General features: G+C 38.0%; 1 protein-coding gene across 2 annotated transcripts; it reads left to right on the plus strand.

Moving 5' to 3' along the window:
- INTU (inturned planar cell polarity protein) lies at positions 3,151 to 48,349 on the plus strand. 2 transcript variants are annotated; one of them, XM_021394224.1, is made up of 17 exons: positions 3,151 to 3,307; positions 3,395 to 3,908; positions 11,493 to 12,079; positions 20,649 to 20,734; positions 26,374 to 26,577; positions 31,249 to 31,367; positions 34,271 to 34,360; positions 34,926 to 35,003; positions 36,092 to 36,281; positions 40,122 to 40,175; positions 41,364 to 41,426; positions 42,094 to 42,315; positions 42,811 to 43,230; positions 43,753 to 43,850; positions 44,481 to 44,670; positions 47,007 to 47,161; positions 47,480 to 48,349. In XM_021394224.1, exons 2-17 carry the CDS (start codon positions 3,796 to 3,798, stop codon positions 47,589 to 47,591), a joined length of 2,781 nt encoding a protein of 926 aa, XP_021249899.1. In that variant the 5' UTR covers positions 3,151 to 3,307; positions 3,395 to 3,795; the 3' UTR covers positions 47,592 to 48,349. The 2 variants fall into 2 exon arrangements, with proteins under 2 accessions (XP_021249899.1, XP_021249898.1); XM_021394223.1 differs by lacking the exons at positions 3,151 to 3,307; positions 3,395 to 3,908 and adding an exon at positions 9,637 to 9,799.

Raw genomic sequence — 55,606 nt, forward strand, 5'->3', positions numbered from 1 at the left:
AATGGACAAGTAGAATATACGTAGGACTGATTCATAATTATCTCATATTTCATTCTCCAAACTCAGTGGAATGATTGGAGACTTTTCCAAAAGATTTCAGCTATCCGCGCAGAGCTAACAATTCACGGCTAATGACATAAGTGGCAAATGATAAGCACAAAGTAATGATAAGCTGATTTTCATCTCATGTAGCTAATGAAAGCGGATCAATGTTTGATCCCCAGGCACACTAAAACTTACTATCCAACTCAAGGAGGGTGTTCCAATATGGCAAAAGTAGCTTCAATACCTTTTTTAGTCTTGTCCAAAAAATGTGTGATGATCCAAGTACTTCTGAGACTGACCTACAGGGAATGGTTTCATAACCAAAAGACCAACAACTGCTTCTTCAAGGAAAAAAAAAAAAAAAAAAAAAAAAAAAAAAAAAAAACCAAAATGAAAAAAAAAAAAAAAAAAAAAAAAAAAAAACATAAAAACACTACAATGTCAGAAAGAGACCTGTCATAAGCAGAGCATCACAATACTTCACTATTTCTTTTATGTAAGAAGCACCAGAATAGCTCTTACACACAGTCAAAGGGCTTTCGTGATGCAGCTCAACTGGCAGTAAAAGTACACAGATGGAAGGGGAGCCCAGGCATACTGCAATTATTTTGCATGCCAGGGTGCCTGTTAAAATTCATTTCTGTTGTCATTGCTCTGTTTTTAACAGGGTTAATATCCCTAATGCTTTTGTTTCTTTGCATTGCAGAACTTTTTAATCTTTCTCCAGTTGCATGAATTTCACTTGATTCAAAAAGCACTGTAACACCACATTCTTAATGCATAAATACCAGAACTGAGAAACCTCAGATGTAATGATGAACTTAGTTTTCTGTGGCATATTGTACACATGCTAAAATCTTGCTGAAAATACAATAAAACAATACTTCATATTCCAGGGAACCTTCAACCTCTAAGACTCTACTAAAATAATTCTTGTAAATGTCAAAGGCCGAGGGATTTGTAGAAGTTGCTTTGAGAATTAATCCTTCCAGCACAGAACTCTTTTAACTTGAGAAACTCATGTGCAGCAAAGGGAACATAAACTTATCCAAGGGACATAACTGTACAGCTCTGAATGTATCCATCGTATCACTTTTGAATTTCTGCTCCCTTTTCCTTTTTCCGGTTGCTATCAGCAAATAATGAGCTTAGCCACACTAGAAGTGATAAAGTTGTAATTAATATCTAGAAAAACGCTCTATTTTTCCTGTTTATCAGCAACAAGATACTGATGTATCTATCATTTCATAATCTACATAAACCCCTCTTTTTTTTTTCCATTTTGGCACAGCTCGAGGCTCTCTTTTTTCTGCTTAAATGCTTTTTTGGTGAGTTGTAAGCAATTCTAATACAGGTTTTCAGAACCAATTTTAGGCCTGGGTAAAAATATTAGTATCAGATATTATCATGAAGGTCAGAATTAGGAAGTTGTAAGTAACACCAGAAAAAAAATGGTTTCCTGTTAGAAGAATCATGAGGACAAAGAAAAATGACAAATATCCTGGAAAGGCCTTTTGGCAATGCTGTGGGGTTTTGATGATAATGTTTGGCTTTCTTGGTCTCTACAAGCAAACGCCAGCCTGAGAAATGAGTTTTGCATTGCCCTAAGCAAACTGGAAAACACAACCCTATTATGTACCAAATCAAACATCACTGCTCCTTCAGGCATAAAAACAGTACTAAGAACAAAAAAACATATATACCAAAGTAAATCTCTGCCGCTTACTGCTCTGTTGCTGTTACGTAATGCTGTGCTCATAACCACATATAAAGGACTGATGGGAATCCAGTGGTCCAGATAAGCTGTCCCACATCTATGTTAAATTCTAGACTAACCTTTACAATCTCGGTATGAACATGTAGCGACTTTTGCTTCTTATTTGCCTGAGACTAATACACACTGCTAGCAGCTCTGGCCCTTACTCATGCTGCTGCTGGATGCTAAGCTGCGGAAGGCTGATTATTTCAAGTTACAAAATATATTTTTTTTTACTAACTGATGCTACTTTCAGCAGCATCAGCTAAATTTTGTTTTTCATTTTTCCTGTTCAGTATATAGGCAGGACTGAATATTCAGCTTAAAATGATCCCTGTTTTTCTCGCTTTCACAAGTCTCATTTACCATAGCAGACACACAGTGAGGACACAAAAGAAGCTCTACCTGTGAATAGGAGGAAAATTTCTTACTCTGCCATCTGATCCATACTTCCAAGAACATTTGCAGGTGAAACACTCCAAGTTTCACATCGCATTGCCCATGCAGTCATCCAGAATATGGATTGTGCCTGAGTGGTGTCTCAGGGGATGAGACAACCACACTACTTCCATCAGCTTCCTGAAATCAGGGTGTGGTATTGCAGAAAGTTCTTCTCACAGTGCCTGCTGCAGAAACATTATGATTATTTAGAGACTGTATATCCAAAGCTCCTTCAGTCACTGCTACTTAGATCCAAAATTCTGATATGCTCTCAGCTTCCCTAGCACCACTGCCCTGGTGCTATATAACAGGGCAAAGATTTAATAGTTGTAATCCTGGATAGTACTGCTGCTGTCGCTCACCTTGGCCACAGCAATTTGGCTGTGGGTAGCTCCCACATCTTTGAATGCAGTAGTATTTTGAGGAGATTGTCCTTCCCTTATAATTTTTAGTTAGTATTAAAAAAAAAAAAAAAGGATTTTTTTTTTTTTAAAGGAAAGATGCCAAGAGAATCCTATTCCTACCCATGGATTCCTGGTAGTCCCAAAATCACTCTCTCCAGATTGAGATGTCACCACTGTCTCTTTAAGGCAAAGTATTCAGAAAGCTGAATCTTTTGTTTGAGGTAGTGGCCAAAATTCCATGGATTTGGGTGATAAAACATCCAATGCCTTCCAACTTGTTACTCATTTTGTATTATAGTAGCAGTCCTCCTCCTAACAATCCTTGTAGAAAACAACTTCATTTTTGTCTTACTATAGTTATCTCAGACACAATAATTGAGAAACTAAAGCCTCTATTTTCAATAATTGACTGCAAGATCTTATTAGATAGTGATCTTAAACTGCTTATAGAAGAAATCTGGAGGAGATGACCCGTCCAACTAAAGCATTGCAGAAACCTGATCTCTCTGTAACTGGGAACAGAGAGCACAAATGATGGCTATGCACAGGTAAGAAATAAGAACGGCAGAGATTCGGGTCACACATCTCCATTCAGACAGTGCACTGTGTCAGAGGAAATCGTTACAGGGCCCTGCAACTCTCTCCTCATCTGGAAGGACTTGTAAGTAATATTTTTTTTTCGGGGGGGGGGGGAGGGGGGAAGGGAGGGCAAAGGCTGGATTTGATTTTGTGAGATTGATATTTTTAGCACTGATACCTAAGGAAAGAGAACCAACTGGGCAATTCAATGACTGTAACCAACTGGAAAACAAGTCGGGGGAAGAGGTTTTCTCACTCAGCAGGGAGGCTTTGGGACAAAGTCCTACGGCTGCCAGTTCGGAAGGATCCCACCGAATCTACGACAGACCCCCGCTTTCCGATAGCCGCTTCCAGCAGGTGAGGACTCGGGACGGGACAGACGCCGGGAGGCCCCAGCGCCTCGGCAGCGGCCCGGCCTGACCGCCCCCGCCCCTCGGCGCGGGCCGCGCTTCCCCCGCCCCGCGGCGGGCTCCGGGGCCGGACGGGCGGGGCGGCGGAGGCGGGCGGCTTGAAGGGATCCCACCTGCCCGCTGCCGCCCGCCCGCAGTCCCCGGCGCCGCGAGTCGGGCGATGAGGGGGCCGCGGGCGGGCGCGATGTTCGGGGTGGGCAGGTACAGCATCCCGCGGCCCGTCACCAGGAACCTGGAGGACCTGGACTCGGTGCAGAGCGTTCTGCTGCACAGGTTAGCGGCGGGACGGGGGCGGGAGGCGGGCGCCGCGCCGTCTCTCCGAGGCTCGGCGGCGGGGGGCTTTGCAGCTTCGTCGCCGGGCTCGGGAGGCTGTGGCGGGGAGCGGGCCCCTCGGCGCAGCCCCGCTCGGAGCGAGCGAGGGGCAGGCAGCGGTGGGGCCCGAGCCCCCGGCTCTGCGGAGGGGCTCCTCGCCGGCGGCCTTTTGTTGCCGAGGCAGGAAGTCAAACGGGCCGAGCTCGTGCCTGCCCTCGCCTTCTCCTAGTGCTCGGGCTCCCGCGGCCCCTCGGCAGGCAGGTGGGGCAGCGCGCCCAGCGCCCGGCTCTGCGGGAGCTCTGGGAGCGAGCACGGCGTCCGACGCGAGTTCAGAGATCGAGGTGACAAAACTGTTGGATCGGTTCCGTGAGCGCTGGGAACTCTCCTCGGGGAGAGAAGGGAAAACTCAACTCGCGAGCAAATCCGAGGTGGGCAATCGTTAATGAACGTGCAGGAGAAGCACTGCCTGCTTTATCCCTGCCTTCCCCATCCCTAACGTGCAATGTTCCGCGGCATTCCACCACAAAGAAATCGTACCGATAACACCTTACCTGATAGGCCGTCTGCAGGGTTCTCAGAGCCACCCTCAGTGCCACCTCCTTTGTGCCTAGCTGTACAAGGAAAACACCATCCCATTCAGTAGTACTCAACAGAAGAGCATCTACATCTGGTCTGTAAAGTGCCTGTTTCCTCAAGTATTTTTTCGGCTATGTTGATTTATTTCCCTCAGTAAAGAAAAAGTGCGCTCTCTCTCAGTGCCAGCTCCAAACAGATATTGCTATGGGAACTGACAACTGATTATTAGGACAGCTTCTCTTCAGCTGAAAGCACCAAACTGAATGAATAGTTGCTTAAAATGTCTAAGGATGAAAGCACTGATTACAGCAAGCAGGGTGCTCTGGAATTGGCCTCCTCCTACCCTGCTCTCTACAGCAGCTCTATAAGCAAAAAACTTGCCCATATACTACCAGGGATCCTGTGGCATCTGAAATGCTGTGAATGCGTTTATTAGTGACTTGATAAAGAAATATCTTCTTTTTAAGTTGGATTATATATGCTGCCCATGGTATTGCTTACATCAGTGTAATTTCAGTGCAATCAGGTACTTATTCATACTCGAAACATTTGCATGTTGACATTGCAAACAATCGCTTTCTTCCAGGTTTGCTGTGCCTGCTATGTGCAGCTGGTGATGCTAAAAAAGCGTGTAGGTTTCAACTGAAGTAAAAACAGTAGGAATAATCTTATTTGAAATTACAGCTGCTTTCCATGCTAATGGGAACTTTTAACCATATAAGATTTTTTTTTCCCAAAAGAATGAGACAGGTTGAAATACTGCTCCTGAATTTTTCGTTGCTGTCCTCGGTTGCTTTTGTGTCCTTCTTCTGAAATACTATTTGTGATCCATTTTAACAATTGCACAGAAGGAAACAGATGCAGGAGCTCTAACAAAACAAAGAACAGTCAATTTTATTTATTCACTACTGATTTGTCTTCTTACGAAATGTAAATTCTTTTGGTCGCAAAGGTAGCTTTCATTCTCCACGTAGTCTGCTGAAATGTAAATTCCCCAAATAAGATGACGTTCCAGTGTCCCTATTCAGTTCATACCACTTTGCTGCAGACGGTGGCTATGCACTAATGTCAGGAAAGCTGTGAACAGATGATTTTGTAATCACAGTCCGATTCGCGTAATCTTGTGTAAACCCTGCTGTAATCGCAAAATCTTGTTTATGAAGAAAAGCCTATGGAAAGTGCCTTTTGCCCCTCTTACAGAAAGGTTTTAGTGGTGTAGGGGAAAGCTGTACTGTTGTCATTAAGCTTGAACAAAAAGGAATTCATTCCTTTCTCATATTTTTGCTGATGCTGTGCACAGGAGAAATAAAAAAATGAATAGGACTCAATAGCTGAAAGAACTGGGATAGACTCTGTTTAACAATCCACCAGATTTTGTTTGTTTTCCTTCAGATGTTCGAGTAAAGGAGGTGTTAACCTTAGGAAACATAGAGGTGAAAATATTTTTCTCTTAGTGTTGTTTGCTTGTAACGTGTCATGTCTTATCTATAATGTATCATTTTATGTCTGTCCAGTTGTCAATAGAGTCATCTTGGAAATATTATTGGATTTGATAACTAGTAGAAAGGAAAAAAATAAACCATAATGAGTTATTTAGGCTTTCTTGTTCAGTTATCGATAACAAAGAGCTGTAACTCGAAGTAAGGAAAAGCAAAGGGACGCTTAAAACGTTGATAAAAACGGTGACTAGATGAAGAACAGATTCAGCTGTAGGCCAGGTGCATCCAGTAAGATCTGTCTCACAGTATTACTGTGGCCTGTTTATACTGCCTGCACTGTGGAGAAAGGGGGAGGGGAAAAAAAAAAGGCAGAAGGTTGTGAGGTGCAATCACTAGCACCATTCAGGTGGTGCTGCAGTCAGTTTTGCTCCTCACCCACACTAGCACTTAGCAGAGGAAATGCCCCCGAAGAGGCACGGGAGGTGGCTGACGGCTCAGCACTTAATGATCCAATGCAGTTTCTGGATGGAGCATTGGCACTTCACAGGCATAAACTGGATGCTCCTAAGTGTCAGACAGAGTTCCCTTGTGGTGAATGGAGCAGTAATTTGCTCCTGTAAACCAAAGACCTAACACTGTCCCTGTTTTCAGCCTTGTGTTGAGCAGAGCACAGCCACATCCACGATGCAGGCCCGGCACTCCTTGAACATAAATCAATGAAATCCATCTGACATATTGTCAGTGAATCATGGGTCCTGGTAAAACTGCTAAAATTTGGAGTAACTATACAAAACCCAACAGGACAAATTAGAGCAGCTATAAACACAAATCCTAACTTTTCTTGTGCTCTTACAGCTAACTGCTAGAAAAGACTGCAACTCCAGCCTCCTTTCTTCATCGGGGTGGAAAAATCAGTTGTTGATGTGTAACACTGAAAAAATGTTAGTAGTTGAAATTTTCAAGTACACGGATAGGGGTTGGAATGGGAGTTAATAAGTATCCCTTCAGCCAGACCAAAATTCAGTTGTATGCTTTTTTCCTCCTTCATTAGAAAGGACCTGTATACCTCACTGGCGTGTCCTATGCACTATCCCCTTTTAACTACAGTCTACTCCTGAACAAAAATGTGGATCATAGAATCATAGAATTAGCTAGGTTGGAAAAGACCTACAAGATCATCCAGTCCAACCACCCACCTACCACCAATAACCCCACTAAACCATGTCTCTCAACGCTATATCTAAATGTTTCTTGAACATCTTTGATCAAGATAGACTTATTTTTAGAGCACGATACATTTTGGAGCACGACGTTAAGCCAAAAAGAAACAAGGACCTCCTGTCCTGAAATGAATTTCCAAACATCGAGCTAGTTCCTCCAGAAAAACCTTTAGGCAAAAGAGTGTTAAAAAACACTCTTTTTACTCTTATAATTATTCCCATTCAAATGTCCATTAACCAGTTGTCCAGTAAGAGTGAGTAGTAGTGGTGGTACCAATGATGCCTGTGGCAAATCTTGACCATCTGCTTGTCAGTAACAGCAACCAAGTACAGAAGGGTTAGGGGTGCCTTAGTGAGAAGAAGTAGCGCAACCATTTGGATTAAGCGTAAAGGACCTACCAGAAGACAAAATGTTTCAAGTCTTTTCCTAATATTTATGCACAAGAAATGATGGGAAGCTTTCTTAAGTAGGATTGTGTGGGAAAAATTGTCTTCACTCAAATAAAATCCTGCTGTGTGAGATAAGTCTTTCAATTTTTAATTGTTCCCACAGCACCAAAATCCCACATTCATTTCAGAAGGATACTCAAGTGATACCCAACTATCTCTCCCGGTGAACTACAATCTTCCAGCATCCTTTCCTCTGCGATAAGGTTATCTCTGTAAAATACCAAGTGCTGTAAAACTGCCTCCGCTTTTTGGAGAGCCTGTGATTCTCACTTATTGAGCAAACAACTGGAAACAATTAACCAGCTCTTGAACTCAGTGAAATTCGACATAACTAAAAGGCCCATCTAGCACAGACTATAACTTCTCTACAGAAACACTTCAATGTGCTATTCTCTGTATTAGAAGTGCTTGCAAATAGAAGTGAAATTAAGGTGGACAGGACTGTGTATCTCATCTACCTCTTTTAAAATTGTAACTCCTGCAGTATTCCTTCTACAAAATCATAACTCATCAGGCTCTTTGGGAAGTGTTGTTTATGCAGATTCTGTTTTTACACAGTAAATTGTTTGGGAAGTTGGGTACTTCTAAAACATGTTTTCCACCTGTTTTTCTGGAAGCAGTGGAAAATACGAAAGTTGGTGCATAACTTGCAATCTGGCAATTGGAAACAAAGATCTGATTTATTTTAAGAATTGTCTACCATGCATGAATTATATACTTTGTGTAAAGTGGTTTTTGCCAGCTCAGATAATTCTTTCCACTCTTTCTACCATGTCTTGTCCTAACTTGAATAAAATCATACTGGAACAAACTTGCCTCTTTTTTTCTTTAGGTAGGGAATGTTTGTCTCTTCCTTTGAATAGATGTGTATTCAGAAAATCCACACAACAGTAACATTTCTTTGAAACAAGCTTTTCTACAGGCATTTCAGAGTAGCCGCAACATTTGATATAGGTATTTATAACAATTCTAGTTGATGCTGAATCACTGGGACACAGGTCCAAACCATTCCTGTCTGTTAATTCACTCGAAATCACGTTGATCAACGAACGCTTCCCTAAGATAGTTTCAAACACAGGAATCTCATACCAGAATTCTGCAACTCTTGCAAAATACTCCAGCACTATAAAACCTCACTGCTGAAGCTGTGCAAGCATCCCACTGAGCACAGAGATTAAAGCCAACACATTAAAAATGTTCCAACAATTATTCTCCATCCCTTCCCTTATTCACCATGCGTGTCTTGATAGGTTTACTGACACAGCTATCACACAGCAAGTTCCCTCCAGGGAAGCCATGGGTCTTGTTTTTCATGCATGTGAATAATTAAAGCCCTGAAAACGGAGTCGCTTTTTGTTTTTCTGTCTCTCTACTGTGCATTTGTAGGCTGCATTTACTGCTTTCAGGGGCCAAAACATGTAGCTGGTTTGGCTGTGCCCTGCGGCACTGCCCTTTCTCCCTCGCTTACCTGCTGTCGTAAGCTAAGGAGAAGTCATCTTCATTTCTTGTGCTTCTTTAAATGATGGTGGGATGTATTCTGCTGCTAGCGGTTTGATGGGCAAAATCAGTTTTTAACTGAGGTTTCTTTCTCCAGATAAGTTTTTGATTATAAGCGATACTTTCGGGCTCGCCCCAGAACTGTGGTTCTATTGAGAGTCTCTTTTATGGGGCTGTTGCTGAGGCCTTGGTATCAGACAACCAGTCAATTCTCCATCATGTTTTCAGCGCTGACCTACTGAAAGATGCTCAGAAGACCAGTGAGACTCGGATGTTGGTTCTTAGGGAGTAACGGGGAAGGCTGGGCGCTTCCAAGCCTCTTAATTACTCCGTGGAGCCCGAGCAGGGAGGAGAGCGACCCTTCCAGCCCGAGGTCGCACTAATGCTTCCCGCCCTCGCCCGGGCCCTCACAGGCGGGGCCGCGACCGTTAGCGCTCGCAAGCGGCGCTGCCACGCGCTTCCCCCGTCTCCATGGCGCCGGGCGGGCCCGCCAATCAGAGGGCGCGGAGCCGGTCACGTGCGGGCGGGCCGCGAGAGTCATGGCGTCCGAGGGGGACGGCGCGAGCGGAGTAGCTGCAGGCATGGAGCCGCTGCAGGGTGATAGCGCGGGGTGCGCGGACACCGGCAGCGAGAGCGGATCGGGCGGCACCTCGCTGTCCGCCAGCTCCGAGTAAGGGCGGCGCGGGGTGGGGGGAGTTGCAGCCCGCGGGGGAGCGCGGATAGGCTAAGCGTTGGCGGGCATCGTTTTGGGCGAAAGAGTGCATAAATGCAAAGTGCGTGACACTTGTCCCTGCCTGCAGTATCCTTACATACCCCTAAGTCCCCGCAGTTCCAGGTAGAGAGCAATATCTGTATGGGCGTTTTGTGGTCTTTTTTTCCAGACAGACCTTCCCTCTGAGCCGCTAAAGGTGCTGCGGTGCGGTGTCTTTATAATGTTCTCTGCTCAGCTGTGTCATTTATCTGTGTATTCTAATTAATGCTCTATTGAAGTTGTGTGCTTATACTAGTTTTAAGCAAAACTTTTTTCCTATGTTTAGTCAAATTACCTAGTTCTAGTGTAAAATTTGCAAACGCACGTTAACTTTACTCAATTATTGATATGATTACGTATGTCTCCATTGTGGTTTTCCCTGTTTGACCGCTACCAGTGCGGTCCCAGGTTGGTAGGAGGTCTGATCCGTGCTGCTCCCCCGGGGCTGGGAGGGGGAGCTACTCTTGGCTGTTTCACGCAGAATGTCTTAGAAGTTCTTCACATAGCCTGCTAATGCTGACTTCTATGTGCGTGAAATCAGAAGCTTTCTAATATTTACCTTAAATGTTTTGATAAATTAAATCACTGATTACTTTCCCTGCTTTGATGGTTACTGATCCTCGTGCTCCTGTAATAGTACTTCAGGGTTCGCCTTGGAGCTGTGGAGTGGACCATTTGGCCTGTTCCTCCTCAGCTTTTTTTTTTTTTTCCCCCAGCCAAAAAAGTGTGATTTCCTTCAGTCTCTTTCCATTTAAAACATGTTTATAAACTACTTTGTATTTGTCTCTGCTCTGGGCTTGTTCCAGTTATTATGTCTCTTTTAGACTATACAGTCTAAAACTGGACATGGTTGACACATCGCCATTGCCAAACTAGGACAAAAATTTTTTATTGCAGACAGCACTCGTGCTAATCCATCCTGCAGTTGCCTTGCCTTTTCTTTGCAGCATCTTGATGCTAGTGACTTAGTGATCCACTCCAGCTGCTAGAACTCTTTCTGAAGCAGTGCTACCTCTTTACTTTTTTGTTTTGTATTTTTGCATGCGAATCTGAATGTGCTATTTTGAGTGTGTCTTAAAAAGTGTTATGTGGATTTCATCTTGTTTTTTCTTTTTGTTATTTTTAGATGATTTAAAAATGCTATTCTTGTCTTTCAACAAGGTTGCTGTACAGTCCAACATTTAAATGCGAAAGGGAAAAGTAATGGGAGAGAACAAATAAGATTTTTTCTTTCTCATTTTTTCTCTAAGACAGAGCCCCATCATGTCCGTGAATGTAATTACCGATTAAAACTTGGATATGAAAGAAACGCTTTTTTTTGCTTGCTTCCACAGAAGTCAGTAACAGTGATTTTTGCAATGGCTGGAAGACATTTGAAGAATCTGTTTTAGTGTTAGAAAGGGATGTCTTTCCTTCCCAAAACTATCATTTGTCCTGGAAGAGGTCCTTTCCCCATGGCAAACTTAAAGCATTAAGCTTTTAATATTCAGGAGTTTACATGCTTTTTTGCCTTGTACTCTCCATATCCCTTCCCTGCTTGAAGTAAGTAGATGTCACTTGCAGAGCAGTCTTTCTTAGGAGCTATCACTGATTGTTCTTCTTTGTTTCCCAGTGACCTTGAGCCTGAATGGTTGGATGGTGTGCAGAAAAATGGGGAACTATTTTATTTAGAAATGAGTGAAAGTGAAGAAGAAACTTTACTTCAGAACGCCTGTCCAGAAATACCAGCAGTGAATCATGTCAGGTTTCGTGAAAATGAAGCGGAAGTTATTCAAGAGGGATCACGAAAAGAAAGAAAGTATGAACTGAAGAAATTGACAAAAATATTAAAAAAGAAGAATCTTTTACCAAAGCATTCTGGTAAGAAAGGAAGTGGAAGCTGTAACATGCGCTCCACTGGTCCAACTTCCATACTGAAACACCACTCCACTCAGAAAATGGGTGAAATACAGCAGAAGTACAAAGATTTATATGTTTATGTAAATCCCAGAAAACTGTTGGAGAATGCTGTAGAAGATGAGCAGCACAGGCTGCTAGAGGCCTTGGTAGGAATTGTCCATCAGTCTTCGTGGAGCAGCAGAAGAGCAGAAAAACAAGGCAAGAAGGATAAGGTCACCAGAGGAATCAGTGAAGAGAAGCTTGTAGTACATGGCTTGGTGCCAGGTAGTTCAGCAATGAAAACAGGGCAAATATTGATTGGTAAGTAATCAAGTAAACACATTCTTCTTTTAGAATGAATATTTTTATTTTATTTTGTTTTTTTGAGAGGCAGCTGCCTTGAATATTCCCAAGATGTAAGTTATGCTTACAACAACTATTTTGTAAATTCCTGTGGTACTATTTTAAGTAAATGTCACTGCATTTGGTGTTTTGTCACCTATTCAGTTTTACAATGTTAGTGATTTTAAGAATATATGAAGTAAACCAGAAGGCATTAAGGAGATGACTGTCCCTTTAGCCTATAAGAAGCAAGCATCTTGAACTTAAGAAAAAAAGTATTGCCTCACGTCTTCAATTTAATGTAGAACTTACTCTGTAGATAACTGTGCCTGTGGAAAAACTTGACTGTGCCAAATACTGCATTTTGTTTTTTTTCTTTTCTACTACTCTTCTTAGAATATGCTTTATGTGGATTTGGAGACAGAAGAAAAAAAAAAAAGGAGAAAAAAACATGGAGTAAAGTATCTATTTTTTAGACTTTGTCTTTGCACAGCCTTGTTTAGTTGTTCTTCTGCCTAGCAATGAGAAGAGCTTCTTTAGCAGTTCTGATCAGCAGGCCTCTCAGCTGCAGAATGAGAAGGCAGTGAGCCAGCAGAGCAGCTCTCTTGTGTTGGTTTGGCTCTTGCCAGACCAAAGGTGATGCAGTTAAGTAACCTAGCAGGAAACAAATCCAGAAGAAAAATTGTTCATCTAGTTTTTGCTGGTGTGTTGAGTGAAACTGGATCACAGAAGGCCTGACAGGCACCAGAGCTTGAATAACACGCAGGAATGAACTTTCCTGGCCAGTAGTGAAGGAGCAGATGCACGTGCTCCCATTTCCAGCATCAAGAGGCCACTGAAATAAATGACTTAGTACCCATGAGCTCCCAACCTCAGAGACTGTAAATGCAAGACAGCTAGCCTGCGCCTAAGGGGCGGAAGATAGTTAATTGCCCTTGAAGTTGCTCTCTGGTAAGGAGAGAGCAAAGATATGATCTTGGTTAAAAGATCATGAAAATCTTAATGATGTAGTAGCACAAATCCCACAAACTCAGCATGACTGCTTTTGAAATTCCAATGTTGTGTGTGTTAAAATGCAAATCATGCTTTGACTAGCTCATCCTTCTAGAATAGGTTTTCAGTAGGGTTGCTAAAGAATACTCCAGAAGGAAAATGGGATAACTTCCAAACTTTACCATGAAGAACTGATTAGTCAAGAAACTAGGGATGAAGAATGAGAGGGAGGAGGAAGAGAGTTTCAGCTTGATCTACTGTGCTTAATGGTATTTAATGTAATTAGTGTAAAGCTGGGTATTTATAACCTGTAAGTTAATTCTGGGACACAAATTTGTATGTAACTGCCTGTTTGTAAGAGCAGCTGTGAAGTCAGAACAGTGTAGGCACATACCAAATCCAGGACATAATGCAAACCTTCTCAATGATGACAGTACTTCATCTGCAGCATTCAGTGTTTCCTTGAGCTAACAAAATCAATTTTGTTTTTTGTTTTGTTTTGATTTAAATAGAAGAACATTTAAGTTGATCTAAAAAGTTTAGCAATTTAATGTGTCGTAGGGCTGACAACCAATAGTGCTTTGGTTTGGGATGTTGGAAAGAAGTATTTTCAAGCATATTATAGTTATTCAGCTTTCATTTGGGAAAATGAGCTGTATTCTGTGCCAACAGTATAAAATATATAATTTGAAAGTATTTTTATACGAAAATTACACATCTGTAGTGAACACTGAGTACTCTAAAATTTTTATGTGGTGTCTAGAAACAGTGAAGCTTTGCATAAATTAGGCGTTTAGATTTCAGTGCTGTCAGCATAAAGATATACAGTAAAAATAATTTTGATTCTGTCAGAAAAACTGCCTGGCTTACTGTCTCTGTATTGTACTTCAGAGGATGAGAGTTACAGTATACACCCTAAGCCTGACTTAGAAACAACTGTAGTTCAGTAGAGGGCCTCTTCAGATCCTCACAGGAGCTGAAGTTACACAGAAAGTTCAGGAAAAAAGTCAGTAGAACTTTTCTTATAAGTTTAGGAATTCTGTTCAGAATTTTGGAAACACACAGTAAAGTATATTTCTATTGTCAGTCTAAAACCTGATCAGTATAGCATGATGCCTGCTGACTGGTTTGGGTATGTTTTTGTTCATCTTCATTGACCTTCATATGCATAGATGTTAAGCTGTTCCTGATTAAGTTTTTAATATTAATATTTTAATGACCTGTAATGGGTGATGCAGACTATTTTTGTATTCGTGTTTTTGTTTCTTTGTTCTTTGTTTTTAAGTGAATGCCAAGTATATTTTCCCCCTTTAAAAACATGCTTTAAAGTGGCATACCGTGGGTGTCCTGGTAACCAGATTGCGGCGGGTGTTGCAGGCAGTCTTGGCTCAGGAAATTGTTACTGAATTTGATCTGTTGGAAACGAACATAAAATTTGAAATCATTCCAGTATTGAGAAGACAAAAACAGAGCCGAAAATAAAAACAATTTAGAAAGTGCCTTTTGCCCATCTTCTTTGCTCAGTTTCAAACACCTCTCCTCTTCCCCTTCCTCATCTCAGCCCCCCTGTTCTTACTGCATGGTAACTGCGCATCCCCATCTCTTCGGCAAGGTGAGGAATGGGGCAGGAGGTGGGGATTGTGGGTGCGGTGCCACCCCTTGCTTCTTGTTTTCCTTTGCTGCATCATAACTCTTCCACAGGCCATAAGCTTTCAAGGAATGAGTCCTCTGTGGGCCCCAGCCCTTCCTATAGTGACTGCTGCGCTCTTGAATACTCGGGCAGAAGTGCCACTGGCTGCCCTAGGTGGGCCAGGTGCATCATGAGTTGCACTGGCTTCAGAACTAGCTGTGAGCTGCAGGAGGTGGCTCATGGCCTTCCACACAGGTCACTGCTGCAGCACACCACATCCTGGCAGGGGTGCCCAGTAGCATATTCTGCCTCTCTGATCTTAAAATTTGATCTCTCTAGATTTTTTTTTTTCCACGTCAAGATTTGTGTTTGTGATATGGTAGATACTACTGGTTACTTCATATTTTCCGTAGCGACTTACTTCCTGCTGACAAATAACTATGGTTGCCACTGAAATGGCTGCTAAGGCTGAGTCATGAGGGAGGCTGAGATTTTTTTTTTTTTTACTTTGAATGACCAGTTAAAAAGCTGTTACTGCTTCAACATTTTTAGTAGAAATAACTGTTTTTTTTCCCAATAAATAATCACTTTCCTCTGACGGCTTCTTCAGTTGATTCTGACATGTGTATCCCTTACAGCCATTAAAAAATAAAACATCTGTTTATTATTTGTGGAATATACCTCACTTTTTTTTAAGATTGAGTATGGAAGTCATAATTCTTGTTGCTATATTTTATCAACCGAGTAGAATGCAGCAGCTGACCGTATGAACATAAATATAAGTTTTGTAAGTTAAGAAACTGCTGCTTTACCTCTTTAAATGGATGTCAGTGTTGTTTTTCAGTTCTTTGTAGTGTTTTTTTCCTATATTTAAAAATCCATCAGTCTTAAATTTTCAAATAAAGAAGTCCTTATTGATTTGAAATTCTTGATGTCACTTCCATTTGGGTTAAGAAATACAGTTGCTTTTATCTCATGTACCTTAAGGGTCTTTTTTTTTTTTTTTTTTTGGAATAGGTTTTCTTACATGAATTTATTATTAACAATATGCAAAGCCTGCTCTGCTCTGTAAAACTTTATAGTTAAATCTTAGAGTGTATCTTCAAAGACAAAAAGCTCCGCCGAATACTTGCTGTTAGATCCAGGGAAATAAGGGTTATAAAAGGAAATGCCGTTATAATTTGATTTCCTCTCCCCTCCAAACTGAAACCTATCCAATTCACAGCAGGGGATACTTTCTGTAAATGCTGATGATGACCATCTTTACTGTGGTAAAAATGGAAAAGTAATTCCAATGACAATGAATATGCAGAAAAGCTCTTTCACCTTACCCTCTTTGAAATTATTTTTCGTGGTTATTGCACTTGTCACCAAGCATCTGAATGTTGTGCGTGAATTCTCTCATTTGATCGGTGGGTTCAGCGGTCAAAAAGATGTAAGAACTACCTAGGGAGAGGGATTATTTCTGAAAGATAGTAAACATGGACTGTAATAATCCAATTCTGAGCAACTGCGTAGAAGATGCAGGCTACTGTTGCAAGCATCAGTTGAAAGATGCAGATACCAACGCCATTTACTGGCAAATGGTTTTCTGTGAGTTTTTATTAATAGTCTTGAAGTTATGAGGGAGGGTTATTGATTTCCTCTGAATGAAAAAATGTTTAAGTAGTAATCTTCTCTCCTTTCATTTGAATAGTAAAAACACAGATAATCATTATTGGAGGTCCAAAGTTCAAGTCCTATGCATAACATCTTTATTCAGCAATTGATCACAGATTGGTGAAACAGGCAGTCCTTGCTGGAAAGCAGAGCGTAGGGTGAACGAATTGTTTAAAACAGTAATCCATTTACATAAGCAGCTTGCGGTCATCTTCGGACAGTTAAGGTAAATAATGTTGGTGGTGGTTGTTGTTGATTGTTATTTGCTACAAGCTAAGAGTTCTTTAAGAAGAATGTTCTTGAAAGGACCACAATACTGAAGAGTTTGAGATTTTCCATGGGAATTACCATATATAGTGTATTGTTGAAACATCTCTCTAATGTAGAGATGTTAAGCACAAAGGAAAGAAATACAGAGCTTGCGTAAGCTTTGCTATGCTCTCACTGTGGAGTTTGGGATGTCGTTTATGTTCTTTTAATCTCCTCTTGAGGCATAACAGCATTGGTTTGGGTCAAAGCAGCCTGCTAACATATAAAACAAGTAATTGATCTGGCTTTCTTCAGTAAAATATGTCCCACGCTTTGCCTTTTTTGGAAGGGAGTACGTGAATATTTATAAGAACTTTTACTGGGCCATTACTAAGAACAGAGGAAATTATGTGAAATTAAAAAAAAAAAAGTGTTCTCATTCCTCTCCCATGTGAATATCATGGCTCTGATTTTTAATTCAGATTAAAATGTTCATTTCCCATCACAGCATGGAAGTGGCATTCACTCATCAGCCAGTACCTCCTGGCCTAATGCAGAGTTCTGCTTTTAGAAATAGTGTGTACAGATTTAGCTGTATGGAATCTATATTTAACAAAGGTAATAAACCTGTGCCTCGTGGGACAAAGTGACAGTCCGTCCCAAGAGAAATATTTTAGGGATGCCAGCAGTCCTGAGACTTGTCTAAACTTCATCTTCTTTAGACGGGAAAAAAATTTATCAATCACTTTCACACCACATATTTGAGATCTGTACACGTTCTTCGGTAACAATGGATGAGAAGTGTTTTCTACTGAGATGAAAATGAAAAGGCTGAATGAAGAAAATAGGAACAAATTCTTGACTGTCTTTTATCTTTGTTCCATCACTTTAGTAAAACCCAGTTCTGTTTGGCACTGTGTGGAGAACATATGTGGGCATCTAGTAGTTTGTGGACTAGGAGCAATCTTTTTGTAATAAATGAAAGAACTAAGAACTTGATTATTCATTCTTATTGAACACACACACACAAATAGTTTACTGTATTCCTTTAAGAGAAGGATAAATAGTATTCTATATTTTTATTGACTTGAAGTTTGATATCCTGGAGCTGTCAGAGAAAAAAAATATTTCAAGTGCAGTTGCTCAAAATCTCTCTAAAAATGGAAGTGAGACCTCATCCTGATGATCTTCATTTCATATCTTTCAAGACAGACGGTAATGAGCTGAGGGACTAGAAGAATGCAAGCCACTAAGAGCAGGTCGAGTGCTATTCTACGTAGTATTTTGTTATACAATATAATTTGTATTTGCAAATCTATTAATGAAAAAGCTAAAAAAGTAGTTTTAGGTTTTTCTATAACAAGTTTGAAAAGAACATTTCATAGAAACGTGTGCTTCTTGTATATGTCTACTTCAGCAAAAACAGACATGTTCAATTTGATCCGTGTACTTAAGAAAAGTCAATCGTTTTTCAGTTTTTTTACCTTCTTTGTAGAGCACAAAAATGATTGAAAAATGTGCTTGCAGTGCCATCTGTACAACTTTTTTCTCTCTTCTAGCAAAATGTCTTTCTGCCCATCATTCAGCTATGTTTTAGTCTGTGAAAACTGACTTAACTCTGCAAGCTATCAAGTTTAAGAAACAAAGCTGTGGGTTTTTTTTTAAGATTGATAAAGTATGAGTGAAGTTGAATTGTGTATTTTGTGCACACTCTTTTTGATAGATTTAATGTCTAATAACCTAAGTCACTCTCACATTGAAGTTTTTCTCACCTTGAAAGGGAAGAAAGGTTTCTCAAAGAAAACATTAGAAGTAGTATTAACAAAGGAATACTTGCACATATAAACTTTGACTGTCATTAATTACCATACCAGGTAGATCTTGTGGCTGTGTTCTGTTTTAAGATGCTCCATGTTCATAATTTTACGTAATTCCTATTGTGCTAGTAGTGGCTTTCATTCTGTTACTTAATATTGTCTCCGTTTACTGAATTCTGTTTTGTTCAGCGAAAAGAAAAGGCCAAGAGCCCCACCATCCCTGTTCTGGAAAGTCAGTACTGATGGATGTAGTTTTTCTTAGTCGATGTCAATTTGCAGTTCTTTCATAGTGATACAGCGTTTTCTGGCAAAATGAAGGTAGCCTTATGGGACTGCTTTGGCAGTGTCTTTTGGAAAGCTGTTCCATTTATGGTATGTGATTACATTTTTACAAATTGAATGGAATAAATATTTATCTCTCCAAAGAAACTTTTACAGACGTACATTAGATGTCAAATAAATGAAACACTTTGAGTATAAAGTGTGTAAATACTGATGGATCGTCTTTCAAAGAGTATTTGAGTATTCTACCCCATCAGATGTGGTCCAAAAACATTCTTTAAGTGCTAAGGTGCATATAGCTTCACTAAGTGTGCGCAGTTGGTTTGAACACCATTGTGGAGCAGAAGATTAGATGCCCACATTTTGTCTTTACAGTAGAATTCATAATTCCCTGATAGAACAAAAAGAATACAAACACTACTCCACATTAGTACAGGAGCAACTTATGTTTTCTCTTGTATTTGTGAGTGATGATCTTAAATACGTGGCACTACAGTGTTCTTCAACAAAGAAGCTAGTAGTTCTGATCATAATAATTTGTTGTATTAGTGCAGCATGAATGCTCCATTCTTGATTACTAGCTGTCAAGTCCTAGGACTCTGGCTTGGGCTCCTCTCGTTGCTTTTAAATGCTGTTGCAGCTTTCAACTATCCTATCTTTGAGTTGTTCTTGCTGTGGTGATGGTTCACTAGGTCAAAACTTTACTGTGCTATGCATCTAAAATTGCAGAGATTAGGGAAAGAGCTGCTCATACTTGAAAAAGTAAGTCCTTCAAAGGAGCAGTAACCTTTTTTCTTTTTCACTGATTTCTCTCATCATTGTTATGCAGTCCTTTGTTAAACCTTTTATCTGGTTGGGGGGGATGAGACAGAAGTTATTAATTAATTATTAATAACTCTACAATATTTTCCCTTGCTTGAAATAGAAATTCCAGTTTGACTTTTGTACATTATAGTTGAGTGCGGATTTTAAGTTTGTAAGCTTTAATTCCATTCTATTTGCTTTTCTATCTGTGCCTTTAATTTTTTCAAACCCTTTCCATCTGCAGTTGAAGTCTTTCTGTGGGATCCTGTTTTTTAACTGTATTTTCAGTAATGGGAAAAGAGCTAGATATTAGAAAATGCAAGATGTCATTAGGCAGGAAGAACTGGCAGACAAAAACATGAAGAGGGCTAAGAAGCCTTAGAACAGGGCAAGACTTGGGAAGGAAGAGAGAGCACTAAATCTTGGTGTGGCTTGAGAGACAAAGGAGCAGGCATGAAATGAAGTAGCCGTGATTCTGAAGAAGATGAGTGGTGTTTCACAAGATAATTGGCCAAACTGCTCACCACCACAAAATGAGGGTGGCCAAAGTCTATCATATGCTGTCTATGCAGTCCAGTCCTTTTTTTTTTTTTTTTCCCTTCTGCTAACTGTAGAGCTCACTTAAGGCGTCTAGGATTCAAAAATTATCTATCTGGGGAGCGGATGATTTTCTGGCAGTTCACTGAACTAAGCCGAGTTACTGAAGTTCATGGGAAATGCCAGCACCACTTCAAAGAGAAAGGGGAAAGGGATGGTGAGGTTCTCCGTCAGCTAATGCTTGAAATATCTTCTGTAAATAATGGCCTGGAACTTGTCAAGCGCGTGTAGGAGGAATGAATCAATAGGATGGACTGAAACCTGGATGGAGGGAAAAGGCTTTGGCAGTTATTTTTATAAAACAATACAAGTGTGGCAGTAAGGACTTCAGAGCATTCAAGTAATAGACTGTTGTTTCTAAGTCCAATAAATGTTGCAAGTAGATGTCATCTAATTAAATGTAGTAAGTCATTTATAAATGGATGCCATATTCATTTTTAAAACAAAACACTGTTTGGCTTTGTACTGTGTTGTAATAGCCTCTAATTTATGCTTTTATTATCTCTTTTATCTCCAGGAGATGCTCTAGTTGCTGTAAATGATGTTGATGTGAATTCTGAAAACATAGAAAGAGTTTTGTCTTGCATTCCAGGTCCTATGCAGGTACAGTTGAACATTTATTCCAAATGTCCTTTGTAAAAAAAAAAATAAAAAAAAAAATAAAAAAAAAATAAAAAAAAATAGTATGTATAGGAAAAGTAACTTAGGTGGTCTTTCTCTTAGAGGAGGAAGTTCTAGTTTTTGTCTGACTTCAGTGAGATGTGTAACCTGACAGTAGAATGTATGAAGCAAGATATTACTGTCTAGCTTGCAAATAACCGTCAGCTGGAGAATAATAGTGGTAGTCAATGGACACAGTGCTATTTTATTCTCCCTTGGAAATAAGTATGATAGAGTCAAAGAATGAAGTGCAAAAGAATGTATGCACTGCATTTTAAATTTAATTACATTGTTCTTAAAGTAATAATTGCTGTATAAATACTGAGATAAAATAACTCATCAATATAAGAGAATCACAAATCCTGATTTAACATGTAGTGCTATTTAAGAAATTTAAGAGCATTTAAATGGAGATACTGATAGTTCTTGCATTTAAATAGAAAAATAGTGTTCAAAAGCCTTCAGCTTAAATGTTTTTAATATCTTTCAATACTGAACAGTGATTAAAATGGATATTAAACAAAATAGATGAATAATGTATTTTCTTACAAAATGTACTGCTTATAGCTTGTCTTCTAACTGAACAATAATTTGGGAACAATAATAAAGAATTAAATAATAAAGAATTACAACAGGGAGCGTGAATTACCTACAATGTTAATACCATAAAATTGTTTTCCCCATCCTGGAGGACAGGAAGACAAGGTAAAAGTTGTAACTCGATACAACATAGAGGAGGTTAAAATGATAGTGTATCTTACAGTATGTAGCCCCTGGTAGTTTTTTGTCAGGTAGAATATGAGAGATGAAAATAAAAATGTTTTACTGTCCAGAGATGAAATAGAAGTTTTTGGTTTTGTTAAACATGCTTCTGTTCACATCTTGGTGTAAGTGCTTGTAGAACTGCATCTGCACTTGCAATAAGATTAAGTACTAGCACGTCAGTTTAGGAAGCTTTCCAAGATACTCAACAGTATGAAGCTTGCCTAAGCTACCAGAGTTGTGGTCGGGTATTGGCAGAGCTCCACTGCAGAAAAACCTTCTCTTGCCTGTCTTGGACCAAATAAGGAGTTCACAAAACTATTATTAAATATAGAATGATTAGAAAAACAGATGATATAGTTCACTTAATTGTATCCTTGCTAGATTAGAGTGGACTTATATACTTGCTGCTTAAATGCAATGCACCCCTTTGCGTAGTAGTGATTTTTAACGCAACGTTAACATTTACATTGTCAGTAAATTTGTCTAGTAGACAGTGATTACTTCAACCTTAGAACTGTTTGTCATGTTGCCTTTCCAAAACCTTTTATTAAAGTGCAATTATTCCTTTTTTACTGTGTAATTTTAGTCAAGCCAAAAGAGTGATTGCTGAAGTAGACAAATGGAGAATTTAAATACATGGTTCTGTTTTTTTGCAGTGTAGAACACTGTTCATACTGCTGAAGAAACAGAGGGTTGTTGTTTCTAAGATGTAGTAATACAGACAGCTGTTACACAAGCAAAATTGTTAATTTCTTCTCATTCATCGTACCTTGCACAAAATGATTTCTCATTCATTGTACATTGCACACATTTTAAAAGATGCAATTTAAAGCAGTCTTAACATCATTATGAGTTAATTAAATAAAAATTACTGCAAGTAATAAATGTAATAAGTAATAAAAATGTAAAAATTAGTGCAAGTAATTTAAGAAATTACATACCTAACTTCTCTCAGATGCAGCAGTTGGCTTAACATCTCTTGTAATTGTGTTACCTCTCCCAAATGTTGTTAGTATTATCTGAGTTTTGGCAAACTCACTTTTGAGCGTGTAGGGGCTAGAATAGTGCACTTAGAAAGGAAGAGCAATCTGCCATAGCAAATTGCTATTTCCTATTTCCCCTGCTCCCACGGCAGAACTGTTTCTGTTTGGGTGCTTGCATTTCTCTTAGTAAGATGAAGTCCCAGTTCCAGTTAACTCATTTCAAAGTTCTTCAGCGCTCACTGAATGTGAGCGTACTCCTCAGTCAATGATTGAGGCAGTATAATAAAGCTGTTTTCTGCAATCTGTGCAATTTTACATTTCTGAAATCAAAATAGTTGCTACTTAATTTGATTCCGATCGCTGTCCATGTGTTTTCTTTCTTCTTTAGCTTTACTCATGAATATTCATAGAACTTGACATTACTTCTCATTTTTAAATGTATTCAAAAAAGAAAATCAGAACCTGTATTCAGGCAGAGTTGAAAAAGCTTAGTAATTTATTTAAATCCAGCTCAGTTAATGGTATTACTGTGTATCCCATGAAATTACAAAATACACATAGATGACAATTTACCTGAGTCACTCAGCACAACTAGCACAGCACTGAGATAACGACAAAACAAACCCCACCTTGTTTCATTCCGTGATCTTTTTTAAGCAGGTAACTTGTAAACATCCAAAAAGCTCATGTACCTGACATTTTTGGTGAGCTTTAGACAGAAGACAAACTTCCTACAGAAGTTAGTAAACTTCAGAGAAGCTAAATATTGCTCGCAATAATGTGGTTATTTTTGTAATTTAAAGATCCAAAAAGGTGCTTCTTCGGCGAGGTTATTATTGCTCTTTAGTATGCAAGAATTAAAATGATATTGCGTGCTGTCTGTGACAGGTAGCAGTGATGCTAGAGCCTGTCTCTGCAGCCACTTATTCTTCAAGAATAGCCTTGGAAGCAGCAGAAACTCTGAAGATATTTAATAGCACAAGACAGAGGAGAGACTGAACAGGAAGGAGATGTGCATAGAAGAATATACTTTTCTTTAACCAGATACTTAGAAGTTGCAGTGCTTTGTAAACTTTCTAAAAATATTCAGCCTGAGGCAGATAGTCAGAATCAGAAATCTCAGCCTGAATTTTTAAATTATGGTTTAGCAAATCACAAGCACATGGAAAACAGTGTCTTAAACAGGAAATGGCAGGCGATCTTGAAAGGCAGGCAATGCCACCAGTTCTGCCTGTAATAAAATCCATATCCTTGAGTGTACAGCTTTCTTGCAGATAAACACACAGCATGCCTTTCTGGGTCAGACCATAAATGTAACAGGAATATTCTTCAATGTTTTGACACTGAAAAATGTTTAGGTAAAAAGTATCAACAAAAAAAGTCTAGTATAGAGGGATTCTCGCATTGTATTTTTTCCGGGTTCCACCAGTCCTCCTAATAACAGCTTAGGGAGTTGCTGGATCACATACTTGTTTGTAGCTTATTTTAATCTAGTTCTTAAAATTCCTTTGATTTCTACAGCATCCTAGAGCAGTGATTTACATAGCTGATTTATATGTTCTGTTCATTTCTGCTGACTTTCAAACTGCTTCTTTGTAAGTGCTTTTAGTGCCTACAGTTCCAGTGTTAGGAGTAACAGCTGTCTGTATCTTATTCTTCTTATCACTCTCTAATTTTGGAGAGCTCTTCTGTTTCTTCTTTCCTAAGCTGAAAAATCCCCTTCTATGTACCTCATAGTGTTTGGTTATTGTCACCTACATCAGTACCTTCTTGCAGTTTGACGGGTTTTTTTGAGAACTCTTCTATGTATTGAGAATATATGCATGCTGTATATTTATGGAGTGCAATATTTTCTGTCCAATTCTCCATTTTGAAATAATTTATTTTTTTCCTGTTTTCTGCTGTACATTGGCTTGATTTTCTTTAAGAGAACTGGAGTCAAAGCTGTGAAAGATTTCATACTCAGTATTCATAGAAGAGTTCTTCAGTTGTCACGTATTTAATCGGATCCTGTGCATTGTTCAGGACAGAAGTTCATTGTAGAATAGTAGCCTCTTGGTTGCATTCTGTTACAGCATTTTCTAGCCTTCGTGATCTTTTTCACAGCAATTTTTTAATGGCTAAATGTAGACTAGAACTTGGATGAGAGTTGCTATATAGAATCAAGTGGCGCGGCATTGCGTGCAGCGATGCAGAAACCAAAATGGAGGCTGCAGGAAGAAGGAGAGTTACAGTTTGACCCAATTCATTTGAGCTCTTGCTTGGAGAGCCATATGGTTATGTCTCTAAGACAAGACAGACTGAGATTTTTTATTTTGAGAGGCTAAAAGATAGACTGCAGCAAGAATTACATCTGTGCGTCATTAGTGTAGGAACTGTAGCCTAAGTGTTGTGAATAAGTTTCCACAGACAAGATGTAATAGAAGTTAAGAGAAAGAACTCGTGAGTCTTGAGGAAATCTGCAAGAAGTTAAGCAGGGTATGAAGAAAATCCTCTGAAATACATGCGGATGGACTGACGTAGAAAGAGAACTGAGTCACAGAATACTGCAGAAGGAAACACTCTACAACTGTGAATAATCGAGTTACTGGGTCATAAAAAGCTGCTGCTGCTTAGCTGGATGCCATTACTCCTCGAGTCCTGTTAATACATAGTGCAGTGAATTGAAACTGAAATGATGAGGAAAGAGTGAGGGATGACTTGCCTTCAGAAAAAAAAAAAAGTAGTAGTGCATGGCAGGAGAGCATGATGGAGTGCAATGCCATTCCAAAGAATAGGAAAAGGAATGAGGGGGGAAAAAAATAAAGCTGACAGCAGCCAAAATAGGCGAGGAAAAGATTAATGAATAGTGCTGGAAGGGAATAGAGTGGGATGGGAAGAAGGCCACACGTGACACAAATGGTGTAGCTAGAAGAAATGATGATGGCAAGTCTCTCAGATCTAGTTGGACAGGCAATGAGTGTTTCAAAGCATAGCAGTTTCTTGCTGGCACTCCTCTCAAGGCTTGTGTATGCACATACAGGCAATTATGAAAATATAAAAGTATCTATATTTAAATGTATAAATTGCCTCTGCTTAGGCTTTTTGGATGCATTGCAACTGGAAAAAAAACCCTTTAACAGCACTAATCATTAGGCTAAATCATCACTGACAGAAGTGGGATTTGGTGTGCTACATTGTGTTTCAGATCTGCCAAGTCAACAAATGTTCTAAGGTTATTTTAATACAGACAATCTTGGATAAAAACATATGAAACGAGAAACCGAGAGTATGCCTACTTAGTTTTGCTGTCCAGCGTAAATTTATTTTCCTATTCAACTTTACCTGTCAGCATGCTCAAAACGACAATGAAATGTCCATGAAGGAGCCTTGAGGATATATACGTATAGAAGTACTAATATTTAGCAAGTCAAATGTAGTGTATGTTTAAAAATGGAGGTAATATGTTTCGTGTTCAAACAAACTCAGAGCAGTACGTATATTTTCCCATTCTCAAAACCATAAAAATTGAGTATGAAAACACACCAAACCACACACTTACTTAAATGGCTCACAGAGCATATAATAGCTGGCTTTGTTGTTAGTAATAAATGGTTACGTAACACTGAATATATAATTGTTTTTCCTCTAACAGCAGCAATTCTTGAATGCTTTCATCTTATACAGATGCTTACAAAAATTTAGCATTGTGCCGTGTAAGTTTTCCCTTAAAAAAAAAAAAAACAAAACTATGAAAACGTCTCTTAAATGTCTCAAACTACATCCCTCTTATCTGTTATTAGAACGTAATTGTAAATGCATCATCATTTTCACAATAATTAATTGTTTTAACAGGTAAAACTCACATTTGAGACATCGGTATTTGAGCCTGAAGGAGCCTCTCAGCAAAGGTATAAACAGGAACAGTCAAGTATGAACAACCTGGTTCGGCTTTTGTGGGGGGAAGACAGCATGGGCCTTCAGCAGGCTGTACAGAGTGTTCCTCATATCGTTATGTTCCTCTCACTGAAACTGGACTCTGAGACATCTAAGGATGAGGTACGTGACTAACTAAGAAAAGTGAAGAGGAAGGGTAAAAACTGACAGCAGCAAGTGCTCTGCCTTTTGATATTAAAAGAAATAAAATCTTGCTGATCAATTTGAGTAATGAGTAGTCTGCCAAATGTCTGTTTTGACAGAAATAAAGCCTGACATTTCAGGGGAGAAAAAAGCCAGCATCACTGCAGACAAACTCTAATTGGGCTTAAAATCACTTCAGCATCACTGGGTTGTCTTGATACAGAGAACAGACCAGGTATTAAGAGAGAAGGCAGAGGCAAATTCAGAACTTCATTACTGTCTCTCAAATGCTCACTGTGACGTTTTCAATACACGACTCAAACTGGAAGTATGAAATCTGCCTAATCAAAAAAGCCTTTTCCTCAGCAGGAGCTGTTGGCAGTCCCCATACATAATCTTTCTAAACAGTCCCCTCCTGTTTAGAATTGCTAATATGCCTTTTCTCAGAAGAGTCTTGCACGTCTTCTGTTTGCAACCGACTGTTGATTCTTGCTTGGGCAACGTTTTTTTCAGCTACCGAAGTACTCTTTCTTTGTCCCACCAAATTTCCTTTCACATCTCTTTCCTTTTGTGTTCCTCAGAAAAATTTTGCCAGTCTATGTATAACCTTTTGTAAGTTTGTGTAGATGTTCCTGAGGTAGCCATAGCTACAAATGTTCTGTTCCACATGCTCGGCAGATACAGAACAGAGTGGAGGGCTGAGCTTGGCCTCTTGCCTGATCAGAAAATGACTAGTGGCCAAAGAGCACTCTTCAGGAGCACACATTTGGAAAAAGACCCTTGTCCCCTTCTGTAATTCTCCTCACATTAAGCACAGGGCCCCATGACCTTTATTATCTGTGTTGTGGATATACTGAATTAAGCATAGTTTTTTCCAGTCTCCAAGGTCTCATATGGTGGGACAGAGACAGAGTGTGGAGCAGAAAATAAGACAGTTTTGTTTCCTTCCTGGAATGAATGCTAAGATCCAGTGCCCCATCCCTTCTCTGGGATGTCTTTATTTTTTAAATATTTTTTTTCAACTGATATAAGTCTGTATTACTCTGATAATCTTCAGAGAAAAAAAGTGTTGCAATTACACATAATGGAATTTAATTTTGTTTTCTATAGACATGACTAGGGAGGAGAACTATGCAAAACTGCGTATTATGAGACCTTTAAAGATACTATATACTTTGCAGAGTGAAATGCTAGAAAACGACAGCTTTGTGGCTACTTGTGCAACTTTAATTGAGCCATTTTGTACATATGCAGCATGACATTGTCTTTTTTTTTTTTGAAAGATTCTAGGCTTGTGTAGAGCCCAAGATGGGCTGATGAGAGTGTATAATTAAGACTTACTAGGCAACCATGAATTCAGTACTTCGTAACTCTGCAGTACTTGGCTTTGCAATATAAATCATGTTCTTTTAACTCTAATACTTTTAAGGTACCATATGCTTCACTACGTATTGCAGCTACACACTAACACTGTAAGCTTTGCTTTGCAGCTCTTTCTGAACTTGCTTAAGAGAGTACGGGTTTTCATAGTAGATACCTTCATTAGAAATTAATTTATATCAATTTCACTTACAAATTTTTAGTAGCCTTCTTTGTTTGTTGTTATCTCCACTATAAGACTGCTTCCATTAGAACATGCAGTACCACAGTATTTTTCCTCTCCTATTTCCCTGTGATAAAAATGAAAAAAAGCTTATTTAACAATGAATTAAAAAAAATTTAAGATTATTTATAAAAATTGACTTCAATGTTACAAATACTTCTTTTACCTTAGGTTCTAAGTTTGTCCAAGACTCCGATGTTACACGTATGGGACAGCTATGGGGCAACTGCTATAGACTTAGACCAGTGTTTACTTGGTCACTTACAGAAATTATATGAAATATTATAAAAACAAAGAAACAAAGAAATTCAAGGTCTCTGACTCCGGTAGGTAAATAGATATGCAAATGCCTAATGGCAATTCTTGCACTTCAGAATAAATGGACAGTGCTTTTGTGCCCCATTATTTCTCTGCTTTCTCCCAAGACATGGGATTAAGCCTGAATGTTGAGTGGAGGTAAAAGAAGGATTGTAATGCACTTGTCCTCCTTTCACACTGTGGAAGAATTGTTTCCTGATAAGTCTTGGCAGTTATGCAGCCCTAAATAGTCTCTGATGTTCAGATATGCTTTGCTGGTATAACCAAGCCTTTTTATAACACATGTTAAAAAAAGAATGCTAGCTTTTTCAGGGAATTTCTTTCATTTTCATTTGGTAAATAGAAGTGACATTTGTGCTGCAGAGGTACTGTTCCAAGTTTAGTTTACATTGGTTCAAATTAGCATTGAATTATTATACGCTCATGCCGTCTTGCACAATGGAAAAATATAATGATCCTTCACTAAGCTTCTCTACCCCCATCCTAAACAAGCATGGTATGCAGATCACATCCTTATAAACAATGGCAACTTGGGCTAGTTACTAATTCTTCCACTTGTGAGCCTTTGGCACACAAAAATAGATTTAATGATCTCTAAGTCTTGTAAGCTTTATCTAACAATCCTAAAGGAAAGTAGTGTTAGAAAGTATTTGTGAGTGTGTACATGTTGTGAGTCCCACGTGATGATGGTTTAATCTTGTCTTTTGTGTTTTAGTTCAAAGTAAGCAGCATGATTATAGCGTTCACTATTTGTACCAACTTACATTATTTGCACTACCAAACATTATGTCATCTTCATGCATTTGAATGATTTTTTGATGATACCATATCTTAAAAGGAATGAAGTTCATATTCCTTCTACGTGATTTTTTTACTGTTATAAAATGTTATGTAAACGTGACAAGTAGGTAGTAAGGTAAGGTGTTAAGATGTCTTGGTTCATACAGACACTTGTGTTTCCCGGAGCATTTCACTCAGTTTTTACAATTTCTAAATGAATCTTTAGGAGTGCACAGTGTTCTTTTCATCTACTGTTTCTCTTTCTTTGTTTCTTTCTTTTTTTTTTTTTAAATGTAAGAAGTAACTTAAAGCATCTATTGTCAGTGCACTGTGAAGACTGTAGATTTTTTTTGCTGGTCAGCATCATTTTGACACAATTCCTTTACCCATTTCATTTGTTCATTTTGTTGTTGAGGCTGTGCTGAATGGAGGAAAAAAAAAGGCTATTAAGATTCAGTTTGAGACATAAATAAAACAGTAATTTAAAAAGGAGAAACTGATAAGTTAAAGGCTAAGCCTTTAGTCTAGATGCACTGCCCAGGTTTAGGATGTTTGGTTTGGTGTAGGGTTTACACTTTTTTTTTTTTAAATGAGCTGCTTCTCATTTAGTAATTTCATTGTCTTTGCCCCATGAACTTTGAGATAAAATGGTACTTTTCATCTTGCTGTGAAGACAGCTGATCCTGTATGGTGGTATGTGCTGAACCTTGCTAGTTCATTAATATATATATAATTCAGCTATGACCTTTTGTTACAGTTGTCTTTTCTTTCCCTGGGAAAATTCAGATAATTCTCAAATGAATTTTGTCTAAAGGACTCCATTCATAGCGAGGAGAGAAAAAGAGAGAATGTTTTCTTTTTAGCCCTTTGTAGTGCTGTAATTAGAAAATGGTGTTTTTTTTTTCTTGCTGAGGGATTGGTTTAAGAAAAAAATCCACATCACTAATGACTATTTGAAAATAAAGCTAATTAAATTGGGCAAGAATGAAGAGTTTGCCAGGTCTGACTACAATGAAATGTTAATTTAATCTTGATGAAGGAAAATTTTCAAACGGGTATTGGCACCGAGCAATGAAATAGCAAAACACATCAGGGTTTCTTTTTTTGTGTGTAGAAAAATAATTTAGTGTTCTCATTGCATTGGATGGGCTGAATATTACACATCATGATTTGGCAGAAAGCAAAACTGTGGAGAATCATACATTTGCTTATTAATGTTCTGTTGTTGTGGTTCCTGAAGTAATTAATACACAATTTTGGAGCATGCTTACGTAATTTCTTTTTTAAAGAAGCAGTAAGAAAAATACAAATAACTGACACAAACATTCATCCTCACTGATATTCAGTTTCAACCCACCCGACCTTTCTAAGAGCATGCCAGTAAATACAGTCAGAGCTTTGGCGGCTAAATTGTTCATGGTTTTTACATGATTTGAACATACACCTCAGTTTTATGTTTTGCTGTACATGTAGAATGAATAGGTAGGGATACAGGGAGAGTCTAGTCGTCATGTTCTTACTTGGTGGTTTTAAAGAGCTGTCTGATTGGCAATGCGGCTCTTAAATCACAGCTTAAATATTGAAAGAAACAAACAAATGTTAGCAGTCTCTTGGAATCAGATTAGTTAACAGTGTACATAAAGCTGTAAAATGCAGTGGCCAAACTGTTTGTCATTTCATGTTTCTCCATACAGTAATGATTCAAAAGAAGACCTGCGTTTCCATAAAACAGAAGTTAAATTGTCAGAAACATTCGCTTGTGTTTTAGAACTTTGCAGTATGCCTCTGCAGATCACCACTTGTTCTGATACTATGTGAAAGTATACGATAAAAGCTTTCATGTTTACAAATAAAAATTGATGCCAGTAAAAAATGTCAGCTTGTTTTCTGGTTTTGTTTTTGTTTCTTTGTATTTACTTTCCTTAACTAACAGTTAACTTTGTTCACAGCAAGAAATTCTTTATCAGTACCCCATAACAGAAGCATCCCAAAAACTCAAGAATGTGAGGGGAATATTTCTCACTCTGTCTGACATAATGGAAAGTGTTACTGGTGCCCAGATTCTCAGGTAAAAATACTTGAGATTTTATATGTTACTTCTTTTATTATTTTATATGCATGTGTACAGAAAAACGCACATTGGTCATGCATCCAGGTCTAGACAAAACAAGAACATGCCTGAAATTGGACTGCTCAGTCTCAGCGTATGTTGATTTGAGGCAATGTTTTTGTTAGAGGTATCAGTGAGTAGGATTTTTAGTTCAGCTCAACTGATTTTGTTTTTATCAGATCCCTTCTTAGATCTCCTAAAACATCCTTAAATAAACTTTAAATTTCAATTGTTTGGCACTGTACATTGTTAAACCGGAAATTCTACAACAGCTTCAATCAAATTAATAATTCAACACTTAAATACATAATTCAATTAAATTCATGAGCATTTGCACCTTTAAAATTCACTTTTTTCACATTTAATTTGCAACACCATAAATATTTTTGTATCCACAGACCAGAACTCTAGTTAGAAGTCTGATATAAATGGCTTTGAGCTTTTTGGAGGTGGGTAGGGGTGATGGAGATATGTCAAGAGATCATTATAAATTTGAAGGCAGACAATTTTCTGATGGGATTAATTAGGAGTGAGGTAGCAGTTATCATCTTTCAGTTTCACACTTCAGTCACTGAGAGTTTGTATGTCAGCTTACATCTCCTGGGCACCTGGGTCATGATTCCCTTCTGCACAGCACTGCCTCGCACGTCACACACAAGGCATGAATGGTTTTGTTGGGTTGGTTTTTTCTGTTTGTTTGTTTGTTTTTAAAGAGCTAGCTGCTACTGGGATTTCAAGCCCAAGAATTTTGGTTCAAGAAGGATGAAGGCAGAAATGCAGTACAAATAGTAAAATAGTGAAATATTGCCAAGAACACAGAATTTCTTGAAAGGCAGAAAGCCTCTTTCGTATGTTTGAGTTTTCCACTGATATTTTTTCTTGAAAAGGAGTTCTTAAATTGTTTTTAAATGCTTTTGTTTACCAGAAAATTAATACTCGCTATTGTTTACATTTGGTTATTTTCATTTATTCTTTCTTATACTTGGTAGTGTCTTGTTGTTTTGACTGACAAGTTTTAGCAATGTGTTTCAACCATGCTTACAAACTTGTAGTTAATAAAAGATCATAAAAGTGTGTTTCTGATCTAGTGACCACTACAAATGCAAAATGACTCTTAGCAGCAGCTACCAAACACAGGCTTTGGATCTTCTGTGTATACTAATATTCTAATGGAATGCTGCATTAATTAGGACAGAGGTGCATTTACCACTTACTTGTGCATTATTACAGAAATTCTCTCCAACAGAAGCATTTTTGACATGTCCAGATTTTTTCAGATGCGTTTGAAATCAATCCATTTGTTGATGATCTATACGCGTTATCATCAGAAAGACAATACAGAAATGCATGTTATAATCACCTTTCCTGTTAAGGTTCTCAATTCTCCACTTGTAGACGAGTTCTAAAAATATAAATGGACCTCTGCTAGTCTCTAAAGACTGTCTCATCTTTTCACAAAAAAAAATGTAACAGAAAATCCACAGCTCTCCTATGAAGCTCTGTCAGAAGAGAAAATTACGATAACTGTTTTTCTCAAGTGTTATTTGAGATGCATGTTTGTTTGGTGTTAATTGCATTATAAGTTACATTACTTGTTTTGTTTGGAAAGGTTACTTGAAAGATCAAAATTTTCTGGTGACCCATGGAGATAGTGAGGAGTCTCATAACTAATGAAATGACAGTGGTATGGTTTATTCAGTACTGTCAGTTTCTACAGTATAAGTGAATCAGTGGAACAACTTAATCATGGAGTCAATTTTTAAGCTTAAAGTTACACGTGTTCTGCTTTGCATCAGTGTTAGTTACAATTTCTTTGATCATACTAAGACAAGTCAGGAGAAGAAATCAGTGCTTTTTCTTTTCAATAACTTTTCTAGATGGTCTGTAAAACAATTAGCTCTAAGATGTTATGCACAGTAAGTCAGTTGTTTCGAACTCCCATCATAATAGCTACTGACAAGCGCCAGTACATTTCCTGTTCACTCACAGGAATCCTGGGTGTCAGAGAGAGATTATTACAACCTAATTTATAAATGAGGAACAGAGTTACAGAATCTGCATTCATAGTTACACAAGTCATTTGTGGCAGTGCTAAAAAAAAGAATTCTAGCTCTAGTCCTAGCTGAGTACATCAACAACTTGTTTTCCCCAGTTTTAGAGCTGCTATAAATTTAGTGTTGGAGATTTTTACAGACCTTGCTTTTAGCAAGGTTTTAAATTTGATAACCTAATGCATAATGTATTATTTATTGCTGACTAGAACACCGGGTCTAATTCTGTTTGTGCTCCAGTCCACTCAGTAGCTCAAATGAGTTTGCTCTAACTTTCTGGGGTTTATGAGCTTTGTAGGGCAATTTCCTTTATATAGGAAGATAGCACGGGAATTAAAACTTGTTCCTCGGATGACAGTCCAAATAGCTCTTTGTCTTGCTTTCAAAACCTATGTGTGGGGTCTTTTAAAATGCTTTTATGAGTGAGCATTAGGACCTCAGTGTGACCTGAAATTGCACTCCATTTCTAAATTAACTGCATTAAAAGCTAGACAAGGGCATAATAGGAAGACCTTAAGGGAGCATCTGAATCAATTCTCTGAGGAAAAGTATGCTGCTTCAGTAGTGGTTGTTCTTTCTTCATTCTTGTACTTGAAAACATTGTTACTACTGATGTGACGTCTTACTTGGAGTAGAAGTCAGTCTTCTGAGTTTTCTAATAATTAATGTAATTATCTATTTCAATTGCATGCATGTTATTTTACATGAGCATAAGACTTTGTATATACAATACATACATTCCAGCTTGGAAGGTGATTTTTCTTTTTAATAACTTCATAGTGCTAAGTACTTCTGGTTTGATTTTTCTAGTTCCTCCCTTTTCTTATGCGAAAAGCTGGTTCAAGTTGTTTACTGGAAAGAATGTGACAAGTTGCTTGTAATTGGCCTTCCTGAAGAAAAGTGAGTTTCAAATGCAATACATTATTTTCTTTCTAATTTTGTTTTATATTTTTCTCAAATACTGTCCTAAAATTATACTGTTCTGCTATCAAAGAACAAGAAAGGGAGGGCTTACTCTTCTTACTTTAGTTAGATTTTACAGCTGAGATCCCACTGTTTGGATTGTCTTTGCTCACATCTTTTAAATACCCCTTGTTACAACTTCATTCCCTTTGAAGGCCATGCTGTCTTAACAGATCTCAGAAATACATATAAGCTGTAACAGTCACTTTCAGTGTTTTGTAAAGTCATGTATGGATTAGGGACTACTGAGTAACAGTAGTAATATTACATATTTAGGTGCTCTAGAAGTCAAGAACTTCGGAATATTTTCTTCCAGCTTTACTGCTATGTGTGATCATGGGCAAATTACTCAAAGGAATCTTCTCATACAGTCCTATGAAGTAATTTTTGTTAGCAAATATATCACTGGTTATGGAGACTTCTGAAGATGCCTATGCACATTCAGAGTAGTTAAAGACATTATAAACATAAGAGAACATTTTTTAATTTTTTTTATTTTTAGTGTGCCACTTACTCAGCTGAGGAACATGATTGAAGATGTTGTCAGGACCTTAAAATTTATGTACAGCTCTTTAGACAGGTGAGTTATTTCAAAAGTATTTTCTTTTCAGTCACTAGTTTTTAATTGATGCTCACAGAAAATGAGCGTTAATTTTTAATATTTACGTGGTTTTTTTTGCCTGTTCTTTCATCTTTGCGCAAAACCAGGATTCTGCTCTTCTTACCTTTTTGTATCATTCTTAACACTAGAAAGATTCTTCTGAAATAGTCTTCGTTATTTCAGAAAATGTCCCTGATTAGGTTAAATCATTCACAAACCAAAGTCACTTTAGATGTCAACAGTGCTCTGCAAATGTGTTAAACTACTGTCTGCAAAATGTATATATGAATCACAGTGTTATATTTGTAATAAAATAAACACCCAGACTTCTCAACTTTATTTGGCAGAGTGAATGTCTTTCTCTACATTTGGAAATTACCCAGAAAAATTTCAGTCTGACTGTAACCTAAATAAAATTGCCAAGGTGGGCTATTCATATGCTTGCATTCACTTCAGGATTGAAGCGTGTATGCCATGGAGAAAATCCTAGCATTTCTATTACTTTTGTGCTGTTCAGCACAGAAGAATGTTTTAGACAGAAGAACCTCATGTAATGTCAAGTCATAGCTTTTTCTCATAGCATTTTTAACAGCAAGGAGCAACTTATATTTGTTATACTTGAAGCTATTTAAGTGCATCTCTGAAAAAGTTTTGCTTTGAATATGGAGGGCAAAGTACTTGATCCTTCTGTGAGTATAGGAGACCATTTGGAATAATAGAGTTTTTTGTATCTTCTGAGGAAAATAGTCATACACCACAGTGAACTATAACACATGAAAAGAGTTAAATACTTAAAATAAAGAAATAGAATAATCTGATTTTTTAAACATATGAAGCTGATCATTGCCTCATCTTATGTTGCTGTAACAATACTATACTGCTTTCGGCAAGGCTGTTTCTTCTTTGTACATACTGTCTGAGTATTAGCATAGCGTTTGTTTAAAATGAATGTTAAAAAATCCAAATGTAGTATCATGCTGCAAAGAGGCTTTGACAGCACAGAGGGTTATATAAACAAGCTACAAGTTTCTTGATGATATTTTAACTTGCAGTTCATGTTTGTTCAGTGCTTTTTGCCAGGCGGAACATGTTTCTCGTCTGGATCATTTTTTCAACCTGTTCTTCCAGCGAGCACTTCAGCCTGCAAGACTCAACTCAAATGCCAGCCCCAATGCTCAACACTACGCTACCTGCAGTGCATTATTCTTAGACAGTCTTCCAGGCTTGCGCTGGCTGACTTTGCCTCAGGAAGTCAAGGTGATCTTGTTTTCAGATCTCTTTAGAACTTGTTTAAGAGAAGCCAGAAAACTGACACGGGTCTTGCATTTATCTTTTGCTGACGTTGTGTAATATAAATGTGGGCCGCCTATTTTCCCCTAGGACCTTTTGCTTAAGTTTAGAGCTATGCAATCATTTACATTGGAAACAGAATGCTATTACGTATGTAGTTCAGTGACTTCAGAGTTACCTAGGAAAAGAACATCATGATAAAGCAATTAAGATTACTTTTAAAATGAACATATCTAACAATATGTGTCATAGGGAAAGCAGGTCCTGGTATGTAGCTTTATGTTTGATTCTCATCATTTATGTACTTTCAGAAATACATTAAAAAAATACTACTAGTAAAAATACTACTTCTATAGATAAAATAATACTCCAGAAGCTCATTTGTAACTTGTGATTTAGAAGACAGTCTAATATTATCTTTTACCAATGTACTGAGTTACGCAAAGGGAACAGGATATAATCGTCAAACCATGACAGAATGTAGGGGTAAACTTGTGTGAAATGACATTAAGGACAAATGCTGATAATTGTGGCTTATGTGCAGAAAGTTTCTCTGAAATGTTTTCTGTGATCTTTTTTTTTCTGTTATGTATCCAGATCATCTTTAACTCAGCCTTTTGTATTTTATATTTTCTGTTAATTCTGATCTCAAATGCTTTAATAACATAACTGTGCATGTATTTGTTTAGAAATGAACCAAAAGACTTCTGGTATCTCCTTCAAAGGGCTTACAGTTTGCAATTCTTTTTTCTGTTTCCGTGCTACAGTTTGCGATAATGTAATTTAGTATCACTACCTAAGGGTTATGTTTTCCGTGGAGAGCATTGTTGGAAAGTATTTTGATCTCACAGTATGTTGAGATGTAGGCTAACAAAGTTATATGGGTTGGTTGGGTGCAGTTGGCTGCGGTATTTTCAGATACGCTGCAAGTACAGAAGTTAATCTGTACTTTGAAAATGTGGAAAGCAATAAATGATTGCTTCTGTGTTGTCATTTTCTGTTTGAGCAGTGTTCTGTGTTATGCTTCCCCAGTCAAGAACAGAGCTATTACTTTAAAAACAGAGAACTGATAATGAAATCTAAAAGCAATCTTCCTGCTGAACCATGTAGTCAGTATGTGAACGAATCTCAGTTCTGTACCTTTTCCAGGGCACATACAGCAAACCACTGGTTACAGGGGAAGAGAGACTTAGATATTTTGACTGTACATTAGGAAGCAAACCTATAGATGTTTTTTGGAGAACGCTGCTTGTAAAGTGCAGCATATAACTTCCTCATGGTAATTTTATTAACTTTACAAGTGACTTTTGTGATTCTTTCTGTTATTTCAGTCTGTTTTATGCCTACTAGCTGTAAGTACAAAATCTGATGTGGAGATGAAGAAAACAGTTTCTACTTCAGGATACTCATTTCCCAAGACAGTGGTTAAAAGTAGTTTTGGAGATGTTTTATATGTAATTATGTAGAATAATACTAGTTCTGAATTGCTAAGACCTCTGGATCTCTAAATGTCCTACAAGTTGCAGCTGTATTATGGGAAGTAGGTCTATTTATGCCTTGGGAGAGCATTTCAAGAAATTGAGGATATTATCTATATCATGTGCTGTAGCTTCAGTATAACTCCCTTTCTGTTGGTCCTAATGTGCTATATTTCTTAACTGTTTCCAGAGTTTCTCAGAATCAGAGTAAACATTCATATATTCCATGCAGCTACTATTTGTTCCATTAGTATGAAGACTTGGGGTAGCACCCATCTCACCTCTTAGACCTGTGATATAAATTACTACAGTTGAAGTGCTAATCTTGAGCTCTTCCTGTTATTAGTGGGGAAAAATCCAGTAATTCAACTGATCTACTCCAGCTTTTTGCTTTAGTATTAGATGAATAATGTCTTCGGACTCCAGTGCGGTGCGGGACTCATCTGCATCAATTATGAAGCCTGAATTGAAAAGTCTAGCTCAAAAAGGCACTTCTATACTGTAGGTATCATTCAAGGACCTAAACATATGACTAAATAGCTAATTACTGTGTAAATCTGTTGGTCTTTAACAAGACAGATGCATTTTAAAATTGGCTGAATTTTCTATTTAGAACAATCATGTTGTCATATAAAAACTCTAATATCTAGTCAGGTTCCAGTTGAAAAAGTAACTTTCCATACAGTGCACATACTGTAATGGCCTAAAGTGAGTCAAAGGAAGGTTCACTACATTTTCATTTTCTGTCATTTAATGAACATTAGTGAATCAAGGAATCATTTTTGCCATCATGATTTTTAATTATTTTCAACTCTATAATTAGGAAATTATTTTCCATTTCATGTAAAGAGCTGTTTGCATATCATATTTGTGTGGGGGAGAATTTTAGTCAGTCGTCTGCTTTTGTAATATGTGATATACGTTTAACTACAGAAGTACGTGTTTCTTGAGTGTCTGAGGAAAACTGCTTTCATCTCATAATCCCAGTTATATCTGCTATCCAAGTGAAAAAAATCATGAGGTGTGCACAGTCTTGTAACACACACCCATCCACTCTCTTGCAAAATCCATGCTCTGTAATTGAGGGGATTAAAATGTTTATGCAATTCATAGTTGTAAAATATGGTTAGTCAGCACTCTGATGTATATTAGAAATGTAAGTCAGTGCACCTCTATTATCACACATTTTTTTCCTCTCAAGAAAATGATACTTTTATTTTCATGTACTATTTGGTGGTGAACCTTTCTTTTCCTCCCTGCTTTTTTTCTTCTTTCTCACATTTCTGCAGAGAGAGACTGTAATGCTTCAGCCTCTCTTTTAGCTTGAAGGTTGTTTACTTAATTATAAAATGACAGGGTTTTAGAGGGACTTACAAAACAACTTATTTTAATTCGTATGATATGAACATGGATTTCCAAAATTATCTTAGATCATCCATATCTGCAAGATGTTTTTTTCTAGAGAAAGAGGAAATTTCCGGTTGATAAATTTAGTGAAGTTTTTTTTATTTGTGTATTCTTTGGAGAATACAAATGTCAGTTCTTTTGGGTAGAAAGCCATTTACATCTTAAGTGAGGAAGAAGCTGAGATGTTGGTTACACTTTGACTGCCAACAGTGTAGCTGACATTTCTGTTTGTGAAACTGGCTGTATTTCAATTAGAGTCAGCTTGTTTAAACAGCCCAGGGAGTTTGTCATGGTGGGTTGTAGGTTCTTTTCATTAGTAGCACATTTATGTCACGGACTTCAGAGGCTATTGCCATATTCTTTAAAGCAATGTATTTTTAGTAAAACTTGCAGTAACCAACAGCTCCCGCACTAAGAGAAAAACACCAGCGTAAAGCAGTTTCAGTAGAATAAAGATCATGTGTGAGAAAACTTGGGAAATTTCCATAGAGATGAAACCAAACCCATTGTGAAAAAGATTTTTCTAAAAACTCAGTTGGATGTAGTAGCTTGCCAGATCTCAGTGTTGTCTCTAGCCTTCAAGGAGTAGTCTCTAGACCTCATGTTTTAAAACATGCTGAAACTAAGTGTGGCATCTCCTTTATTTACAGCAGAGTGGGTTTCAGGAGGCATACAAGAAGAGAAAATTTAGTTTCAAAGAAGAGGGAAATGCGTAGCAATTGAATATTTTTTCTTTAATCTGATGAGTTGAGGTGTTCTTGATATTTGATATTGCTGTTGAAAAGTATGTGCATCTTTGTTCATTCAGCTTTGTACTTGTGAATTCTAATCCTCTAAGATTAGCAAGATAAAGTGAATTATGCTTTTACTGCAAATTAGTGTCTTGAAAGCCTCTATTAAAATGTACTACTTAATATTTCAGATGGAAATTGACACAGCACTGAGTGATCTTGAAGCAGCCGATTTTGCTGAACTGGTAAATCTTTAGTTCTGTTGGTTGCATGGCACAGTACCTCTTTGCCTTTCTCATATTCAGTAGCTTAAGAAAAGCACCAGTTACTCAGCCACGCTTTGTAATGAAGTGAGATTCAAAGCAAAGGTACACTGTGTTATTCCTGTTTTAAGATAGATTGATGTTACCCATTTTCTTTGTTCTGATTTTTTCTCAACAGTGAATGTTATAGCCATATTATAATTCTCTAGGATTAGTCAATGAATAAACGTGATTCACTGTAATTTAAGTCCATGGGTTGCCTACAAGGACACTTCTAATCTCAAAGTTGTTGTTTGTTGTTCCTTTTCTTTTTTTGTATAAGTAACTGTCTCCTCCCCAAGTAATTGTGAATAAAACGGTAAGTTTCAATGGAGCACTGAGAACTTAACTTACTAGTTTAAATAAAGCAGTTACAAGTTGTACCTAATCTTAAAAGAGAAGACAGTAATTTACTTGAGCATATTCTTTCTACTTGCTGTACGGGATGGTGAGATGAAAATGTACTGAAATTTTGTTGAGATAATTAATGATGCTTAAAGCTAAAAGTAGAAGTTAGGCAGACATATAGTCAGACTTTCAAAACAAATTAAAAAATGGTACCAAAAAGTCTGGATGAATATTTTCAGAAGAGGATTGTTCTAAGTTGTATTTTATTGCAAATAAATTGATTGCACCCAATAATTTAAAGTACTCTATATCCGTACAGAGTTAGTCTTACTACTCTGAGAGCAATGAGCATCTAAACAAAAAGATTAATGAGTAGGCGTATTTGGGGTAAAATTGCAAAAACAGCATTAAAAATGCTTTGACTTCGAAGTTTTGCTCTAGGAGGGCCTCTGGTGTCAGTAGTTATGCTTCAGTTCGCTGTTAAGTACTGTAAGAATTAGCATATCTTGAAAAGTTCCTTTATGGACAGACAAGCACTGGATGGGAAATCTGAGCATCTTATTTTGAGCTGAAAAGTATAGTGACATGAAAATTTATAATGTAGGTTAAAACTTTGTATTTTGCTTAAGTGTTCAAAATATTCTTATTAACGCCATTCTGATGCCCTATTGATATAAGTGGACTGAAGTGAAAATATTAAATAAGACTGACTGGAATTAGTTTACTTGTATTCACTCTGTAAAATAAAAAGTCTGAACTAAAAATTCATGCTTTTGTTCACAGTCTGAAGATTACTACAACATGAGAAGATTATATATGATTATGGGCTCTTGTCTCTTCTACAAGGTAGTATTACTGATTAAGGCCTAGAGGTTAGGAAAATAAAACATTTAAAAATCCAGTATTCTAACTCTTTTCAGAACCTCACAAATACAATAAATGTATGTTTGCTTTAAATATGTAATTCTAGTAACAGATCAAAAACACTAGAACAAAAACAACGAAAAGATCATAAAGTGATACATGCTATATGATCAATAAAACCAAAATATTTATTTGAAGCTGTCTTATGGAAATTCTGTTGCATGTGATGCAAGGATCGAAGATAGACAGTAAAATGAGATGGAAGACTCACTTGAATTGATTTGGTATGATATTCTAACAGAATTTTTCTTTACATTGCCGTTATTTAATAAAGATGACAACCACTCATTTATCTTTGATCCGTCTTCAAATCAAAGATTTGACAAATTGGATTGACAGCTTTTTCATTTTGGCCTTATTTGTAAATTTATCTATTTTATTAAATGTAGGTAGTGTATTTGACAGTGTAAAGACAGAGGAGAATAACAGTCTTTGCTTTAAGGAAACTGTCATGCAACTGATCTTTATACCAGTAGCATTATGAGAGTAAATTGTCAGCACAGTTTGGTTTGGGGTTCGTTCTTTTTTTTTTTTAATTTTGTCAACAAGTTTCTTACTGAATACACTTCCTTTTCTGTGTTCAATTAAGGGTTACTTGATTGGCAATCACTTGCCAAAGGAAGATCTCATTGATATAGGTTTATATAGCCAGCACTATTGTCTGTTACCCTTGGCAGCAGAACAGAAGATTGGTCAGTTAGTGATCTGGCGGGAAGTATTTCCACAACATCATATCCAGCCACGTGAAGTGTCAAATTTTACAGGATACAGTGAACCTGAAGCAAGATACTTTTTATTGATTGTTGGCTTGGTAAGTAAGCATTTCTCTGTTATGTATGCCCCTTTTTGTATGCTCTGTTTTATTATTGTGTTTTGTCTGTTGTTCAGCAGGATCATAAATGTCCATGTGTTAATTTGGTAATTTTAGAAAATACTCCTATTTTATCTGTTTTGTGGGATATAATTTCTTAGGTTGTAGAATTATTTGTATCTTGTTATTTTTATATTTTTCCACTTTGGTTGAAAATGCTTTACTTTAATGATTCTGTATTTTCAGATAACTCACTGAAGTAATGTTTTTTAAATGCATTATGTTTTTTGTCTAATATCTGAGTATGTAAACCATAGCTTTCATTTGCATGATAACTTAGAGAATGTCAAAGGAAAAAGGAAAAAAAGCTGTTCTGGGGAGGAGGAAGGGCTCCTGAATGTAGTGCTGTTTTTTGTCCAAGCATCTGGTGAGATACAATACAGTAAATAGTATATTTTAAATCAAAGGCTAATGTTGCTACCTCCATGTTTACAGAGACACTTTATGCTGTGTGTTCTGCTAGAGGCAGGAGGCTGTGCATCAAAAGCCATTGGGAATCCAGGACCAGACTGTATATACGTAGACCAGATCAAAGCCACTATACTTCAACTGGAAGGTATAGATGCCAGCATAGAGGAAAGGCTAGATTCTTCCATTCCACCTTTATCTTGTGCTGACTGGTTCCTTCCTACAACACGTGACAAACTGGAGAGCTTAACCACCTCACCTATCCTAAGTAAGATACAAAATGCTTCCAGAACAGAAACTACTCCAGCAAGCAAAAGAACTCTGTTTGGTGACTCTTCCTTAACAACACGGAAGCTAAGTCCTACGAGAAACAGTGGAGGACCTGACCATGGTCATGAAGGTCGTGGAGAAGATGAAAGCAATAATCCACAGTTTCTAGCAGATCAGGTCTGAGAACAGGGACGAAACAAACTGCTTAAGGTTTTGGGAAAGTGGCAATTCTTACCAAATTCACTAACTTAAAATAAGCAAACAAGCAAAAATCCCAGAGCAGATCTGGATAAAATGTCAAGAGCCCCTGAATTCAGTAGAAGATAGTTAAGATGCTTTGGGAAACTTTGAGTCAGCCTCCCAGCTGTCACATTTTTATTTGGATTATCTTTGCTTCTAAATATTTGGTTTTCAGATGACTAACTGGGGACAGCTGTGTTGGAATCAGAATAAGTAATTGGAGAATATCCCCCAAATAATAATGGTGTAAACAAAAGCAATAACGACAACTTGTTGTACAACTGCTTCTAATCAATTTTGGCCAAAATTGGACTAAAATACATTTTACATTAATTGATGTGACTGGGGCTTCTCAAAAGCAATACATTATTTTTCTTTTAAATAGATAATTTCTTTCTTTGATTCTGTTCTTTCCTTAGCTGTATTTTCTGTTAGTTCATCGATCTACTTGTTTTTCAGGTCACTAGAAAAAAACATACCCTACCAAATCCATTTCATCTAGGAAACCTTAAAAAGAACTTGTCAGAGAAGGACATGGAACTTTTAAACACTATCAAGTAAGAAACTGTTTTTTTAAACAAGTATTTCATTTTTAAAGTCATACGTGCATGTTTTTTTGAAGATGCACATATCCTTGCATAATTTTATTCTAACTGAAACTTTGCTATGCAAGCTCTTAATTAGAAGAGAAGACTTCCTCAAGAATATTTCAGGGGAATGGATACATGTCCAACATATATGTAAACGTAGAAATTCAAGTAAATGAATTTTTGGCACACGTACACCTCATTCCTCCCTGGTGCTTCTAGGTAGGCAAACAAAGGACAAAGAAGTTGTGGTTCTTCCTAGTTTCCCCTTTGTTCTTTGGACAGCACAGTCTGCTCTGGTGTTTTGTTGGAGTGCTAAAGAAAGCTTTAGGTTCTTTTCAAAACTTTCTTTTCTTTTTTGGTGAGAATTTTTGAGATCACAAGTTCAATAGCTAACTACACTTACGTGATAAATTTTAATATCAGCAGTCCAAATTAGCAGATTTCCTTGACATAGAAATAAGCACCTTTCTAATGTCTCCATTTTAGTACTTCATTGCAGCTACCAGAAAAATAATTTTAAGAAAATTGTACATATTGATTAACTGAAATTTGATTCAAATTTATTTTAATATTAAAATGATTATCCTATTTTTGAAGGTTGACATCTGGTCCTGAGAATACACTCTTCCACTATCTATCTTTGGAAACAATGCATGGAATCTTTATTACTCCAACTCACAAGGAAGTAGCACGGCTCGGTGGCTCCATCCACCCTCAGTTAATTGAGAATTTCCATCGCTGCTGTCTCTCAATTCGTTCAGTTTTTCAGCAGTCCATAATGAAAGAAGTATGTAAGCTTTATCATCAGTTTTTCTCTCTATTTATGTTCTCAATTCATTACTTCAATATTGAGTTCACTAGCAGGCAATTCTTTGTGTGGTTGTTTAAAGGCACTCGACTCTTTTACTGCTATAGGTAGATGTTCTCTCTGAACATCCAACCATGTATGCGTGTAACTGTGGTTCCCCCTGCCATGCCCTCAGAATAAATGCTCCATGTATCCAGTATGGTATTTTCTTTTTCTGTTGGATTTTAGAGTTCTATAACTTAGCACAAAGTTCTCACGCACTGGGTTTAAGTGTAGGAAGTAGCAAGAGAGGGCTGTTGGTTTCTTTTAGTCATATTAATCCTATAAGGAAATTTCAGACTGTAGAGAAAAGCAAACGGAGCCCCTCTCTTTGCACGAAAATGTTTGATATGAGCAGTGCCAGTGCTCCCCTTGCTGCTCTGACAGTGAGTCTGAACACTGACCTGAAGAGAGCCTCTCTGAAGCTGTGGAAGTGTTTGTTCTCAGTGTCTTTGTTCTCTGCACTACCTGAGATTGCTTATACATTTGCCACCCACTAATGTCTCTGATAGTTTTCCCACATTGATATCTGTTGAGTACCTGACTGGTTATAATGATCAATTCTTTTTAATTATGCTGCCAGATAATCTCTTGGATTTTAGATTGTGTGGGATGGCACAACAGGTGAGTTTTTTTCTCTTTACAAAACGTTCAACCCTTGCTCTAGACTCGGGCTGAATCCTGATCCTAGCTGCCAGAGCTTCACTTGACTATTTGGTATTTAGAGACGAAAAAAAGGTAGAAAAAAAAGGATAGATCGGATGTCAACAACTCTGCTGCCTTGTGCTTGATTATAGTTTTCCATTTACTTCAAATGATCCATCCAAAGTAAATTGTAGTAGTAATGCAGTAATCTAAACAATACGCATGAGAATCAATTTGAGATGCTCAGATCAGATGTTCTGTGTTTGATACCTGTTTTATTTTGTTCAGAGTCTGATTTATTAATTCTGCAGTTGATTTTTACTGACACAAACTGAATTAGGGTAACATTTAATCCCTGCTGATTTTGTGACCTGTTTAGTCTCTTTGGAAAAAATAAATAATGAAATATTATCACAAGTTAAATACCACTTGCATTTTCTTAGATCCTTAAGTGACAATCCAAGTCCATTAAATGAGAAATGAGAAAGAACAGTACAAATTGAATGAATGCAGTTTGCAAATATCGGTATTATTTTTCTTTGTGTTTTCTTGAAGTTACTAAATAAGTCATTTCTGGTTAGACTAATGTGCATCATAAATCATCTTTTTTTTTTAAGTGTTAGGAAAAACAGCTCACTTTGGTGGATTATTCTGTCAACACCATAAGATGGTTTAGCTGAATAAGGCATTGGCAGTGGGTCTTGTGTTCTGGGCACTTGGGCAGGAGATCTGGAAACCCAAGAGCAAGCAGATAGAGTACACAAATATTTCTTCTGATCAAATTGCTTTTGGTTAAAATTATTAAATAGGCAGCTTGTAGTTCAAACTAAAGTTACCTGAGTAAACAAACCATTCAACTATTAAGTGTAGTTAATAAAAAGTGAAGAATGCATGCTTGAAAGGGATGACTTCTGTTTTGGCAACAGCTACGTCAGCACGTGGTTTTCTGGGTTTTTCAGGTGCATATCTTCCCCATAAGCAGCAGCTGTGTTCATTCTGCCCTGAAAGTCAGAATAATTGAATATGTGTTGCAGTACAAAGTTTCTTTTAGAGGAAAATCTGAGAAACCTATGTAAGCCAGCTTGTTAACAAAGAGAATTAGAGTATTTTGGCTCTACAAATCCAGGGTAGTTTTTGTTAGTTGGCTTCAACAATTAATGCTGAAATTGCCAGGTTGTATTCGGGCACAAGGAAAATGTAAGAGAATGAATAGAACTTTTGTGTTCATAGGGCTTCACAAAAAGAAAAAAAAAAAGTCAAAAAAAGTACTATTACACTGTTAATTCAGAGGAAGAGATGAGAGCCTTAGCTGTTTTAACATACTTTGTTGTTAATGAAGCTGTTTTATCTCAGATGTCTTATTAAAAAGAATGCTGTTCAGATAGACGAAAAAATCAAAATAAGGGGAGCACTTCCAAATTGTGTAACAATATTAAAAAAGCCTGTTGATGCTGAAGTAACAAAACTGAATAAAAGAATCATGTAAGCAAAATAGTTATATCTTCTGTATCTGGCTTTTTGACAGCAACGTCATTCAGCAGCTTTCTGAAGTAAGCTTGTTAAAATTACATATGCTAACAAATACATTAAAAAAATATGTTTATACCAACACTTCACCAACTGTTTTACAGAAAAAGAAGAAAGCAGGCAGTAAGATTTCAGAATTTAGTAGTACAGATGAAGACATAGGTCCGATAAGAGAACATGGAGTTCTGTTTGAGTGCTCTCCAGAGAACTGGAATGATCAGAAGAAACCACCACCAACACTGAGTTACTGGGTTGTGGGGTAAGTTTAAAGACAGACAAATCCATTTCTCTCCAGATCTTCCACTCTGAATATGCTGCTATTGTATTGTTTGCTCCCATGTAACCCAGTGCAAAAACATAGGTAACATCAAAATACCTTCTAAAAACATGAAAAACTCTTTTGAATAGTCTTGAAAAAACTGAACAGAGAATAACTTAAAGGATCTAACATATGGAAACAGTAAGATCATGCAGGAGAGCCACAGAAATTTGCTAGCTGTATTACACAGCAGTTGCAAAAAGCTAACACCTTTGATTTCTTATTTTTGTGGGGGGTTTTCTTGTGTTTTTTCTTCAGGAGACTCTTCTTGGATCCAAAACCACAGGAGTTCTATGTTTGTTTCCATGACTCAGTCGCAGAAGTTGCTGTTGAGCTGGCCTTTAAGCTGTCCTTCGGTTTAGCTACATAGATGAACTTCCTGAATATTCAGCCATCCTTGTTCTCATCTCTCAAAGCATTTAAGGGTAGTGAGAAATTAACTCAGCTGTGGTGTCTGCTGATGGCATGCCTTTTGAAATGCTTTTAAAAAGGTAAATCTACCTTGTTATTTGACACAGGTGAAACTTGAGAGATGATTCTCATGACCTCTAATGCTTATAAAGTTTCAGAGCACCAAAGTTTTTGTATTTACCTACTGTCAAATTATGTATCCTAATTGTAACTTCATTATATGAAAACCTCACATAATTAGTACATTCGCCACTGTTCAGTGTCCAGTATTCAAAGTAAAAACGATGCACTGATATCCTCAAAGTGCTCTGTGAATATTTGGCAGTCACCAATAGGGAAAAGTAAATTTCCCAATTAATGAAAATTTTGTGCCTTTAAGTACGTGAAAAATACCGAAATATTTTCAGTAACGTGTTAATCGCAACTAAAAGAAACCTTTTCAAACAATAATGATGTTTAGCCACCCAAAACTGATGGTTTATCATTTTTGCTAGCGCACATTGCTAGACACTTGAGATCTACAGTGACTGATGTTTTACCTGATTTCATGGGTTTTATCATAAATAATACTTACATTTGTTAAAAAAAAAAACAGTTTTGAAGGCACAAAAGAGGTGTGCTGAGGGTGATATTTTTGTTTCAGACCAATGCATGGATAGCTACTTTTGTATTATATTCATAATTTCATAATAAAAAATGTATATTTTTTAAAGACCAGTACAGTGCTATTCTAATTTCTTTTAATGTTACATATTTATGCAGTATTTATTTGTTTAGCTAGATCTTCTACAGTCTACTGTTGGATACTAAAAAAAAAAAAAGTTAGATTACATCTGCATGAGTCAAGAGAAGGAATGCTTGCAAAATCAGAAGGCTTCTACAGAATTCAGCTCTCCTACAAATTGCTGAAAGGTTTGTGGTAGACAAACTAGCTGCTCTGAGTGTATTTGTTTATTTATTTAGTTAGTTTTACTGAAGGTCTAGTTTAAAATGTTTGATTTTTTGGACCTTTTTTTACCCCCAGCCAGCACACTTGGTCATCTGCATAGTGCCCTATCACATCTGTTGTCAATAGTGCAATTATTTTTTCTCTTGCTGACTCTACTTGCTAACAATGGGATCAAAAGAAATATATATATATATATATATATATATATTTTTAGGAATTTAAATTCAGTTTTGTAGGTTCTCATGATCAAATCCTTAGCTTGTTTCAACTAATAAATTGCACTCAGAGTAATTCTAAACTGATCCTTCAAATGCCTTTGACTGCTCACGCTCACTGGGTAATTCACAGCTTGGCTTGAATTGCTCAAGAGTTGCTTTCATTTTATGCAGTAGAAGTCTTAAGCCTAAAGTTTAAGTGTATTATGGAAGGTTTTGTTAATCAGCCCTTTCCAGAATTGACGGTCCCTTGATGACAGCATATCACTTTGAGATGTACAGAGCTGAGCTGCATCAATAGTGCTTTTACATTTGTTCTCCATTAAGTGATTTGAGATTTATTGTGTTTGAAAAATAAAAATACATAGAAAATATGGATAATATATGAATGCCTTTAAACTGGGCTAATCTCAGTTGGCTTAGTTGGGTTAAGTCATTGCAGAAAAAACTGTGAATGTGTAGTGTGTGTGGAAGTAAGAGAAAGGACTGAAGGAAAGGGGCCCCTCTGGAGCAGCTCTCATAGCTGATTGCTACTGAAAGTAACGCCTCCTATTTTATTATGTTGGCCCATGACATCAGAGGCTGAGGTTGGAGGTATGGCAGTAGAGGCTGAACCTTCCCACCAATATTTGGTTACATTTTGTTGCCGTGGGACAGATGGCAGAAGAGGAGCCCTACCCCTAGGAGCCATTAATGGCAGAGGAATGATGTGCCCTGAGGTAATACATGCCCTGCTGCCAGGGACTGGGTGGCAGCTGCTGGCCTGGCAGAGTGATGTCAAGCGCCATGGCAGATGTGCAGAGCTGGTGGCGTGGTGGCTGCCCATAGAGCAGGTGAAGCTGCTGCTGCAGGTGTAGGCCTCATCCCAGCAGATTCGGGCAGAGGAGCAGTGTAAGGTTATGATCAGCTACTTCACGAGCATCCAGAGGGAGCAAGGTATACCGACCCAGCCACTCTATTTCACCGCTGTGTTCAGGAAAACAAACATTTTCAGAAACATCTTTGCAGCCACAGTGATGGCAAGCCAATTGCAGGCTGCTGGTGTTCAGAGGAGTGCTGTTAGGCGGGGAGGAGGTAGAGAGAAGGTGCGCTTCCCTGAGGGATTCTTGTTGATCTGCAAAAGAAACCTGCAGCCACAAAGTGGGCACGCTTTCATGTGAGGAAGCAGCAAAATTACGGTCAGTGGTCGTTGTGAACATTTTCCTTCTGATGGTTTCTCAGAAGCAGCAGTTATTCGGCATACCCATGCTGATACGAATGAAAGCATACTCGGAATAAGAAAGGAATACCTAGGCTTGATTTTTCTTTGCCCTTAAAGAGTCTTTGCCTTCACCCACAAGTACACAACAAGGTATTTGAGTGAAGAGCATGGTTGTGTATTACGAAGTTCAGTCTCACTGCTGCTCACCAATGCCTGCCAGCTCCAGTGGGAGCCAGGCATGGAGGAGGGGCAGTGATGGCAAAAAGCACACGCTTTTCTCATGGTTCGTGTAAGATTTCCCTCCTGTGTTAGCTCCTCAGAACCATTTAACTTAGTGCATTTACATTAGTGCTCAGGGGAATCCTCTTTTTGATCTAGAAAAGAATATCATCACAAAAGCCTTGCAAAGTTTCTGGTGTGTATAAACTATCCGGTTATTGTTTTAATATGGAGTCGGAGCACCCCCTATGGATGCTAACCTGTACAGGCAGGCTCCTTCTGGAAAAGTTTCTACAGTTTGAAGAGAAACCACAATGTGCCGTGGTTTCTCTTGACGCTTTCTTCTGTATCCAGATTGCAGGTGAGGCCAGTATCCCTACTCTTAGGGAGGTATGGAAGTTGATGGAAATTTATGGAGGTAAGGAAGCTGAAAATGTTTCCCATTCCTTGGCATTTGCAGTTATAATTTCTTGTGCTAACACGTGAACGCATACCTCTGTCGTTGGTACGTGTCAGAATACCTCCAGATTTCCAGTACCAAATGCCTGAAAAGTAGAAGACCTGAAAAGGAATGTTTCTAACCTTTGTTATACCTCATATCGAAGTAGAAACAGGACAAGGAATGTTGTATAACAAACTCCACGTAATACAAACTGTGGGTGTTTGTTTTAAGAATCCATTTCTTTATCTGTAGGAGTTTTTTCAGTTCTGGCATGGCCATTTGGTAAATGTTACAGTTTTCCAACAGAGGCTCTAAACTATGCTTTCAAAGACAGGTGCAAACAGATTTTAATGTCCAAAGTGAATAAACTGGTAAATAACCTCTTGGTTCTACTTGATAAATTCACTACATCTGGCCAAGAACTGTGTGGTTCTTTCTCTCAGCATGGCTGGTAATTCACGGTAGTGTGTTGATAAGATTTTGTAATTAGTATCTTTAAAAGTGAGCATGGTTTACTGTGTAGCTTCTTGTTGAAGGTGTTGAACCTGTCATTTTCGCTTCAGTGATTAATAACTTTGTGAGGTGCATATAAGTAACTGCTCATAACTGCAGTCAAAATTTTCAAAGTTTTGTTCAGAACAAATGATTTTGGTGTTAACTGATGAAATTATTCAGATATATACTGAAAATCTTAGATTCAGGTACCAATGTTTCTGTTCTTTGTTAAAAATCCCAATTAATTACATTTTAGCAGTTAAGATGACACTAGCATGGATTCTAATCTCAAAAAGGTTTGGTTTTAGATAATCTCACAAGTGAAATCAGTCGTTTTTATTCTAATGTGTGAAGTGCTTGTGTTGTGTCCCTCAAGCAGAAGTCTGTCTTTTTCTTGTTAGTTTTCTCTGCATTATTTGCTTGGTAATTGTTACTGTGCAACTGCTAAAAAGAGCTTCTACATATTAGAATATGTATAATATTATTAGAATAGTTTGTGTTATTAGTGTAGCTAAGTAATCATCCTGTAAACTTATTTCTTGCTATATGTAAAGCTAGAAACATTTATGAATAGTTTAAACATTTAGAGGACTCTAGTTTTGTACAAATGGAACATGGAAGAAAAAAAGAAACAATTTTAAGTTCTGGCTCAAAATGCAAATTCAACTTTTGAGCTGTGCTGTCTTACCCTGCAAATTTGTTTGCTTGAAGAGGAAAGTTCCTTAACTCGGATGGATTCTCACTGGGACACAGAAGTCAGCACTCGGGGAATTAGTTACAAGGAATCCTGATCCTGAAATGTAAAGCGTTGATAATGGAATTTGAAAAATTACATCAAACTCATTCATATCTGAACAGAAAATAAGTTAATATTTTTTTTCACATAGAAATCTGCTTTATTTGTGTTTTTCTTAGGTTATCTGTTTTATGATTTCTTTGGTTATGTTTTCATAATTTCAACAGGAGTCTGGGTTCTGTGATTTCTCTAGTTAACAGTTTTTTCTGTGATGCCAGAAGAACTTGCCACGGGCAGTGTTTGTGCCATGAGCTTTCCTGGTGTTGCCTCCCAGGAAGAATGCTGTCAGTCCTTAAGTTTGGACTGATCCCCTTGTATCGCATGCACATTCCTCAGCTGTCCTTTTTCAGTTACAATTCCTAAATATGTAAAGAGTTTGAAGTTGCTGTTTTCTTTTTCTTCTTAGAGCAGAAAAAGTAAAACACGCATGAGGTGCGTAAGCGTTTATAGTTGTTCAAATCTCCTTTCTGCCTTCTAGAAGTGTTTCCAGATGGCCTCCATGTACATGTGCTTGCGACTCAAAATTTAGAAACATTCCACAAATAGCATTCAAGATCAATTTCTTGAGAAGGATATTTAACAAAGTAGCATTATGCGTTATTGAAGCTCAGGGACTTGAGATGCTTTCTTACATACTTGATGCAGGATAGGAAATCCAAAGAATGGTGGCGTGTGTGATTTTTGCTTGGCTGGATTATCTTTTTCAAAAGATAATTACAAACTTTAGTGTGTGGGGAAGTAAAGTGCAAAGGAACTTCTCCTGAAGAAAGCAGGCCAGGCATTGTTCGTATTGAGGGTAATGCAGGCACAGTTGAGCATCTTCAAACTGCAGCTGTCCTCTCCTGCTTGCTACATGGACTAGATTAAAAACTGAACGTTGCCCTTTTTTTTTTTTTTTTTTTTTAGCTTTCTCACGTTTTTACATTCTTGTGCTACTCAAAGCCTTGACACGTATTTTAAAACCTACTGGAAAACAGCTGCTTGATGGACTACTGACTACTGATCTGAAAATGTACATGCTGTAAAAAATGTTTCAGTATTACTTAAGGAAAAAAATTAGCTGTGAAGTTTTAATAGCATTGAAATGTTTCAGAGCTGGAGTGACCTCATTTAATTCTTAAGCCTTCTATTTCCCCCAGTAAAGAAGCATCAGAAGGATCACAGCCTTTCTAAATTTAGCTGTTGGAACCAGCTAACAAGGCATTACATCAGATAAATATTTGTTAGATTAAGATCTCTCTTTTGCTGTAGGTGAAACAAGAAGAAAATGTTCCTTAGTGTTTTTTTACCAAAGAAAAACACTTTGCTTAGCATCTGAGTTTCTTTCTCAGTGTAGTGCAATAATGATTTGTTCTGGTCAGGAGAGGGAACCTATAAAGGTGCCATTTACTGCTTTATGACAATATATCACCAAGATAACACTTTCTTTCAGGGAGCACTCCCTAATATCCTTCATGGGACAGGGAGTTTTAGTGCTAGTTCTTTGTCCTGCAGAGAAAGGCTTAGGGGTTCTGATGGACGACAAGCTGGACGTGAGCCAGCGGTGTGCGTTTGCAGCCCGGAAGGCCAACGGTATCCTGGGCTGCATCAGAAGAGGGGTGGCCAGCAGGGAGAGGGAGGTGATTGTCCCCCTCTACCCTGCCCTCGTGAGGCATCATCTGGAGTACTGCGTCCAAACCTGGGGCCCCCAGTACAGGAGGGATGCAGAACTGTTGGAGCGGTTCCAGAGGGGGGCCACAAAGATGATCAGAGAGCTGGAGAAAAGTTTAGGGAACTGGGCTTGTGTAGCTTGAGAAGAGAAGGTTCTGGGGAGACGTCTCACTGTGGCCTTCTGGTACATGAAGGGAGCTTACAAGCAAGAGGGAGATCAACTGTTCACACAGGCTGATAGTGATAGGATATGGGGAATGGCTTTAAACTAAAAGAGAGGAGATTTAGGTTAGATGTTAAGCAGAAATTTTTAACTCAGAGGGTGGTGAGGCACTGACACAGGTTGCCCAGAGAAGTTGTGGCGTAGCTTGTTTAACACATATTTTGTTTGCGTGATGTCCATGATTGTTTGCATAGCATGTTTTTAGTTGAAATATTAGACAAGTAATATTCTTAAGTCAATTGGTTGTTTTTATAAGTGTGTACTAAGTTAAATATTTTAAGAAATTAAAGAGCACTGTTTTGATATCATTCAAGAAACTAATCCAAGGAAAAACTTAACCTTTTGCATAAAATTATCTGTGTTGCTATTTTATCGATACTAAATGTTACACATCTTGAATTAAAAACCCCCAAATGTAACCCAAAAATGTGGAGACCCAAGCATATAGGGGCTTTAAGCAAAACATCATTGATTCTTTATCAAGAAAAATGTAAGTAGTTCACAATTCTTGTCAGAAGTGAGGATAAATCTTACAGTGTATATAAATCTATCCATCTTCATTATATGAGGAGACTTACTGTTATTTCTGAGGTAGTCATTTTCAGTAAGAGAAGGGAAAAAAATTTTGTTGTGAAATACTGATAACTTTAACAGACTTCGGAAAGCACTGGGAAGCCTTAATGAGGTTAGTTTCTGCGAAAGAAGGGCTAGCAGGTTCCTGACATCTCCTTGGAGACCGTTTGCTTCCACACAAAGCCCTCAGGTCCTTCAGTTACTACTACAAGTACTTTTTAGCCCCTCCGAAATAGATTCTGTGATGCACAGGCTGGGAACTAGGGTGACAGACATCCCCACTTCCCAGGATCACAGCAGCAATGGGAGATGACTAGGGGGATAGGATCCGGTTGGTGGAGGGAGCAGAATGTGGGCGTGATAGGACCCAGGTTTGTGGCTAATCTGATGTGAATGAATTTTGTTCATACTTGCAGATTGAGCAAGCGGTGTAATGCTAATGCATGCAAGACTTTTATGAACAAGTTCAACTTATTCTACTTGCAATCTCATCTCTGACTCATACGCTCATACACCTGACAAAGGGAATGTAACATCCGACCGCACTTTCTTGTCACTATCAGCACTGCAGCGCAGCAGTACCTGAGTCAGCCCAAAGTCAGGCTGCTTGGCTGCCAGCAGCACCTCAGCGCGAAGCCGGTCTGTCCTGCTGCTGCCGTATGTGCAGCATTCATGCACAAAGGGCTTGCCACCACTGCAAGGCTGCACAGCGGCTTTGGGCCTGGCTTGGGAAGGTTGCATTGCTACACAAAAGCATTTGCATAGAATGGGCTATCAGTTTCTCTCAGTGAGGAGTGAGGCTGAGGTGGTGCTGCAGGCGCAGCGTGCTGCAATGCCTTCAGTCACAAGGCTGGTTTTGTCAACAGCGAGAACCGAGCAGGACTTGGTCTCACTGATGCCGCAGGTGGAACTGGCTCCAGGTGCTGTGCCTATCACCAACTGCCTGTCCTAGTGCATGGCCTACAACCCTGTTTAACAGCGAGCTCTCCTGCTTCCCAGGGCTTGTGGGGGGGGGGGGGGAAGACACTTCTCATTCTCACTGGAGAAACCAAGGAGACCGCTGAAACGGTATCAAACTGAGAAGAATGGAGAAATAACCAAAATTCTCGTGTGGAACAAAATGGTGCAATAGTGTCACCTGCTGTGTCAGAAAGTTGCCATACTGTGTAAAATCAAGGTGTTGTTTTCAGAGGGAGGCAAGTCCTTCGGGA

This window comes from Numida meleagris, chromosome 4 (assembly GCF_002078875.1).
Source record: "Numida meleagris isolate 19003 breed g44 Domestic line chromosome 4, NumMel1.0, whole genome shotgun sequence".
In the NCBI taxonomy this organism is placed as follows: Eukaryota; Metazoa; Chordata; class Aves; order Galliformes; family Numididae; genus Numida; species Numida meleagris.

What these genes read in the sequence shown, in the direction of transcription:
- INTU (XM_021394223.1), top strand. Translation starts at nt 9,669, where the DNA reads ATGGCGTCCGAGGGGGACGGCGCGAGCGGAGTAGCTGCAGGCATGGAG. An exon ending in AACAGGGCAAATATTGATTG is followed by an intron (nt 12,080 to 20,648) that starts GTAAGTAATCAA and finishes TTTTATCTCCAG; the next exon opens with GAGATGCTCTAGTTGCTGTA. An exon ending in ACTGGTGCCCAGATTCTCAG is followed by an intron (nt 31,368 to 34,270) that starts GTAAAAATACTT and finishes TGATTTTTCTAG; the next exon opens with TTCCTCCCTTTTCTTATGCG.